General features: G+C 48.2%; 3 protein-coding genes and 1 pseudogene across 3 annotated transcripts; all 4 read right to left on the bottom strand.

Moving 5' to 3' along the window:
* Window positions 1-6,860, bottom strand: part of LOC109735293 (disease resistance response protein 206-like) — a 7,251-nt pseudogene extending 391 nt beyond the window's left edge.
* Window positions 6,861-28,555: 21,695 nt separating this feature from the next.
* On the bottom strand, window positions 28,556-28,876 carry LOC109735310 (uncharacterized). Its single transcript, XM_020294517.3, has one exon. The coding sequence runs from the start codon at window positions 28,874-28,876 to the stop codon at window positions 28,556-28,558; it is 321 nt and encodes a 106-aa protein (XP_020150106.1).
* Window positions 28,877-33,819: 4,943 nt separating this feature from the next.
* On the bottom strand, window positions 33,820-34,652 carry LOC109735315 (dirigent protein 5-like). Its single transcript, XM_045233755.1, has one exon. It carries the CDS (start codon window positions 34,616-34,618, stop codon window positions 34,019-34,021), a length of 600 nt encoding a protein of 199 aa, XP_045089690.1. The 5' UTR covers window positions 34,619-34,652; the 3' UTR covers window positions 33,820-34,018.
* A 10,136-nt stretch (window positions 34,653-44,788) lies between these two features.
* Window positions 44,789-45,752, bottom strand: LOC109735316 (dirigent protein 5-like). The gene has a single exon (XM_045233754.2). The coding sequence runs from the start codon at window positions 45,693-45,695 to the stop codon at window positions 45,096-45,098; it is 600 nt and encodes a 199-aa protein (XP_045089689.1). The 5' UTR covers window positions 45,696-45,752; the 3' UTR covers window positions 44,789-45,095.
* Window positions 45,753-72,089: the final 26,337 nt, after the last annotated feature.

The raw sequence follows: 72,089 nt of genomic DNA, 5'->3' as shown, positions 1-72,089 counted from the left end.
TGCAGGGCATACGGTTCAGTTCAATGAACTATTTGCGATGAGGAAGAAGAACAGAAACGGGCAGCCAGATGAAGGCGTGTGCGATATACGACATACAGTTCACTCAGATTAACTATTTGTGATGAAGAGGAACAACAGAAATGGGCAGCTAGATAAAGGTGTGTGCGATTGAGGGCATACGATTCAGGAGGATTAACTGTTTGCAGTTAGGCAACAGAACAAAAACGGTCAGCCAGATCAAAGTGTCTGCGATTGATGGCATACACTTCACACGCATGAACTGTTTGCGATTAGCCACAACAAACCGAAATAGTTAGACAGATCAACGTGTGGGCGCTCGACGGGCACACATTCTAATTAAAAGAAGCGTGCATGATGGTAATAACAAGCGCGCACGGTTGTTGGAACAAGATGTATGCTGACATTGCCTATTGCGGTGCACCCTATGGTGCAAACGCCACGTACGCGGCCGAGAAAGCGTGCACACGTTAGGCCGTCCGGGAATAGTGCCACACTTAGAAATTATAGAACCGTCAATAAATTTTGAGCCTGCGTCCCGTCACATTCCAAATTACTACCACACTATATTTAATTGCAAACTTGTTCACACTGATCAAAACCTAAACGGTTTCCCACTTAGGGGCGTATTAGTACTCGGTTATAGATACTACTACTCCAAGATGACTGCACATTCCTCCTCAACTCCTCATCCACAAAAACAAACAAGTCATTCATCATCGTTCCCTTGCGTCTGCCATGGCCAGCATGAGTTCTGGGTTGAGAGATTGCCACCAGGGAGAGGCGAGCATGGAAGCGGAAGCACGAGAGATGTCCCGCCTCGCCGCGAAAGCAGCCGACATGTCCTGCCGTGCGACCGTAGCAACACAGAGGTCCCGCCGCGCTGCCAAAGTAGCACGAAGGTCCCGCTGCACCGTCGATGCAGCAGACTGGTCCGGCCACGCCGCGGAAGCAGCAGAGATGTCCCGCCGCACTGCGAATGCAACAGACATGTCCTCCTGCGCCGCGGCGTCCTAGGAAAATGTCTCGCGGGAAGGCGAGAACTCTAACAGGCGCATGCATGCGATCGTCCATAGCCATCTCCGGCCGGGCGAGGTTGCAGGACGATATGAAAGCCTCGTTTGAACAGGCTATCGGCGTCATCCGGCAACTAAGGGAGGGCAATGAGAAGCTCCAGGCCGAGCGCAACCTGTTGAGGGCGAAGATCATTGGAAGTGCGGAGCAGCAGGAGGAGACCACTGCCTTGTTGAAGAGGACCGGCGTCATCGTCAAGAAACTTACGGACGAGAATGACATGCTCCGCATCGAGCGTGGAGGAATCCGTGGATGCTCTCAAGCAGCGTCTTGAGGACATGAAAGAGCTCATCGCCGCTTGCCGCAGAGACTAGTTCCCGCGGCTTGCAGCAACGCATTAAGAAAGTAGAGATCAGCGAGCCAGATCATTGTCTTCCTTCTTCTTTTGCCCTTGTGTATTTCGGGCGTTGCCGCATGTGGCTTTTTTAATTATCTTCAAAAATATGTAATACAATTATTATCCACTGTCATCGTCCTTATATTCATCAGTCTTGCTATAAGTCATAGTCGATGCTATATAGGTCCGTCGGATCTTACATCAAGATCCATGCAAAACTTTCTTTTTTCTCTCTTAAATCTCAGTCCAGTGAGACATAGCCACGCCGTGAAACAGGGGCTCGGGCGCCATTAATGGAGACGTTGGGAGGGAGCTACGCGGCGATAGAGGTCAAAGGGCTCTCCCCCCGATGAGCACGCGCAGGGGTCTGATCGCACGCCTCCCGTACTCAAATAGCTACCCCGCACGGCACCTCTTAGCCAATAAAAAATGGGGACGCGTGGCGGCACGTAATTGGTAAGTAGAACGCCCACGGTTTCAATAATACTTGTGTTTCTGATTTGTAACGTGACAACACTTGTTCCAAAATGACTTTGTTGATTGTTAATGTGTGCGCCTTCGCAAATCGGACAAAAAAATTACCACAGCATGTAGGTGCCATGTCATGACACCATGCCAAGTTTCATGATTTTTAGGTGAGTTATGGATTTGTGGGAATTTTAAAACCAAGCTTCTCGATGTTTCCGGCCGAGCCAAGACGCCCAGATGTTTGAATTCCATTCCCACTTCTTCCATGGGACCTAGAAGTTCGCCCAAGTACACATAAATGATTTTCCAACTAACTTTTGCGCACTGGAGCATGCGCTTGTACTTCAAATTTGAATTATGTGCATTAAATGACTGGAAATGAATTAATGTATAAAAAGGCCAAACGAACTCGGAATAATTCCAAAATTTAGCAAGAAACTCCTATTTGGTCTAAGCTGCCTGTGTAAAAAAATTAAGGCAAGAGAAGGCAGTGTATGTCGTTTCGCACATAGAGGTGCACGTTCCCTCTCGGAACCATGAGCCTTCTTGAGAGAAGCTTCGGTTTTCAAGAAGCTTATACCAAAGCTTGTCCCAATTCGGCGAAAAAATTTACCACAACATGTTGGTGCCATGTCATGACACCATGCCAAGTTTCATGACTTTCAGGCGTTTTTTGGATTTACAGAAATTAAGAAACCAAGTTTCTCAATATTTCCAGCTGAGGCACGATGCCCAGATGTTTGAATTCCATTCCTATTTCTTGCATGGGACCTACAAATTCACCCAAGGACACACATGTGCTTTTTCAACTAACTTGGGTGCACTTGAGCATGTGCTTGTAGTTCAAATTTGAATTATGCACATTAAATGCCCAGAAATTCAATTAATGTATAAAAAAGGCCAAACGAACCAGAATAATTCCAAAATTTAGCACGATACTTCTATTTGGTCTAATCTACCTATGTAAAAAAGAATAAGGCGGGAGAAGACAGTGTATGTCGTTTCGCACACGGAGGTGACACGTTCCCTCTCGGAACCACGAGCCTTCTTGAGAGAAGCTCTGGTTTGCAAGAAGCTTATACCAAAGCTTGTCCCAATTCGGCCAAAAAATTTACCACATCATGTTGGTGCCATGCCATGACACCATGCCAAGTTTCATGATTTTCAGGCGTGTTTTGGATTTACAGGAATTAAAAATCCAAGTTTCTCAATCTTTCTGGCCGAGCCACGATGCCCAGATGTTTGAATTTCATTCCCATTTCTTGCATGGGACCTAGAAATTCACCCAAGGACACACATGTGATTTTTCAACCAACTTTGGTGCACTGGAGCATGTGCTTGTAGTTCAAATTTGAATTATGCACATTAAATGACCAGAAATTCAATTAATGTATAAGAAAGTCCAAACGAATCCGGAATAATTCCAAATTTTAACATGGCACTCATATAGTTCTATGTTGCCTCGTTAAAAATCAAGGGGGGGGGCAGCATATATCATTTCACACACAAAGGTGACACGTCCCCCCTCGGGAACCACGAGTCTTCTCGAGAGAAGCTCCGGTTTACAAGAAGCTTATACCCAAAACTTGTCCAAATGTGGCCAATTTTTTTACCACAGCATGTTGGTGCCATGAAATGACACCATGCCAAGTTTCATGATTTTCAGGCGAGTTTTGAATTTCCAAGAATTTAAAAACCAAGTTTCTCAATGTTCCTGGCCGAGTCACGACGCCCAGATGTTTGAATTTCATTCCCATTTCTTGCATGGGACCTATAAATTCACCCAAAGACACATATATGATTTTTCAACAAACTTTGGTGCACTAGAGCATGCTTGTAGTTCAAATTTGAATTATGCACATTAAATACCTAGAAACTCAATTAATGCATAAAAATGCCAAACGAACCCGGAATAATTTCAAATTTAAACACGACACTCATGTAGTTGCATGTCCGTTGTACATAAATGTTCTAGCAATTAAAACACCGTCCTTTCCCTCCGTAACACCATTTTGTCTTTCAAAACATAATGAAAAAAATCAAGTATACCACAAACAGTTTACTAGAAAGAATCGTGTGGGATGCGATATAAAATATGTTGGAGCACCGTCTTGTCTAGCTTACGCAGGAAGCTTCGTTATCTACAGTCCACCGCCCCCACTTGAACCACACTTGCGTGCCAGTTTCTTGCGGCACCGAGCGAAATTTTTCTGCCACCGTGGAAATATCTATCTCCCCGCCCCCTCCCTCCCACCAAAAGCCACATTTCCACTATTCCTCCTTGCTTTCCAAGTTCAATCCTCCACTGTTTCTTACTGGCAGCTCAGCCTCCTCGCCGGGGACCCTTCCTCTTGCAGCGCCGCCTCCTCACCGGCTACCCTTCTTCTTGCAGCGCCGTCTCCTCGTTGGCGACCCTTTTTCTTGCAGCGCCGCCTCCTCGCCGGTGACCCCTCTTCTTGTTGCGCGGCCTCCTCGCCGCCGACCCTTCTTCTTGCTGCGCGGCCTCGTCGATATGGTCAGGTAATCCACACCCCACCCACACCATCCTCCTCCTTCCCCGTCCAACATGCCCCGACCAATGGCACGACACCTTCCACCGAAATCACTGCCCCCCTCCTCCAATTAAGCGCCGCCCACAGCCATTTTGCATGCAGTATAAGGTGGAGCTCCGTAGCATCTGGCAGCGGAGAAGCAAATCGCGGTCGCACGCACGCACGAGGTTGCTACGACTGCCATGCGTGCCGACCGCTAGAACTTGGAGGAGCACCTCATCTTCGAGGCCACCGTCGACACCGCCACGCGGTTGTCTACTTTAAAATATAGCTCATGCTATTTTCTCGAGGACACCGCCAGTGCCTTCTAGTGATTTGTCCTCTGTAATGTTAATATGCAATCTGATGTTCAGTTAACAGTTTGGTCCTCTGAAATGTAATGTTCAGTTAACAGTTTGGTCCTCTGAAATGTAATGTTCAGTTAACAATTTGGTCCAACAATTGCTACATTTCGTAGTATTGTTCTCAAGCATTCTTTGTTTTGTTAACTGTCTTATCTTCTAGTACATGTTTCTATTCTGCAATGTTGTGCTCCGTTAACCGTTTTGGTTCATTTGGTCTGCTGTCCATTTAACTGTTTTGTTCAATTCTGCAATTTGATTTTCATTTGCTGTGGGTACAATTTTGTATTGTTATGCATGTGAAATAAACTGAATTTGGCTGTACTCAGTACATATTCTACTGATAGTATGGCAACTCTCAATTAACCCGATCATGATCTTCCTTATGTGTGTTGCAGGGAAACAATGGGAGACACTGCGGTTTACCATCGGGGTTTGCTCATGCATGGTCCTTTTGCTAATAGCACATTATTGTACACTTGCAGGAATCATTCTAATATTGAAGTATCTTACAATTTGGTCTTGCACATGTAGGTCCTGCTATCAGAGGCTTAGACCCACTGTTCGACCCATTTTGCATATGGGGAAATGAGATGTCCATGAATATCCGTCAAGTCAAGAAACTCAGAAAGATTGTTAGGATGAAGAAACTTGCGAAGAATAATAGCAAGATCTTTGTTTGCACACTGAAGAAGACATCAGTCAACTATAGGATGATACTAACTCTTTTACCTTATTTTTACCCCTTGCGCCATTTCAAAATTTGTAATAGCGATTTATGCATATCTTTGTTTTCAGTACTTTTCAAAGCAGTTCATGGCTGATTACCTCTCAAACCACCTGCATGGTCAAGAGGCAAGGAAGGTATTCATTCAACACCCATGATACAATATTGAAGTCTTCCCTAAGAGGACGAAGGTTGGGCGAGCAATTATCCATAGCCACTGGCCTAAAGTTACAAGGACATTCAACATCACTGAAGGCTCAATATTTGCCTTCCGCTTCTGCAGTTTCCCAGATGAGATTCATTTGTCTATTTACCGTGTATGATACTACTTTCCAAAGGTTTTTGATGTTGCATGTGAAACTTGGTGCTGTTGTGTAATGGCGTAACTGAGTGCCGAAGCTATCTAATGTAATTCGATTATGAAATCCAGGTTGCCGCTATACATATATGAAATATCTAGTGTGTTTTATAAGAAATATCAATTTGATTAGTACATGGATTATCAATAATAGGCTAATTACCCTGCTTATTGGGGTTTTCTATTGCAGACGGTTACTCAGACAGCACCGTGGGCGATGAACTCAAACAACCCACACGGTTTCTAGAAAGTAGGCGTGTTCGATCAACTAACAATCACACACGGCTTCCGGCAGAGAACTGTTTGCGTTAGGCCACCTTGCACAAACGTTTCCACACAAAAAATTTGTGTGATATACATACGAACGGAAATGTTTTTCTGGGATTCACCGTGTGGGATGTACATACGAACGGAAACGATTGGGTTTCGATGCCTCGCCAGATCGCACACGAGTGCATTTTGCCCCAACCTGTGTGCCAGGAGGGCCTATCCCCGACGGTTTCTGGGTCGTGTGGGAAGGACCCCCCTATCGCCCACACTCACTTGGTGACGGTTCCAAGCACCGTCGTGGAAAGGGTTAAAAACCGTTTGTATAGCAGGTCTCTGCACCAGTGGGTCAACAACTCCTGCATGTCGTAGAAGTAGAACCCCTTTGTGTGCGCCGCCGACTCCTCCCCGGCCAGGGGCAGCGCCCTCCCCACCGTCATTGGGTCATGAACACCATTGACGCGCCGAAGTAGGTGATGTTCTTCCAGTAGGTCATGCTCAGTGTCGTTGGCTTGGTGGCCGCCGCCGTCGTCGCATTCACCGCGTTGTTGCCATTGTAGAGGATGTCATGGTAATAGAGCGCCATGTTCTTGCACGGCTCGTTAGAGCTGTTGGCGACGACCCTCGTCAGGCCATGGGCAGCGTCCGCCCTGTCGAGGAGAAGCACCACGACCATGGCGGCCAGGGACAGCTTGGAAGATGCCGCGAGGCCGTGCATTGTTGACAGCGTAGCTGTTACTGAGTGCAATTAAGGTGCGAAATATCGACTAGCATAGGAGCACTGTTGAGTTGGCAGCTTGTGTTGTTGTGGTGTTGAGCTACTTAGGCTACTGACTATATCATGCATATGATACTAATGTATGATACTACCTTCATATTGCATCGTATCATAAATTAGTATCATATATGAGCTTATTTATTGCCATGCATGACACATAGTAGCATAGTATTTATTATGATACATTGTGTACCCGTGTCACTTTCTTCTTTAATTGTCTGCCACATCAACGTGTTTGCTAGTAAGGAGTGCATGATACTTGCTAAGATACCACCACTATAAAAGTAGCTTCTATGGCTTTTGGTGCTTAGAAGCCGGAGCTGCGCCAAACACCCATTTTCTGGGCTTGCTCCACAAAATAGGCCTAGAAGCTGCAGCTGCTATTTCGAGCTTCTCGGAGCAGGAGCTGGCTCCAAAGTGCTGAATGGCGGTTTGGCCCCCCTCCCCACTAAATTACATTATACAAACCAAATGCCAGTAACCAGTTCGTTCTATTCCTTCTCTTCCACACCTCACCCCAATGAACAACACAATCCCCACCTGCTAGGGTTCCTCACTCCCCTTCCCATCGCCACCTACCTGAACTCCGGCCAGCGGCCATTCGACCCATCGCCGGTCGGTGTATCGGAGAAGCCACAACCTAAATCCCCCATTCCCTGAGCGCACGGCGCCGCCGCCGCCTTGTGCACTAGCTCACGCACCCCGAGCATTCCACAACGGTTCGACGGTGCGGCGGCCACGCCTCCTGTCTGGCCCAAGCTCCACCCTGGGATGCTCCGCCACCCGTCATGCATCCTTGCGCTCTCCCGCAACCTGCTGCTTGGAGAACGACTGCTATATCGACTGCGTTCATAGCGAGGCCTAGTGCTGCATGCGTGTGTGTGGTGGCCGTGTGTGATGCTGCCGATGCTTGTGCATATGTTGTTTGCTGCTGTTGCTGTACACATTACATGCCATGTGGATTTGAGTACCGAGTTCGTATGCGGGCATGTTCACTAGATGCTACCGTATGTTTCTCTCATGATCTATTCAGTGTTTGTATGGATGCTAGATTCATTGTTGTAAATTTTTTTGTTACAAAATTCATATAGTCATCTACTATATCATATGCTTAGTACGTCAAATTCACTGAAACACACTGTCTATGCCCATCAAACTAGTGTGGTTTCAATTCAAATATATGAAAATTGGTCATCTGTGGCAAAACAACTCTTAATCAGGTCATTTATTGTTAAAACAGTATAAATAGACTTAAAGCCAACTACAAAATAACAGAGGGTGTTCTAGTCATTTTAACATGTTTCAGCACCAGCCGCAGCTGTTACAACACAACTACCAAACGACTACACCTCGGCTCCAACCTTCCTCCAGCCAAAGCGAGCAGCTACAGCTGCTCTTTCCAGCCAGTGCCGTTGCAGCTACAGTCGAAGAAGTTGGAGCCCAAACAAACACACCCTTATAGTGGTACATCCATGCATGGAACTTTGGGGCATGCATGCTGAAAGTACCAGCTTAGTAACTTTAGCTTGGACTAGATTGACAACCCTTCGCCCAAGCACTCGGTTAGCGACACCTTCAACGTCACTAACTTAGTACCGTACCATGGTGATGAGGTTCTTGGGATAGATGTCCCCGGAGATGGCGCGGAACGTCCCATGGACATCACCATGTACCTGCCTTCAACACCACAAGTGACGGTGTCCTGGACTAGGGAGTACTAACCTAGTTGGCCCGTAGTCCATGTGCCGAGCTTACGGCCACTGTTCTCATAAAGAGAGGACTTCAGAAGCTTCGCACTCTAGGCGTGATCAAGGGGGACTTTGCCGAAGACTTAACGTGTACTCCAAGCATTACTCAGGCCACCGCCATGAACCCTTAGATGGCAACTGGCCATGTGTAACCCAAGATACCCCCGGTGCCTATATAAGCCGGAGGGTTTAGCCCGTAGAGGTACATCGACTATCATCATCATTAGCCTTAGGGTTTAGTCCACAACTTAAGATCTCAAGGTAGATCAGCTCTGTACTTTGACACACCCATAATGTAAGCAAGAGCAGGACGTAGGGTTTTACCTCCTCAAGAGGGCCCGAACCTGGGTAAAAACACTTTGTCCCTTGTCTCCCGTTACGCACCGATCTGATCTCACAGCTCGGGCCTGAGGGAGTCCTGGACTAAGGGGTCCTCGGGCGTCCGGCCTGTTATTCATTGGGCCGGACTGATGGGCTATGAAGATACGAAGGTCGAAGACTATAACCGTGTCCGGATTGGACCTTCCTTGGCGTGGAAGGCAAGCTAGGCGACCAGCTGTGAATATTCCTTCTTATGTAACCGACTCCATGTAACCCTAGATCTCTCCGGTGTCTATATAAACCGGAGAGCATAGTCCGGATAGGGGACATTCATTACCATATTCATATAGGCTAGGCTCCTAGGGTTTAGCCATTACGATCTCGTGGTAGATCAACTCTTGTAACACTCATATTCATCAAGATCAATCAAGCAGGAAGTAGGGTATTACCTCCATAGAGAGGGCCCGAACCTGGGTAAACATCGTGTCCCCCGTCTCCTGTTACCATCGATCCTAGACGCATAGTTCGGGACCCCCTACCCAAGATCCGCCGGTTTTGACACCGACATTGGTGCTTTCATTGAGAGTTCCACTGTGCCATCGACAAAAGGTTCGATGGCCCCTTCGATCGTCAGTAATGACATCGTCCAGGGAGAAACCTTCCTTCCCGGACAAATCTTTGTGTTCGGTGACTTCGTACTGTGGGCCAACTCGCTTGGCCATTTGGAGCAGGTCGACAGCTACGCCCCTGGCCATCAGGTCAGATTTGGAAGCTTGAACTACGTCCCGGATATCCGTTGAGACTTGATCTTCAATGGATTTGAGACCGCGGCAATTGCTCCCCCATGCTCCGATGAACGTGACTTAAATTTGTTATCGGATTACGTCCAGGAGATGGATCATGTTGCTGCAACGGCTTCAGAACCGAAGCAGATTGTGACCTCCGAGGCCACAAAGTCCGCGGCATTGAAGCCGCACATGGACTGGACATCCTGCAACGAGCGCGTCAATGGAACTCCGGACTCGTCTCCGGCTATACGTTCCGGATCAGGTGCGCCTGCGGACACCGAGCTAGATCGGTTATCGATTTTCGAATTTAGCGCCGTAGACATCTTCCAGCACTCACCTCTAGGTGACGTACTAAACTCTTTAAAGAACTTATCCTTGGAGGAAGACCCGCAGCCGAACTATGTTCGGTTCAAGCTAGAGGTGGACGATGAGGAATTTTGCTTCCCACCCGCCACCCACTTCATAGCCACCGTCGATGACTTAACCGACGTGCTTGACAATGGCTCTGAAGACATCGGCGATATGGACGACGACGCCAGCAAGGAACAAGGCCAGGACGCGCCATTTACTGGACGCTGGACGGCCACCTCCTCGTACGACGTGTACATGGTTGATACACCTAAAGGATCTGGCGACGACAAAGAAGAGCCAAACACGAATAAACCCTCTAAGACGCAGTCAAGCGCCGGCGCCCCAAACGCCGCTCTAAGCCTCGCCGCTCAAAAGATAGCAATACCGGCACCGGAGAAAATAGTACTCCGGGCGACGCCGAAAACAACGAAGACCCTGTCGGAGCTACATCCGAACAGGAGGAACATGACAACAGGCAAGACAACCCTGATGAACAGTCCATAGAAGATGACTCGGAGGACGATAGTTACCGTCCACCCTCCGAGGAGGAGACAAGCCTCGGCAACGAAGACTTCATCGTGCCTGAGGATCCTCTGGAGCAGGAGCGCTTTAAGCTTCAGCTCATAGCCACTGCAAGGAGCCTAAAAAAGAAACAGCAGCAGCTTCAAGCTGAACCAGACCTGCTCGTCGACAGATGGACTGACGTCCTGACAGCCGAAGAATACGGCCTCAAGTGCCCAGCCAAGAGCTACCCGAAACGTAGACTGCTACCATAATTTGATGAGGAAGCACCGGAGCACACGTCTCCCTCATGTAATGCGGAACGACCACCACGTGGTCGAGACAGGGTGGCCGACCGGCCACCCCGCGGTCGGGATAAAGCGGCAACTCAGGCCGAACAGTAGCCTGCCCCACCGCCCCATAAAAATAGAGACGAAAGAGTTCGGGGTCACACGTACGACCTCCGGCAGACACTGGACAGTAGAGCAGGACATACAAGATCGATCTACGGATCGCGAGGACGTGCTTCGAGGCACGACGACGGCTACCTATTCGGACGTGACAAACCTAACTACGCCCGGGCCGAACGCCGCAGACGGACTCCATCAGAGCTCTGCCGTGATACGGACCGCTATAGAGGCGCCCCACACCCTCTCTACTTCACAGATGAGGTGCTGGATCACGAATTCCCCGAGGGGTTCAAGCCTATCAACATTGAATCATACGACGGCACAACCGATCCTGCAGTATGGATCGAGGATTTTATCCTCCATATCCATATGGCTCAAGGAGATGACCTCTATGCCATCAAATACCTCCCATTAAAGCTCAAAGGACCAGCTCGACACTGGTTAAATAGCCTGCCTGAGGATTCCATCGGCAGCTGGGAGGACTTGGAAGAGGCTTTCCTTGATAACTTCCAAGGAACTTATGTCCGGCCACCAGATGCCGATGACTTAAGCCACATAGTTCAACAACCTGGAGAATCAGCCAGAAAATTCTGGACTAGGTTCCTAACCAAAAAGAACCAGATCGTTGACTGTCCGGATACCGAGGCCCTAGCAGCCTTCAAACACAGCATCCGTGACAAATGGCTAGCATGCCACCTCGGCCAAGAAAAGCCGAAGTCTATGGCAGCCCTCACAGCACTTATGACCCGCTTCTGCGCGGGAGAGGATAGTTGGCTGGCTCGGAGTACAAACACAGCCAACGAAACAGGCCCCTCCGAGGCCAAAAGCAGCACCGGCAAGCTCCGGCGCAACAGACACAAATGACGAAGCAATGGCGATAACACCGATGACACTATAGTTCACACTAGATTCAGTGGCTCCAAGTCCGGCCAGCAAAAGAAGCCCTATAAAAGGAGCAGCGGAGGACCATCCAGCTTGGACCGCATACTCGATCGTCCTTGCCAGATACACGACACACAGACAAACCGGCCAACCATACTAATAGGGATTGTCGGGTCTTTAAACAAGCTAGCAAGATAAACAGCAGAAACAAGGAAGAGGAATCACAGAGCGAGGACGATGACGAGGAGCCCCGGCAGCTGAACACCGGAGGGCAGAAGAAATTTCCCCCTCAAGTAAAAACGGTGAACATGATATACGCTACGCACATCCCCAAAAGGGAGCGTAAGCGAGCACTTAGGGACGTCTACGCGGTAGAGCTAGTCGCCCCAAAATTCAATCCATGGTCATCATCCCCGATCACCTTCGATCGTCGAGATCACCCAACCAGTATCCGCCATGGCGGTTCAGCCGCACTAGTCCTCGACCCAATTATTGACGGGTTTCGCCTAACACGAGTCCTGATGGACGGTGGTAGCAGCCTCAACCTACTTTATCAGGACACAGTGCGGAAGATGGGCATTAACCCCTCGCGAATCAAACCAACAAAGACTACCTTTAAAGGAGTCATACCAGGCGTAGAGGCCCGTTGTACGGGCTCAATAATGCCGGAGGTAGTATTCAGTTCCCCGGATAACTTCCGAAGCGAAGAACTAATCTTCGATATCGTCCCATTTCGCAGCGGCTATCATGCCCTGCTTGGATGAACCGCATTCGCTAGATTTAACGCGGTGCCACATTACACTTATCTCAAGCTCAAGATGCCCAGTCCACGTGGCGTCATTACAGTAAATGGAAACATGGAACGCTCCCTCCATACAGAGGAGCACACCGCCGCCCTAGCAATAGAAGTACAGAGTGGCCTTCTCAAGCAGCATTATAATCCGGCTGCCGAGCCCCTGGACATCATTAAGAGGGTCCGGAACACACTGCAACAGGACAGCTCGGCTCGTCACGAGCCAAATTAGCAATTGGCCTCCGTCCCAACCCCGATGAGGCCATGGCATTAAATACCGCGCGTACATAAATTACGCACTCAAAACCCCATGGGTATTGACGGAGGCATAACTCGTTCGCAATCCACAGTACGGCTTGACCGACCCTGGGATTCACATGCTTTTACTTTTTCTTTTTTACGGGTTTTCTTCTCTTTTCGAGGTCTACACGGACAACCCGCCAGCAGAACACACCAAGGAGGAAGGGAGCTCTGGCTTACAAGGGAATCCCCAGGTGGTCTCTACTAAACTATTGCCATAATTGCTTTTCATACTCGCATGTAGCTCGCCCTTGGTGGCGGCATGTTAAATAGCCTTACTTGCTTATCGCATTACTTGTACAAAGTACGCCTCGACATACTAGTTACACCACAATGGTGAATACACGGTAGCATCAGCTTATTACTTCATTTTCCCGTTTCCTCACCTCGGTATTAATTACTCATTGCACACGTACACCATGGTACGTATTACTACGCCAGGGGCTTCATTACACCCCGCATCACGACAATAAAAGTCCGAACACTTTTACAGTATAGTTCGGCACCCCAGACTTATAGCATTATAGGCTTCGAATCATGTCTTTGGTCAATAGTTGGGTTGCCCGGCTCCTGTGCTTACTACCTTACGTTCCGCTACATCGGCTAGGGTAGTAAAGGGAGAACTACTGCGATTGTGTCCCGGTTCTTCCGGACGAGCACCTCAGTAGAGAAAGCCGAAAACTGATTTTCATGATGCGGCGAGAGCCGGTCAGCTATTCGAGAGGTTCCAAATCATTGGAGATTTTTTCCGCTTCTTGCGAAGAATCGGTTCTCCCGATTAGGCGTGAACAAACGCCCCTAATTCGGCCTTCCGAACACCAGGGGCTTCGTCAACTTTTTTAATTGTCAAACTCCTATGGCTAAGTGAGGGCAGTAAAGGCCGCATAGTCTGATTGCCTTGTTCGTTGCGCTAAACACCTCCTTTAAGGACCAGAATGTGGAGTAAACAGTGTTTAGATTCATCCCGAACACCACCGTACTATCTACGTGGGGGCAGATGCTGACGACTAGTCAACCCTCAGATTTAATAAACAGCCGCACAGGAGGTAAAATCTAAATCATAAGCATTATGCTACATAACATCCTTGTTCCATATTACAGGACAAGGTAATATACATGTTCTCATGGGAATATACCATCCTTCGAACATTGCTCCGCCACTAGGCGGGACCCCTCCAGAACACCATCAAAATAGTGCTCGGGTCGACGATGCTCCTTGCCTTCCGGCGGTCCCTCGGTCATCAACTACTTGGCATCCAGCTTCGCCCAATGCATCTTGACGCGGGCAAAGGCCATACGCGCACCTTCAATACAGATCGACCGTTTCACGGCTTCGAGCCGCGGACAGGCACTCACAAGCCGCTGCACAAGTCCGAAGTAGCTGCTAGGTATAGGATCGGCAGGCCACAGCCGGACTATCAGGTCCTTCATGGCTAGCTCTGCCAACCTGTGCAGCTCGACCAACTGCTTTAGCTGGTCGCTGAAGGGCATCGGATGTTCGGATCCCAGATGTTGGGACCAGAATAGCTTCTCCGTAGACATCCCTTCTTTGGCTCTATAATGCTCGGTAGCATCTGACACACTGTGCGGCAGATCCGTAAACAACCCTGGAAAATCCAAATTCAGGATAAGTACAAGGAAACGTTTCTTCTACATACTTGCTACGCATGGTGACAGACTTACCCGCCGTAATCTTCTTCGCCGCATGAATTTCCTCGAGGGCGTTTTGGGCTTCGGCTCGTGCATCCTGCGCGCTCTGGCGGGCCTTGGCCAATTCGGACTCTTGCGCCTTATAATTACGCTCCAAGGACTCAAATCTCTCTATCGCACCTTGGAGCTCTTGCTGCGCCTCGCCAACCCGGGCCTCGTGCTTCTCGCGCGAGGCGCATTCCTTGGCTGCCTTGTCCTCGGCCTCGGCTAGCGCCTTTTTAAGGGCTGCCACCTCGGTCGTGGCCCCTAATAAAGTTTATGGTACTTTAGTCCAGACGGACTATTCATTTTTTCGAAATGTACCCACAGGCTACTACATACCTTGGTTATCCTCCAGCTGCTTCTTCACGAGGCCGAGCTCCTCCTCGGCCCGCTCTAGTTTCTGCTTCAGTCCAGAGACCTCCGCAACATGAGCAGTGGCAGCCTAAAGCGATACCTGCTTATTCACATAGACAACTCATGTTAGACTCATGCGATATTTATTCTTGATCCTCTGTTCGTCTTTTCTTGCCGAACACCAAACAGAGCATCAGGGGCTACTGTCTATACTGTGATATTTTTTCCTACAATCACATTACTTACCTCAAAGCCTGTTAGAAGGCTAGTGCAGGCTTCAGTCAGTCCGCTTTTGACGAACTGAACCTTCTCTATCACCGTGTCCATAAGGACACGATGTTCGTCCATAATAGAGGCGCCTCGTAGTGCCTCCAGCAGATTATCCGAGGCCTCTGGTTGGACAGAGGTCACCGGTGGAACAGGCACATTCCCTCCTTGCAGGGAATGCCGTTCGCTGGACCCTGGAGCCGTGTAGATCTCCGGAATGGTATCCGGCTAAGGTCCAAAGGGAACTCGGGCCCCGTCACCAGTCCCCATGGGGACTTTTTCCCCCGCATGTCCAGCGGCCGAAGAGTCATCCTGGGGCGTCACCCCGATGATCTCCGGAATCTCCCCCCGGCCTGGGAAAGTCTTTTTGGACACCACCTCGTCATCACCCTTGGGTGAGACGGAATGAGTAGGTGGCGGAGACATGCTAGCCATCTCCTTCGAGTCCAGTGAATCCTCAGTCGAGGATTGCGGGGAGCCATCGCGTGCCGGACTGCAGTAACAAAGCTTACAATATGTCAATATTACAAACCAGGAAGGCCATACATTTGCGGATTCTGGTACTTACTAAGCGGCCCGAGGCTTGGTCCGGTGAGGTCACTCCGGACTACTATCAATATCCCACACGGAGTTATCCGCTTGGGAGCCTTTAACCCTCTTAGGCGCTTTCGCCTCCGGATCCAGGGGGCGCCCTCTTCTTCCTCCCCACCTCAGGTGGGGAATCGTTTTCTTCTTCTTCCTCTTCGTCGTCGTCATCGGACGAAGAGGAAGTCTCGTCCTCGGACGACATGTCCGGAGCGCCTTTTGGCAAGAGCCTTTCTTGGCCCCTTTGGTCGCTTTCTTGGCCGTCTTTTCCGGCACGTCATACGGCGCCGGAAACAACATCTTCGTCAGAAGTGGGAATTCTTCCTCCTCAGGAAGCGGAGCCAGACAGTTAATCTGCTCCGCCACCTCGATCCAGGCCTGGTAAAGTAGGTGGAGGAGCTCAGTATCCATCCTCAAAATATTCTGGTGAAGGGTATACCTCGAAAATATTAGAAGACTTACCGGATTGGCCTGGCGCTTTGAGCTAAGCCCGCGATTTTCAGTCATGGGCGGGGGCGTCTCACTAGCCTTGAAGAGCGCTTTCCAGATGCCTTCATGCGTTGTGCCAAAGAATCCTCGCAGCGTCTGGTGCTCGGCGGGGTCGTACTCCCACAAATAGAAAGTCTGGTGTTGGCACGGAAGGATCCGGCAAATGAGCATAACCTGGATCACATTCACAAGCTTGATCTTCTTGGTTACCATGTTCTGGACGCACGCCTGGAGCCCAGTTATCTCGTCCAAGGATCCCCAGGTCAGGCCCTTCTCTTTCCAGGAAGTGAGCCGCATCGAAACTCCGGATCGGAATTCGGGGGCTGCTACCCAATTGGCGTCACGCGACTTGGTGATGTAAAACCACCGTCTCCACGAAGGAGCCTTCGGGCCAGGTGACATTGGGCATTTTGCCCACCATAGCACCTCCACACTCTGCTTGTTGACCGCTCACCACCTTCGGTTTCACGTTGAAGGTCTTCAGCCATAGGCCGAAGTGAGGCGGGATGCAGAGAAAGGCTTCACACACAATGATAAATGCTGAGATATTGAGTATAAAGTTGGGGGCCAGATCATGGAAGTCCAACCCATAGTAAAACATCAATCCATGGACAAATGGATGAAGGGGGAACCCCAGCCCATGGACGAAGTGTGTGAGAAACACAACCCTCTCATGGGGCTCGGGGGTAGGGACGATTTGCCCTTTTGCCGGGAGTCGGTGAGCAATCTCCTTGGCTAAATAGCCGGCCTCCCGGAGCTCCGTGATGTCCTTCTTCTTGATGGAAGAGGCCATCCACTTGCCTCCAGCTCCGGATCCGGACATGATTGGAGTGTCTTCTCGAACGAGGAAAAGCTAAAGCTTGGGCGCTAGAGCTCGAGGATGGAAGGACTAAAGATGAAGGAGGGAGTGGGTAAAGGGAGAGTGTCCTTATCCCCTTATAAAGGTCGCGAATATCAAGCGCCTCCCCACTCGTCCTAGAAACTCGCCTATTCCCAAGGGCTGTATGAACGGCACGGTTGAGTTACCCATGCCCGCATTGATGAGAATCCCGCAATAAGGGGACACGATCTCTGCTTCGACAAGACGTGCCAATAGCAACCGCGTCTCGGAATGTGGGATGGAAGATGAAAAACGGTTCGAAATTATGACCGGGAGACGCGATGTCGTGTTGTAAAGAAGCTGTCAACAGATTAGATTCGTGCAATATTATATTCTGCGGTTGTGTATGGTGTATAACAGGTCCGGATACAATCATCACATCCGAAGACTATCTTGGAGTTCAGAAAAAGGGGAACCCGCCTTGCAATGCCGAAGACAATCTGCGCACCAGACTCCTCGTCATTGAAGCCAGGTTCAGGGGCTACTGAGGGAGTCCTGGACTAAGGGGTCCTCGGGCATCCGGCCTGTTATTCATTGGGCCGGATTGATGGGCTGTGAAGATACGAAGGCCGAAGACTATACCCGTGTCCGGATTGGACCTTCCTTGGCGTGGAAGGCAAGCTAGGAGACCAGGTGTGAAGATTCCTTCCTATCTAACCGACTCCATGTAACCCTAGATCTCTCCGGTGTCTATATAAACCGGAGAGCATAGTCCGGATAGGGGACATTCATTACCATATTCATATAGGCTAGGCTCCTAGGGTTTAGCCATTACGATCTCGTGGTAGATCAACTCTTGTAACACTCATATTCATCAAGATCAATCAAGCAGGAAGTAGGGTATTACCTCCATAGAGAGGGCCCGAACCTGGGTAAATATTGTGTCCCCCGTCTCCTGTTACCATCAATCCTAGACGCACAGTCGGGACCCCCTACCCAAGATCCGCCGGTTTTGACACCGACAGGGCCCCCCCTACCTGAGGTCTACTGGTTTTGACACCGACAACAAGCTCCAAGGGGACTGGTCATAAGTTCTCGTGCCAGTTCAGCAAACCGAGGTCAAGTCTTTCTTACTTAAGCTTCCTTTGGATTTGGATGAGACTTGGCTCCTACCTAAAAAAAGTGGAACCCTCTGCATGATTGGGTAGATTGATGAGCACCACGCAAAAGTGAGGGAGGAATGCCAAGTACATCAAAAGTACCAGGATGTAGGAATGGAGACGATGCCCACAACCTGGAGAGAAGAAGATGCTCTCTGGACACCCCATGCCCGAAAGCCCCTAGACCCTTGTGCGCGTAGGATACCCCTAGGTACTCTCTGGAACACCCTGTGCCCACGAGATTCGGACCCGTCCTGTGCACGGGTTCGCTTGCAAATTGCTCTAGACACCCTCTGCCCACGGGGTCCTTAAGGTCGTGCCTACGGTACCCCCATGCGCACGGCCTTGCCCTTGTGCGATGCTTGGGAATTGTCCCTTATACCTCTAAATTATCCCCTACCTCCAGCCACTATATAGTTCATACCTCTTACCCTTTCTAGGGTTAGCAAACCATTAAACTAGATACCAAGTGATCTTTTCTCATCTTATCTCTTACTATAGTATCTATACTAGCAAAGGGAGAAGAATCCCCTTAGGATTACCAAGGCCTACTATCCGTTGGATTGGGGAAGAACTACCACAAAAAAAAAACCATCTCTCCTAGAGATTTGGGAAGAACCGTACATATTTACCTTTACCTATGTTATTGTTGGATCTTGAATTCTATCTCTAATTTGCTTGTGCTTTGTGTCAAATTGTGTTGTGAACCTTGTTATTATGTGCTTCCTTCTTGTGATCTTTGTGCTGTTTGAGTTTATCTCATTTCCACCTCCAAATTGTGAAGATTGGGATATTTGGTTTATTTGGGACAAAACCCTGCTCAAAGGAGTCTAACTCGTGTTTGTGATAGCATCAACTAGTACTAGTACCGGCTTCTCACCAAACGTGTTCTTCTTTGGAATGAAGATTGAAATGAGTCATCTTCATCCAACACCAATGTGATATTAATTGCAACATTTACAACTGACACATGCACATTTTTGCATGCAAACACAGATGACATTAATTGAGAATATTGACTCTGTGTGCACAAAAGAGTAGACCACCGTGTATCATCGTGTATTGGATATGTACCCGTAACCGACAAATTCATTAAGCTTTAAATGCAGCCATCTTGATGCAGGAACTCACTGACGCAGATATCAGGGTGCTGCGCCTCCGAGAGCCATTCGTCCGCCTCCTACTTCTTATGTGATTCACAAAAAATAAGTAAGTCTATATATACAACATCACTCATCGATGGCCCCATTCGACGTGCATATTTACACTAGTAGAAAAAGGGCAATTTGTCCAGGTTCGTAAGGCCCATCTGTCCCGGTTGCGGATCCAGGACTAAAGTGTCGTTACTAAATCCCTAGGCCTTTAGTCCCGGTTCTTATACGAACCGGGACACATAGGCCTCCACGTGGTCGCTGCGGGAGCCCAGGCAGGAGGGCCTTTGGTCCCGGTTGGTGGCACCAACCGGGACCAAAAGGCATCCACGCGTCAGCAGCTGGCAGAAGCTGAGGTTTTTTTAAAGGGGGTGGTTTAGGGGTTTTGGGGGTTAATTTAGGTTGTTAGCTAGCTAATAGATAGAAGTGTCCTCTCTTATCTCCGTGCTTGGTCGACGCTACGTACTATACGTATAGAGAGGCCCTCGACACACTAGCTAGTAAGCAAATGAAGGAAACCATTAAGTACAGAAGTTCATCATGAACATATGCATACCGAGAGAAGTGATATCGACCTCTCCTTCTCCGAGAGATTGGGCGAACAACAATTTTTCGTATATCTATCCGACGCTACGTACTGGCTACATATATACAATATTAAGATCTCCTACAATATATATATATAATCCCCTAATTATATATGAACTCAGGTGCAACATGGTATTCTCCGTCTTTATTGATGACGTGGTCAAGAAAGAATCCCGCCAATTCCTCTTGAATTGCTTTGATGCGATCTTGTGGTAGGAGTTCATTCCGCATCTGCTACATCTAATTTGAAGAAGGGGCCGGTTGATACATATATATGAATGAAACTCAACAGAAATGATGGTGTAATAAAATGAAATTGTGAATATTATTGCTTACGCACCTCATATTGGCTTTTAGAGTAGCCCCGCTTATTTTTGCAAGTCGCGTTGTAGATGAACTCGCACACATAGTATCCACAATAATCATTCCCTTCTTCCTGCCACAAGCACTTTACGAGAAATAGAGGTCAATCAAACTGATAATGAAAGCATTATAAATGGCATTGATGAAAGTAGCCAGAATCAACGGGAGATGCGCGGAACTAGCTAGCTAGTAGTACTTACTTTCGGGTATGTGAATCGCAGCTCCCTCAGCAGTTCTGGAGATTGTGCGGTGAATACTTTCCAAACCCTGCGAGACAAAGAAAATAATTACTTGATATCAGGAAAAAATGAACAAAAAGTTGCCGATATGGTGCGATAATGATCGATTGAACTTACTTGTTGAGAATTTTAGTCATGTCCGCATAGGTCTCGGGATCTTTTCGTCTCGAGTCTAAGACGATTACTAGTCCCTGCTCAAGCTCCAGGAGAATATAGTGGTACTTGCGCACGCATGCATAACTCATCAATTACATTACTATAACCTCGAGTAATAAGGGAAAGCGAATATGCACAAGACAGTAACACTCACTTGCATTCGTTAGGAAAGAGTATTATATCTTTGTTTTGATTTTTTACCAACAATTTGAGCAAGTTGGCCTCGGTTTCTTTGGCTTGATGTTTAACCGAATATTCATCTATGAGATTTGTGTTAATGAACCCAATATCATACATTTCTGCTTTTCTGCATTCGACGATCTTCAATTTGCATAATATAGTGAGGATAATTATAAATACATGTAATGAAAGAGCTGAGCTATATATAGAGACTTAATGACAGAAGTAGTACTTACAGACAATAGCAAGTGACCGTTAATTTATCGATGGCCTTTTGATTGAAAAAGGCAAAAAACTCCTCAAATGGAACATACAACAGATCAATTCCAACGAGGTCGTGCTCCTCTTTAACTCTCAGCGTCGAAGTATTCGTCCCCCCAGACTCTCTGCAGGTTTTCATGTACCAATCATGGAATCTTCGCATCATCATTGTTAGAGATCTTTCATCTTTGACAAGAGGCTTCCCGTAATGGTATTTTTGTTCGTCCACCTCCAAGAAATCATAATGTACATCGTCGGGCAGGTAATCTTCAAGATTGGTATAACCGGGCACCATCCTCTGATCATTAGCGATGATATCGCTAGACACCTTGAGCGGGGGGGCACGATTGGTTCGCTTGTTCGCCGAGCTGGGCAATTTTTTTGCTCAGCTCGTCGTTCTGCTAACCTTCAATGACTGAGAGTACTTCCCGACCGCTCCGCTTCCTTATATACCTTTTCAGTAATGCGCTCATAGTTGTTTTTCGGCGGAGACGGTGGTGGTTTCTTCAGGGCATCGATAGTGCGCTTTACTTTCACCGGATCCATCTTCTTCTCCGGAGGTGGATGTTTCTTTGCTTTCATCGCTTCAAAGAAGTTTGTCACTTCGGCTTTCACAATCTCCGCGGTTTCCTCCAAGGTCCTCTCGTATGGTAACTTCTCTAGAGGCTTGAGAGATGGACCGAATTTGCATTGCCTCCCGCCTCTGGCTATACAGCTAGACGCCGGAGCAGACGGAGCGGCTGCGGCTGTCTTCCTTCGTGCTTGCTTACGAGGCGGAGGAGAAGGACTACGACGCGCCGGAGCAGCTGGAGCGGCGGCGGGTCTCTTCCGCCCTTGCTGGCGAGGCGGAGAAGGAGGAGGCTGGATGCTCGGGCGCGCCGGCGCGGGCGGAGAAGGAGGCGGAGTGCCACCATGCACCGGAGAAGGAGGCTGAGTCCCTGATCACTCGTAGGAGGAGGAGGCGGATGAGGAGGCGGAGTGCCCTGAGTCGCCGGAGGAGGAGGAGGACGAGGAGGCGGAGGCGTCCAGTTCGGAAGGTTGATGAGCTCCTTCCGTCATAGGCATGGAGTCTTCAGAAAAGAACCCAGACGAGTCTCCCCTTCACCCGTAGGGTGGTCAAGCTCAAGGTCCTCAAATCCGTCCGTTATTTCATCCACCATCACCCTAGCATATCCTTCTGGAATCGGCTGGCAGTGAAAAGTTGCGCCAGGTTCAGGAGGTGCAACAGAGCCAACAGCCGCCTTGACTTTCAATTTCAGCCATTGCGTCATAAGGTGGCAATGTTGAGACTCCGTGATAGCATCCATGGGGTAGCTAGCAGGAGCCATGAAGACAGGCTCCTGAAGCAGCTCGGTGGAAGCCACGCTGCTTCTCTGCTGAGATGGCGGGGTAGCTTCGGGGGTAGCTTCGGCAGGTTGCTTACTGCGAGCTGCGTCTCGTTCCTCTAGCGCTTGTACCCTTTCGTGCAGCGCCTGTATTTGGGTCAACTCCACTTTCCTCTTCCTCCCCCGGCCTTTGTAACCGCCTGCCTCGGGAAACCCAGCCTTCCATGAAACGGAGCCTGGCGTGCCTCGTGTCCGTCCGAGGTGCTCAGGATTTCCGAGGGCCTGTGTGAGCTCGTCGTTCTCTCTGTCCGGAATGAACGTCCCTTGCTGCGCTTTTTCGATAAACTCCTGAAGCCTCGTGATGGGTGTTTTCAGCTGCTCGTCCGTCCAAACGCACTTCCCTATTTCAGGGTCCAATGTTCCCCCAACCCCGAAGAACCAAGTCCTTGAACGGTCTGGCCAGCGCAATGTCTCTGGTTCGATACCTTTATCCTGCAGGTCATTCTCAGCCTTGTCCCACAACGGCCCGGCTTTCAGGTAGCCACCTGACCTCGTGCGATGGTGATGCTTCTTCTTTGCAGCATTTATCTTGTTTGTCCCTGACATCTTCTTGGCCTTCTCAGAATTTTTTTGGGCGACAAATGCGTCCCAGTAATCTTTGATCTTCTCAAATCGGCCGATGAATTCTGGAGTCTTGTCATGGTCGACAAACGTTGATTTCAGCTCATTCTTCCACCTCCTGAATAGCTCAGCCATATTCTTAAGAGCATGTGCCTTGATCAATGGCTCTTTAACTGGCTTCTCCGGATCCTCCTCTGGCGGTAGGGTGAAATTTGCCTTCAGCGCGGTCCAAAGATCAGCTTTCTGCCTATCGCCGACATAAGACACCCCAGAGTCTTCGTCCTTAGGATTAAACCATTGCTCGATGCTGATCGGGATCGTGTCCCTAACAAGAACCCCGCACTGAGCAGAAAATGCTTGATTGGTCCGGAGGGGTTCAATCGGTTGGCCATCGCGATCGATTTCGGTGATCGTGTACCTTTCATTCGAGCGCAACTTTCTCTTCGGGCCTCGTCTCGTTACCGAAGTTTTGCTTGATCCGGAGGGCTAGAAAAGAAGAAAGAAGAGAGTTAATATGTGTACATACCAAAAACAATTAATGCATCAATTAGCTATAGTCAGCACATGCTTAATTAATATATATACCTGGCCGGACTCCGTTCCGTCACCGGAGCCGTCATCACGGTGTCCTTCTTCCACCGGCATTCGGTCACCGGAGCCATCATAATCATGTCCTTCCTCCTCCATTGTTCGATCACCGTAGCCTGCTTCTTCACCCTGTCCTTCCAGACCATCGGTGTCGTTGAGAAACGACAAGACGGCATCACTTCCGGCTGCGATTATGTCCCCAACACCGCTTCTGTTTCTTCGTCTCGAGGGTGCTCCATAGTTTCTGCAAATATTTACAACATGGAAATTATTATTCAAACATGACAGATGGATATATTTACAACATGGCAACAACGCTTCAAGGGTTTGGGGTGGCCTCGACGACAACACTCTTTTAACTTGGTAAATTTGGGTGGCCTCGAGAGAGTTTGTCGGGTAGGGGCGCGGCGGGAGGGGGTAGGAGACCGACATCTTTTTTTCTAGGGTTTGGGTGTCCTCGAAAGTTTTGGTCGAGCGAGAGGGCCGGGGGGTGCTCCCATGGTATAAGTTATCGCGGTCGAGAGGGGGTATATATATCGACCGCCTCTCATGTCGAAGTTATCGGGGAGGGGGTTATTTCGACAATGACGACATACATACATGGGAAGGGGGTATATCGACCCCCCCCTCATGTTGAAGTTATCGGGAGGGGGTATATCGACAACGACATACCCGATAAAAAATAAGAAGACGAAGAAGAAATAAAAAGAGGAGAAGAAGAAAGGAATAGAGGAGAACATCAAAGAAAAAAAAAGAAGAAAAAAAAGAGGAGAAGAAGAAAGGGATAGAGGAGAAGAAAAAAATAGAAAAATTCTATTTTTTTCTTCTTCTCCTCTATTCCTTTCTTCTTCTCATCTTCTTTTTCTTCTTTTTTCCTCTTCTTATTTATTTCTCCTCTTCTTCTTTCTTCCTCTTCTTATTTTCTTTTTTCCTATCCTTCTTTTTCTTCTTCTTCCTTCTTAATATCACTTAGCAACTTTTGCAACGATAGGGGGAGTGCTCCCGTGGTCTAAAATCGGTCTATGCACGATAGAAAATTCTGAAAAATACATCTATGATCCCTCGACGTCCCCGCCTCTCTCATGAACAAAAAAAATCTATGAATAAAAAAACATCATGTTCTATGAACAAAAAACATCATATTTCATCCACATCCATGCATACATCATATATGTGATCATCTATGAAAAAAAAATCATATTCTATAAAAAAACATCATATATATATATATCAAGCATATATATCATCATATATATGAAAAAACAAGCATATATATGAAAAAAACAAGCATATATATGAAAAAAATGCTAGGGAGGGCGCCGATCGGACCAAGGTGAGGAGGAGCGCGGGGTCGGTGGCGAGGACGGTGACGGGGCAGTGGGCGCGCGCTCGGGGTAGGGGGCGACCGCGACGAAGGGCGGGGCAGGGCGACGGCGACGACGGGGGCGGGCCAAGGCGGCGCGTGTCGGGGCAGGGGCGCCGGCGACGGCGAGGGCGCGGGCGACGGTGACGACGGGCATGGGCGACGGCAACGACGGGGGCGGCGGGCGGCGTCGGGGCAGCCTAGCGGCGTCGATGTCGTCGGCGTCGTCGGGGCGGCAACTGCGAGATGAGAGTGAAAATTTCGTAAGTGTGAACTTACATAGCAAAGCCTTTAGCCCCCGTTGGTGCCACGAACCGGGACTAAAGGTGGGCATTAGTCCTGGTTGGTGCCACCAACCGGGACCAAAGGTCTCTTTTCAGCAGCCGAAAGGGCGGGAAGCAGAGGCCTTTGGTCCCGGTTGGTGGCACCAACCGGGACTAAAGGGGGGCATTGGTTCCGGTTGGTGCCACTAACCGGTACCAATGCACCCCTTTAATTCCGGTTGGTGGCACCAACCGGGACCAAAGGCGTTGTGCTGCCCACGTCGTGGCCAAAAGTTTAGTCCCACCTCGCTAGTTGAGAGAGCTCGGGAGTGGTTTATAAGCGCTGCTGCGCCAACCCTCTCGAGCTCCTCTCAACTGCTGGCTTTCGGGCCTAATTCGTCACGATGTGCCTGTGGGCCTATTGGGCCTTCTGCGGGCCTGAATCCGGGCCCATGGTTGGGTTTCTAGTCGTATTCAGGCCGTGGTGGCCCAGTAGGTGGCACTTTTTATTTTTTTGGTTTTCTTTGTTGCTTTATTTATTTTATTTTATTTCTACTTACAACAAAATACTTACTGTTGCTATTTTTATTTATTTTATTAAAGTTTATTTATTTTACTTTATTAAAGTTTATTTTGTTTTTACTTATTTATTTTATTAAAGTTTATTTTATTTTATTTTGTTTCTACTTATCTATTTTATTAAAGGTTATTTTATTTTATTTCTACTTATTTATTTTATTAAAGTTTAATTTATTTTATTTTGTTTCTACTTATTTATTAAAGTTTATTTTGTTTCTTACTGCTTTTCATGTTTTGAACAGAAAATACTTTGATAATTTTAGTTGCATAATTTTTTTATAATTTTACTTTAAAAAACACTAGAGGTTTATAAAAGCTTTTTAGTTGATTCCTTTAGTACCGGTTCTAAGGCTGTTACAAAGGCATTTCATTTAGCACCTTTAGTACCGGTTCGTGGCATTCCAAATGAACTCTGAAAAGGTTGAAAGTTGGCATGGTATCATCATTTCATCCACATAGCATGTGCAAGAAAGTAGAGAGGGTTACGGCAAAAACTGGATGCACTTCGTGCACAAAACGGACAATCTCTTTGGATGTATCAGGGTTTCATACGAAAACTCGTCTGTTACGAGAGATTTCATTTTTTTGAACTTATTTGAACTCCAGACTTTTTGTGTTCAAAATGCACCATTCAAAGCCACATCATCAATTTTCAACCCTTTCTGACTCCATTTGTTATTTTTCATGCATTTACTGATTGTTTTGAGCTATAAGACCCTGAAATTGAAAATCATTCCAAATGAACTCTGAAAAGGTTGAAAGTTGGCATGGTATCATCATTTCATCCACATAGCATGTGCAAGAAAGTAGAGAGGGTTACGGCAAAAACTGGATGCACTTCGTGTACAAAACGGACAATCTCTTTCGAAGTATCAGGGTTTCATACGGAAACTCGTTTGTTACAGAGGGATTTCATCTCTTCACATGTAACTGCAGTGATATTCTAGATCAAAGGCATCATCATAATAGTTGTGAAGAGAAAGTCTTCACTTTTTCTTAGATCAAAGGCAACATCATGAATAGATTAGTGACCAAATTAATAGAAGTTCATCATCACATTAAAACCAAAGTACATACATAGTTCAAATTGAACAACATATAGCTCTCCAGAGCATCTAGTTAAACCATACATTGAAACTATGTAAAACCTTTCAATGCAACAACAAATGCGATCATAATCACAACCAAGGTAACAATTGATCCAACGGCATAATGATACCAAGCCTCGGTATGAATGACATATTTTCTGATCTTTTTAATCTTCAACAACATTGCATCCATCTTGATCTTGTGATCATCGACGACATCCGCAACATGCAACTCTAATATCATCTTCTCCTCCTCAGTTTTTTTATTTTTTTCTTCAAGTAATTGTTTTCTTCTTCAACTAAATTTAACCTCTCGACAATAGGGTCGGTTGTAATTTCTGGTTCAACCACCTCCTAGATAAATAAAATCTATGTCACGTTGGTCGGCATAATTTTCATAAACAATAAATGAACCAAATAGTTATAAAAAGATAATATATACCACATCTGAATCATAGACAGGACGAGGGCCGACGGGGGCGGATACCAAAACCATCGCACTATATAATAACAAGGAATAATAAAAGTAAGAAAATTAGACAAGTATCTATCTGAAGTAAGAATTTTTTTCTTTTAGAAAGAAGATAAGAACAAGAGGCTCACCACGGTTGTGCTGGTGCGGGCGATCGGCGGCGGTGAAGATAGGGACGGGGCGTGACGGACCGCTAAACCTAGACAAATCTCAGGGAAAATGGAGCTTGGAGGTCGAGTTTCGAGAGGAGAAAGATTAACTAGTGTGGCTCGGTCATTTCATCGAACACCTCATGTGCATAGGAGGTGAGCTAGAGCACCCAAATGCCTCCCCCTCGCCGGCGAGCAAAAAACAGAGCACTGTGGAGTGCTCTGCTGCGGCGATGGGGTATATATAGGCAACTCATTTGTCCCGGTTCGTGAAAGGAACCGGGACTAAAGCTCCCCCTCTGTCCCGGTTCGAGCCACGAACCGGGACCAATGACTGTGGGCCAGGAGCGAGGCCCATTGGTCCCTGTTCGTGCCAGGAACCAGGACAAATGTGTCCAGACGAACTGGGACCAATGCCCACGAGGCCCCGGCCGGCCCCCTCACGAACCGGGACGAATGCCCCATGGGTCCCGGTTCGTAAATGAACCGGGACTAATGGGCTTGCCAGGCCCGAACCAAAGCCCTGTTTTCTACTAGTGTTACAGGAAAAATCACACATCAGCGTCCTCGATTATTGGTCACATACTCTGATCCATTACTTTCATTCGTATCACTAGTAGCAAACTACAACAAATTAACCAAATTCGAAATCAAATAAAACAGCAAACAAAGTAGGAAATGACCTACCAAATCAGTACTACTGGCGAGTACCGTATAGCTAATTAATCCTCCAAGCAGTTAACAAACATTAATGATCTATATGGCCGGCCGGCCGGCCAGCCGGCTTGCTAGTTGTAAGGGTAGTGGCCAAGCCGGAGCTCCAAGTCCACGTCCTCCCTGCTGTCCCCATTCCTTCCCAAGGTAAGCCCCAAGTGAGCCTGATTCCCACCGGCACCGCCGTCTTGCTGGCCGGCAGCCGGCGGCGCAGCCCCACGAGACTTGCCTCCACTGCCACCGCGGTCCTTGCGGTGGATGTTCATGTGCCCGCCTAGCGCCTGCGCGTTGGTGAACCCCCTCTTGCAGAAACTGCACTCGTAGTATGCCGGCGCCCGCCTTGGCCCGCCGGTATCCTCTGGCGAGCCGCTCTTGTGGAAGTCGCCCCCCTCCATATACTGCTTTCAAAAGTGACGAGTCGGTGTTTGTGCGGAGCTTCTAGGGTTTTGGGTAGTAACTACCAAGTTAGGAGAAATGTGTTGAGGCAACAAGGGCAGGTGTGCTATATAGTGACAGATAGAAACGGCTGCTACTCCAGTTGGTAGCGTCGGGGAGGCCGGGGGCTGATGGACATGGCTTGATTTGTCGTCTAGTTTTGGCGTTTGGACGGAACCACGATCGAGTAAACTACTCGGCCGGCCGGCCGGCCGGCGCTCCCCTTGCCGCCCTCGTTGGCGAATACAGCACAACGCTCTTGTTTGGCGTGGCGTAGGGATCGGCGAGAATGCCAAGTTAGTTATACAGATGGGTGCGTACGTCAGTGCGTGTTGCCGTGACAGTGTTAGGGACCAACTCACTGTCTCACAAGCTTACAGAGGAATTCTTCTCAGTAGCGATTCGAGGGAGTCTTGAGGAGGAAGGTGTACAGAAAGGGGAAAGGATACAAGTTCAGCCGCCGCCGTGCCGTTGGTGACCCCAGCCAGGATGCCCTTCTCGTTGCAGAGGGGAAAAGATACAAGTTCAGCCGCCGCCGCCGTGTTTTTTTTAGGCAAGAGTATATGTTTTTTTGAGGCAAGAATATATGTAGATGCTAAATCCTATTCAGCGCCCTCTGCGCCCATTACAGTACTATCTGCAAACGGGCGCACACCCCTGTCCTTGCTGGGCGGGCCCATCTAATTTGTTTTTTTTTTCTGTTTTTCCAAAAAAGAGAAAAGAGACCGCCAGTGCTGCGATTCGAACCTGGGACATCCTATCTAATTGTAAAGGGAAACGTTTAACGCCGGACGACCGGCTAGAAATTGGGCCGGCTTCCTTCCGCTCTTGTCGCCTCATGCTAGCTGTGGACCCACTCTTTCCTTATCTCTTCGCACGGAGCCACGGACGTGTCCCTCTCTTTCCTTATCCAGTTGCTACCAGGCATCCTTATCCTATCACTCACCCATCAAATTCCCCACCATCGTTTTCCTCATCCGAGCTTCTCCCCGGCTCCCACCATCATCTCTTCTCAGTCCACCGCCCCCACCTCCCCATCCCGCTCAGGTGTGTCTGTGTTGGAAGTGGCGGCGGGGTGCAGTGAGGTCGCAGGGTGAGGCATGCTGCTATGAGGTCGAAGCCATGGGGGCGCTGCTATGAGCCGTCCCTAGCCATGAGAACTGCTCCGAGCGGCACAACATCCTGAGACCATCGGGCATCGGCTCTAGCGATGCTACAAACAGTTAGCGTGATGCTGCAACCGGTGTAGCCCCTGCTACAACTGGTCTCACCGCTACTACAACTCTCCGAGGCCGGCCGCGGTGACCATCGATGCAGAAAGTTGCAACCACCTCTGCATGGAGCTGGAACCGCGGCGCCGAAAGCTACAACCACTGCCGGGGAAAGCTGCAACCACCACCCAGTTTTGCATTTTTTTGCTACAACCGTTTTATTTTTCTGCTTGAAGCAGCACCATTTTTTGCTACCGCCGGCGCTTTGGGTTTCCTAGAACCAGCGCCCGATTTTGCCTTTTTGCTACCACCGGCATTTTGGTTTGCTGGAGCGAGCTTCATTTTTTGCTACCACCAGCATTTTTGATTTGCTGGAACATTGTTTAATTTGTAATTTTTGCTACCACCTTTTTTGGTTTGCTGGAACCGGTGCCATTTTTTGCTACAATCGTTCATGAAGAAGTCTGTGGCCGTGCAGAGCTGCAATGGTCACCACGGCATTTGGATCCATGGTCGCGGCAAGCTACGACAGTCACTGCACCGAGCTGGAACCCTGGTTGCGCTTTGCTGCATGTGTGACTCGAGAATTTTTGCTGGAACCGCGGCTGCCCTGATTTGCTGCATGTATCGCCAGGAAGAGGATGAGTGGGGGGATTGGTTTTCTGAGATGCATCGGGAGGAAGAGGACGAGTCAACGGGGAGGCCAGATCGAGGTAGACTATTTGAACGATTGTGATGCTCCAGATCAAACGGCTGCGCGGCGACCGGCCTAAATTTTGACCGGCGCGCCGACGCCTAGCACTCGCCAATTGTAAACTGTTGTACCACTCCGCCACTCTCAACTTGACGTCATAAACTTCATCTTATTACCTATCTTCTTCTTTTTTTGTTTTTTTTTTCTGTCTTCATTTTTCTGTTTTCATTTTTCTTCTTCCTAGTTCGATGAACTATTTTAAAAACCATGAATTTTTTTTCAAAATCGATGAACTTGTTTCAAATCGATGAACTGTTTTCTCAAATTCGATGAACTTTTTTTCAATTTGATGGACTTTTAAAAAAAATAACCTTTTCTTCAAAATTGATGAACAATTTTCTCAAATTTGATGAACTTTTTTCAATTCGATGACTTTTTAAAATTTGTGAACTTTTTCTTCAAAATCGATGAACTTTTTTCAAATTGGATGAACTTTTTTTCAAATCCGATGATTTTTTTAAATCGATGAACATATTTTCAATTTCGATGAACTGTTTTTCAAATTTGCGAACTTTTTATAATATTGATGAACTTCTTCAAATCAATGAACTTTTTTCCATTATTGCGAACCTTTTTCAGAATTGATGAACATTTTTCTTCAAAAGTGATGAACTTTTTCAAATTCCTGTACATTTTTTTATTTTTTATTTTTATAAAAAAATTTCGTGAATTTATGAGTTTTTTGTGAACTTTAGGTAAAAGTCAATAGTCAACAACCTGAGCAATGGTCCATCCTCGTGGTGAAAGGTCAACCTGCAATGTTTTTTATACAAGTTAACAGCAAATGTGTACTCTCACAAAAAAACAGCGATCTCGGGGACGAGCGATCGAGCGAATCGGCAGAACGCTCGTGTATATGGGCGGCCCACAGAGGAGCGTGCGTGGGCGCTCCTATCATTTACGGGCGCAGAGGGCGCCGAAGAGGAGGTCTCTCCCTAGAGTTGGCTTTTGGAAGCAGCTCATGCCAACAACTTTGGGAGACCACTCAAAAAAAAAAAAACTAACTTTGGGAGACAACAAGAAACGACACTTGCATGCAGGCCTCTCTCGTACACTAACTCCCATTAATTCACATGCATTCTATTAGTATTGTTTTTACAATTTTTTATGAGTATTATCTTTTAAATAAAAAATTGTTTTCAAAAGTTTCTATATATTCAAATTCCTAGCGAGAAGGTCTTTAGAACAAGACGACTTTTTGATATATTTGAAGTAGTTTAATTTTTGTGTTTCGGTCATATTTGAAATCAGTTTCATAAACATTACATTATGTTAAATATAACTGAATATGTATTTTAGTTATTTCATTCCATTTTACAAAAAAAATTAATATATATTTTAGTTATTTTCACACCACAGAAATCATTTTTGGAATAATATAAAGTCATTTTGGAATTAATTAAAATCATTTTAATAGTTGTTATCACTTGCGAATTTTATTTCAATCTTACTAAATATAAATGAGTTTTAAATATATCCAATACCAGTCTTGTTTGAAAGGTCTTTTCGCCGTGATTTCAAATAATTATAAGAAATAAAAAATAAAATTATAGAGCAAGGATATGAATCATCTAAATCACTATGAAAATTAAAATGTGAACTTTTTATACTTAAGACATATATATGAGAGAGAATGGAACATCCTTGTATGCACCTTAATTGCAAGATCGTCCTTCTTCATCAACTTATCGATATTTTGTGTATACCATTTAGTCAGGGTGTCGAAGTAGTTCCCGCTCTTACGTTCCTATGAAAAATGGCGATAATGGTGTCTTCTTGATATTGAGAATTGTGTTCCTAATATGTGTGAATCCGAGGACGAAATCACTTAGCCCCTCCCCGGGCCTTACTAGATACAAAAATTCAGAGTATTTGGCTGGTCGAGAGAAGGAACTCTCGAAGTTGCTTCCAAACATATCGCCTAGCTGGCTCCAATTCCAAACAAAGCCCCAAGTAAGATCCATGCGACATCTACTTGTTGGTCCTATTAAAATGGACATGGAGTGTTTGGCCACTTTGCAAGAGTCGCAACCTTGCAGCGTTAGTGGGGTGTGTGTGTGGGGGGGGGGGGGGGGGGGGGGGATAGGTAGGAACTCATCGTGATCAGTCATCCCATCATAACTCTCAATGAAGAGCCATCACTAGTGCAGGGGGGCATGGCATTCGCATTCGCTCCCAAGACAAGGCGGGGTACTCGAATGGACCCAATAGAACCCGTAACCGTCGTCAAAGTCTTATATTCTTTGTAATCGGGAGAAACGTCAGGTTCTTGTTGGATGTTATCACGATCATGCCCTTCCCTACCCTCATGCCATCGCTCGATTTTATGCCTCCTAAGGTGTCATTTCCTCATCGGTGGCAGGACCGGTGGCGATGAGCCCAGTCGTCTCCTTAGTGTGGAATAGGTCTCCTCCCTTGGTGATTGCGCTCATCCCGGCCCCCTCGGTTTCTCCACCACTTCTTGGTAGAAGGCCATTCCGACCTCTCAAGGGCAGCCGCCGAAGCTCGCAACTGCAAGAATCATCATCAGAGGTCTCTCAAAATGCCTCCACTGTCGATATTGCACACCTCTGTTGAGCCACGCCTCTTCTACTAGCCCCCCCCCCCCCCCCCCCCCCCCCCACACCGGAGTAGACCATAACCGACCCCCTCTCATAAAATTAGGCGCCATCACTGTAGGTTTCTTAAGCTAGCCACCACACCAAATGGATGGGGGGATTGAAGCAGTTGGTTAGAACAAGATCCACCTTGCCCTAAATGTGTCGAGGGATCCGATCATACCAACATTGCACACCGTCGCGTAACTGCAACCGTGTGAATACTGTTCATTTCAAACGGGTCATCTGAAATGTTCCCTGACTAATATGTTATGGTGGAGAGATGATTTTTGGTGAGATTATATGTGACACCGACAAACTTAATCTGTAAAAAATTCTCTAGAAGAGATACCTCTCCTGAACTAACACTTACAAACCGATCAATCTTGCTAAACAGTAAAGATACTTATGGGCGTATGCGACAATGATACACAAGCAACCCATCACACACACACAAAAAATATGGAAAAGCATAAACAACATCAGCAGCACATCAATTGACACACACACAGGGCATGCATGCATGCTGTATCGTCAGAGTCAGAGGTAGCACTCGTAGAGCTTGATGTCCATCTGCAGGCGGAAGTAGTAGAGGCCCTCGATGGCGTCAGTGCGGATGGTTGTGACGCCGCGCGCCATGAAGAAGTCGCCGGTGCCGCCGACGACGGAGAAGTCCCGCGTGGCGTCGCCCATGAGGTCGGCGCCGACGAGGTTGAGCGTGCCCTTGTGCGCCGTCGAGTTGAACACGATGGAGAAGCCGAACCAGGAGGTCAGCGACTCCTGCTTGTCGTAGAAGTAGAAGCCCTGCGCGCGCGCCGCCGGCTCCTCCCCGGCCAGGGGCAGCGCCTTCCCCACCGTCATGGGGTCGTTGAACACCATCAGCGCGCCGAAGTAGGTGCTGTTCTTCCAGTAGGTCGTGGCCAGCGCCGTCGGCTTGGTGGCCGCCGCCGTCGTCGCGTTGGCCGTGTTGTTGCCGTTGTAGAGGATGTCGTGGTAGTAGAGCGTCATGTTCATGCACGGCTCGTCGGGGCTGTTGGCGACGACCCTCGCCAGGCCGTGGGCGGCGCCCGCCATGCCGAGGAGAAGCACCACGACCACGATGGTCAGAGACAGCTTGGAAGATGGCGCGAGGCCCTGCATGGTTGACAGAGCAACTGTTACCGAGTGTTAGCTGTAGTAGAACACTGCTAAGTGGGCAGGTCGTGTTGTGGTGGTGTTGAGAGCTCGACTTGTGGATGCTATTTATAGAGGTGCATGCATGCCTGCATGGAGCCGTGGGGCATGCATACTGAAAGTACTCAGTTTAGTAACTTTAGATTCTAATCTCGCTTGCACTCCAAGTGATCAATCTTGTTTAGAATTGATTCGGCTGCGCGGTGGGTAGCTCCATATAACAAAGTAAAGCAAACCCTAAAAACGATTAAGCATTTTTTCTATTGGGCAGCCGACTCCTTTCCCTTGCTGGCAGTCAGACGTCAGCCTCGCAATGAGGTGTACACGAGCGTCCCAGGTAAGGTCGGCTTCCAAAAGCAACACACATGAACTGCGGTTTCTTAGTTTGGATCAGAGAATATTCGTTCATAGGATAAAATTAGTTGGTTCACTGGAACAGACGCAATGCCCAGAGAGGCAGCGCATGGTTGGTACGTCAAAGTAACGTATGTCGATTCTTTTTTTCATTCCAAAGTATAAAAGCTAATCAAATTGTAATATACTCCTTACGAGTATGTCTTGGCATCACTTTTTCCGTTTTCGATGTAGTATTGCTGCTGACATGCCAACCGTGTCCGAGGATTGAGAATATGAGGGGCCAAATAACAATTTAGTGTGAACCAGAGATCAAGACATTGACACTGGATCACAGGGGTGTGGAGACACTGAGTGAGTAGGAACAAAAATTCCACACTAGGAAATTCACGCTTGAGGAGTTGAAGGAAGCTGTCTTCGGAATGGAAAAAAATACGGTTGTATTTGGGTTCGGCCTAGCATGCAGGTGGTCGGCCCATGCAGTGATGTCTCTGTCACACCTGACGGGTCCCGGTGCGAGGAAACACTAGTGATGCCTCTCACATGCTCCCACTACTATTAATTCACATGCATTTTCTATTTTAGATGACTATATTTTTTAGAGAAAAGGCATACGCCCGACTTTATAAATAAAGCCACCAGGCAGAGTCACGACACAGCCAACCAAACATCACAGAAGTAGAGCAAAGTTTAAGAAGTACGAGTACATGGCAACCAGCCAAACATGGCACGCAGGCCAGCCAAGAGTCCAAAAGAACCGGAGTTTAAGCCATCCTCCTAGATCGCTGCAGCAGGGAAGAAGCCGTAGATCTCATCTTAGATAACATGTCGTCGAAAGCCTCTAAATCCACTTCCTTAGTCAATGATCTCCACTGCTGCAAAAAGACATTGGCTTTAAATAAGCAATTCACGGGTTAGCCGGGAAAATATGTTCGATAGCGAACTTGTTTCTAGTAGTCCACAGCGACCAACAAATCGCTGCCCAACCAACCCAGAATACCCTCTTAGACCGGCCTGATAAAGTACTGACACAACGCCGCAAGTCCTCGAAAGAAGATGGATTCCAATTAACATGAAGCCAAAGTCTAATACAACTCCAAAGGAATTTAGCCAAAGAGCAATGAAAAAATATGTGCTCGGTGTTTTCAAGAGCCCCACATAGAGCGCATCTATCAGAGCCCGACCCGTTCTTCTTCCTAATTTGATCAGCCGCAGGGAGTTTACGACGGAAAGCTTGCCACAAGAAATTTTTTATCTTAGGAGGGATACGTGCCGACCAAATATCCTTGAATTTCACTGTACGGGCACCCGAGATAAGTTTGGCGTATGCGGATTTAACTGAGAAACGCCCCGAAGCAGAGTGAGGCCAGACAACCGAGTCATCTTTCTCCGAGAGCAAGGGGAAGCGGGCAGTAAGACGTTGCCAATAATCCAACTCCACAGGAGAAAGGGTTCGCCGGAAGTCAAGGTCCCAATTGTGAGCCAAGAGCTCAGAGATAGAGATCTCGGGTGCAGCGCAATACGAGAACAGGGCCGGGTAGGCCACCGCGAGAGTGGTATCCCCAACCCACCAATCTAACCAAAAGCGAGTGGATTTACCATTCCGAACTACAAACTTAACAAGGGACCGGAAAATCGGGCGAACTTTAACAAGCTGACGCCAAAACTGAGAACCACCAGAGGAAGAGGCGAACATGGGGCTTGAGGAGGGGAAGTACTTAGCTTTGAGAAGAGAAAGCCAGGTGGGGCGCTCCTCGAGGAACATAATTTTCCACCACCATTTTATCATGAGGCACTTGTTCATGACCATCGTGTTAATGATGCCTAGGCCCCCCATGTTCTTAGGCCTACAAATTAGATCCCACTTAACCATCCCATATTTGCGCTTATTGTCCGAGGAGTTCCAGTAAAAAGCACCCCTATGCTTGTCGAAACCAGCGTGAGTCCCTCCGGACAGGAGATAAAAGCCCATTAGAAACATCGGAAGGGAGGAGAGGCACACATTAGTGAGGGCGACCTTGCCCGCCTGGGAATTATAACGGCCTCTCCACGGCAGGACTCTGTTCCCTACTTTAGTCACTGCCGGGGCAAAGTCTTTTGCCAATAGCTTGAGAGGGGAGATTGGGAGGCCCAGGTATTTGAAAGGATAAGAACCAAGGGAGCAGTTCAGAAGATGTGCCACTCTCTGAGCTTCAGAGTCAGGTACCCCAGTCACAATTACTTCGCTCTTTGAAAAGTTAATTTTAAGACCCGATAGCGCCTCGAAGCATAGGAGAAGGAATTTCAGGTTCGTGAGGCTGGCCTCATTAAGTTCAACCATAATAATGGTGTCGTCCGCGTATTGAAGGTGAGTGATGCCATTGGGGATCAAGTGAGAGCTAACAGGTGTAATGTGACCAGCACTAGCTGCTCGAGAAAGGATATGAGAAAGAGCATCCGCAACGAAGTTAAAGAGAAGGGGGTACGCCGGATCTCCTTGTCTAAGGCCCCTACCGTTAGCAAAGAAATTACTAATCTGTCCATTAACCGCCACAGCCGTGTGCCCTCCCGAAACGAGCTGCATAAGACGGTGAACCACCTCTCCCTCGAAGCCTTTAGCAAGAAGAACTTGGCGAAGAAAATTCCAGCTCACCGAGTCATAAGCCTTCTCGAAATCAAGTTTAAGAACCATTGCCTTAGTGCCCTTGGTCCGCAGGTCATGGACAATCTCATGCCAGCAAAGAACACCATCCAGAATAAATCTACCCTTTATGAACGCCGACTGGAAAGGACTGATGACACGATGGGCGATCGGAGACAACCTAGTATCCAGGCCCTTAGCCGGGATCTTCGCGAAGTTGTTAATTGAGGCAATGGGCCTAAACTGGGTGATCAAGTCAGCCTCTTTGACCTTAGGGATGAGAGTGAGCACCGCGTAATTCAATCTAGAGATGTCAACAGTTCCCAGCCAAAAGCCTTGTGTAATTGCCTGAATGAGGCCTTTTAACTGAGGCCAGAACTGCCTAAAGAAAGGAATGGAGAAACCGTCAGGCCCGGAAGCCGCGTTAGAATTGGCAGTTCAGATCGCATCAAAAATCTCCTCTTCAGAAATGGGAATCATCAATCCCTCGTTTTCATCGCTCGAAACCTGTTCGAGGGGAGACCAAAAGGTAGGCGCCAACCTAAAACCCAGCTCGGGTTGAGCAGATAAGAGAGTAGAGAAGAAATGAACCACGTGACGCATAATCACAGATTGATCAGAGACCCTGACGCCCTCGATAAGAGGCTATCGATCAGACATCTTCGACGTCTACCATTCGCGATGGCAAAGAAGTAGGCCGTGGGCGAGTCACCCTTTAAAGTCCAATTAATAGTGCCTCTTTGCTTCCAATACACTTCCTCCTGACGATGAATACCCAAAAGTGCCTCTTCAAGACCATAACGGGTCTGCCACTCGGCCGTGGAGAGGCCTAAGTTGTCCGCACGAGCATCAAGCACCTCTATTTGAGCAGCCAACCTAACTTTGTCACGCCTTGACTCAGCAAAGTGATTTTTAGACCAACCCCGAAGGAATCTACGAAGAAAATAGGAGCATTGATGCTAGTCGTCCATCGGACCAAAAGATCGGCAGTTAGAAGACAGGAAAGACGAAATCTTTTGCGCAATCAAGTCAGCGAAACCCTCCACGTGGAGCCAAGAGGCATCGAACTGAAACCTCGGGAAGGCAACCGAACGAGTACCATCATCAAGAATCAGAGGGGAGTGATCCGAGCCCACTATAGCCAGGGCTCTAAGAATGACACGGGGAAACAACGAATCCCAAGTAGGACACAAGAAAACCCGATCAAGGACAGAACGAATGGGAGAAGTTTGGCGATTCGTCCAGGTGTAATGGGCCCCGACCCTAGGGATTTCACGGATCGCCGTGTCTCTGATGAAAGCATTGAACGCGTCGGCCAGCGGCCATGAGAAGTTAGAGGTACTCTTATCCGAAGGGTAGCGCATCAAATTGAAGTCTCCCCCAATCAATAGTGGCAGCTCACAGGATTCAATTTTATTGCGAAGTTCATCCAGAAAAATATATGGCATAGAATGATCAGCCGGACCATATACCACCATGATTTCTAGTAAAGAGTTAAGGATTCAGTGAGAAACCACCGTGCTAGCCCAAAAAATGCCATGATCAAAAGCGACAAAATCAAAAACATCTTTCTTAGTGCCAAGAAGAATACCACCCGAATGACCAACAGGGGCCACAAAGTTCCAATCGAATCTCTCTGTCCCAGCAACGGCCGAGAGTACATTTGGGGAGAAGGAGGGTTTGAGAGTCTCGACAAGACCAATGATATCAACATTTTCAGAACGAACCAAGTCTTTTAGCTGGTCCCTGCGCCCCCTAGCGCCGAAACCCCTAATATTCCAGAATAGAGCCTTCATCTAAAAGAGAGGTTTTTAATTCTAAGGCTCGACCTGCTCGGAGCCTTGCAGGTTTTAGCACGTTTCCCAGCCCCACGTTTAGAAGCAGTTGGGGGAGCCTGACTCCTGTCAGATCCCCCCTCATCCCCACCGGCCACAACCAATGGGGCAATCGATCCCAGCCCAGCCTCCTTGGCTTTAGCGATGTCAGCCTGAGCTATTTCATTAGCCCTAATAACGCCAAGCAATGAAGAGGCAGAACCCAAACTAGCATCAAAGCAAATACCCACATCATCTAAAATACTAAGCAAATGTTCATCAGATTGAGACGGAAGCACTAAACGAACTGGAGAATGAACATCGGGGTTAGAGGAGGGGGGGCATGGATGCGAACCTGAAGGAGGCAAATCCCGAGCCGCAGCACGCCGAGCGGCCCGATCAGCCACCCGCTCGCCGCTGTTGGAGACGCGGCCGCTCTTGCGAGCCGTGGATGCCGGCGAGCGCAACGGCGCAGGACGAGCACGGCAGGGAGATGCCGCAGCAGAAGACGGGCCTGAGGCCGTACCCAAGTCAGCATCCAGCCTGCGGCAGAGCCCAGCCGCAGACTGCCTTGAATCACCAGACGCCCTGCTTTTAGCAGAGTATTTCTTGACCGACGACTTCTTCTTCTTCTTGGAGGCTAAGGGGCCAGCCGGGGGCAAGTCTTCAATGCCTGAGAGGGATGGAGAGGCAGGGCGGGCTGGAAGGTTAGAGCACACCGCCGAAAATGGAGTTCCCTTCGCCCCACCAGAAGCCGCAGCCCCTCCAACAGAGTCCGGCAACGAATCATTAGCCCCCCGGCCGACCGGAGCATTCTCCTTCAACAGGTCCTGGTCTTCTGGAGAGAGCCCGTCCCACTCCGACTGGGTAAAGCGCTGATCATTGCCATGCATAGAATCGTCCGGGTAACCGTCACCATCCTTGCTCTTGTCATCAATGTCGGAAGCAGGGGGCGGGGGCGACACCGGACCCGAGTCACCCTCCACCCGGACCCTGAGCCGGAAGCCACCAGCCGAGGGGAAGACATCAATGGAGCCACGGATACAGAGGGGATCCACACACCACACCCGCAGACGGACCAGCCCGAGGATAGCCAAAGACTCATGATCAACCTCAATAGGTTTGCCGATTAGCACCCCGAAAGCCATCAGAAACGCCGTGGAACGCAACACAGGAGGGACATCATCAACTAGAACCCATACATCAGACAGGGAGGAGACAGCCTTGGAGCCATTAGATGCAGCCTTGACCGAGACAACCAATTGGTTTAGAGGCAACGTGAAGCTAGTACAGGAGGAAATCACGCGGAGGCTTTCCTTGGAGGGGAAAGTCGCAGCAAACTCGAAGTCTGAAAGCTGACGGATTTTCCAGTCCCACCCTCCCTCATCCCACAACCGGAGCTCATCAAGAAGAACCTGGGATGTTATGTGTTTGGACTGGACAGAGATGATGCCGACCATGGAGAGCGCTGGAATAGGAGCAACAGCAGGAACCTCCCTATCTAAGGCGAAGAAGGAGCACCCAGGAAGGCCAAGACCATAGTGGACAAAGGCAGGAGGCTTGGTACGGTTCTGACAATCCATAGTGAGATGACCATCTTCCCTACAGATGAGGCAGAAGGGGGGGTTTTGGCATTGGGACTGAAAATGACCAGGACGGTGACATGCGAAGCAGGTGAGAGTAGGATTGGCGACCTGAGATTGAGGAGGAGCGCGACCAGGACCACAAGGGGGAGGGGGGAGAATACGATCACCAGCCGCGCCGGGCCCAGATCCGACGCCCCGCCCAGCAGCAGCGCCAACGGGACGGCGGACCGGCGCCCCCGACGCACCTCGCGGGACGAAAAGCGACGGACCCCCACCAGCCACCGCCGGAGCCCGCACCGACCCACCACCCAGGGGAGCAGCACCATGCGGAGGAGGCGGCGGAACCGGGCTAGAAGAGCCAGCCCAACTGCCCGCGGCCGCCAGCTCCCAAGGATCAGCAACGGCCGGAGGAGCGCCATGCAGGGGCGGCGAGGGATCCACGGCCCAGAACCAGAGGCGCGCGGGACGAGCCGGCCGCCGCTGACCCCGCCTCCGGAGCGAGCGACGCCTGGAGCTTAGCGCGCAGCACAGCTTCATACTCCAGATCGGTCGCCGCCTCGCCAGATCCATCACGCCCCCGCTTCTGGCTGGAGACGGCCTCGCTTGAGGACCCGCGCGAACGATCCATCGCGACCACCGCCGCAAACGAACGGGAAAGGGGAGGATGAGGGGCAGATCGGGAGAAGAAGCGAATGGGGAGGCGGCGACGACGCAGATCGGAAGAGGAGGCAGGAAACCCTAGAAATGGGGGAACCGACCCCTTCCGGATCCATATATACCCGGACCGAGCCAGGCCCGGGCCGACAGGGAGGGCCGAGGGGGGAGGGGGACTGGGCCTGGGCCATGCGCGACCCAGAGTAAAGGGAAGGGAGGGGGGAAAACGGTCACGCAGGCCAGGGCAGGCACCGACCCAAGCCCACCAGGCCCATCAAGCGGCACAAGGGCCCGCAGCCCAGACACAGAATCCACCACCAACCCCATCTCCAGATCTAGGTCAGGCGCCGCCGCCGCCGCCGACGGCGAAGCCGGAGCCGACAGCCACCGCCCCCCCCCCCCCCCACCCTCACCAGAGCCCAGAGGCCCCCGAACCGGAGACCAGGCCGCAGCACGGCGGCGCCAACGGGAAACGCGACGCCAGCCAACCTCCTCCACCACGACACCGGCAAGCCGACTGCGCCCGCCAGGGGCGAACTTCCGACGGCGGCCCGGGGCCGAAACGATGGAGAGACCGCCCGCAGGGACCGGACGAGGAGGGGGAGGAAGAGCCTCAGAATCCGACCCCGAATCATCCGAGTCGAGAGCCCAGAACCTGTTGGCCCGAGAAGGAGCGGGGAGGACGGAGCGAGGCGAGGGGGCCGGGGCGCGCCGCCGAGGGGGAACAAGGAGTAGACAACGGGGAAGAGGGGGGAGGCCGCATGAGACGAGGCCGCCGCCGGAGGGGAGGAGGGGGAGGGAGGCATCGCCATGGGAGAGAGAGGAGAGGGGAGAGCCATCCTACCCATTCGATTTTAGATGACTATATTCTAAATAAAAATCTGATTTTTGAAACTTCTTATATGTTGGAGCGAGAAGATCTTTAGAATAAGACCAAATTTTGATATATTTTAAGTAGTTTTCATTATTAGTATTTCAATGATATTTAAAATCATTTCCATAATCATTACATTATTTAAAATAGGATCGAATGCATATTTAAATTACTTCACTAAGCTTTTCGAACATATTAATACATATTTTAGTCATTTAGACACTACTAAGTGAAACTGACTTTTCCGGTAGGTAGAACTCATTTTTAAGTTATTGAAATAGTTGTCTCTGGAGCTAATGAAATAATTAAAATCATTTTTTATGAAATTGTAATAACTGAAATTTCATTTTTAATAGTGAAACTGTTATGTAATGAATGAAATGGTTTATATAAAATAACTAAAATCCACACATGTGAAATAATTGAAATACCTGAAAAGTATGATCGATGAAATATTTTAAATAAGTAAAAGAAAAATATGTACTGAAATTACTGGGCTGTATGTTTCAAAAATATTCTAAATAAGTGAAATATGTGATATGTGAAATATTTCAAATAAGCGAAGTTGAAAAAGATACTGAAATATATGTTTCTGGAATATTTTAAATAGTGAAAATGGAAAACATGAAAATCATTGTTTTGGTATAACTTAATTCACTTTTTAGTTTTTTCAAAATAAAATAATTTTGAAATATTAAATCATTTTCATAGTTACAGTTAATTGAAATTATTTTTGGAATAATATAAAAGCATTTTGGAATTAATTAAAAGCATTTTTAATAGTTGTTTTTCACTTGTGAATTTTATTTCAATCAATTTGTGAAACAAAAAATATATAAATGAGTTCAAAATATATTCAATATCAATCTTTGCTTGAAATGTCTTCTATGCAGGATTTCAAATATATATAAAAAAAAGAAAATTCTAGTGTAAGGATATGAAGCATCTAAATCACTAAGAAAATTAAAATTCACCTTAATTGCAAGATCGTCCTTGTTCATTAGCTTGCCAACATTTTGTATATACACTTTAGTCAGGGTGTTGATGTACTTCCTGCTACTCACATTTCTGTAAGATTGGAGATAATGGTTTCTTCCTTGATGTTGAGAATAGTGTTCTTCCTTTGCATGAATCTGAGGATGAAATCACATAGCTCCTCCCTGTGTCCTTCAAGATACGAAAAATCAAACTATTTGCTGGTCGAGAGAAGGAACACTGGAAGTTGCTTCCAAACATATCACCTAGTTGACTCCAATTCCAAACAAGGCCCTAAGGAAGATTCATGAGATGTCGTCTTGTTGGTCCTGTTAAAATGGTCATGGAATGTTGGCCATTTCGCAAGAACTACTAGTTGCAACGTCGACGGTGTGCGTGGGTGTGTGTTTGTGTGTGTGTGTGTGTGGGGGGGGGGGGGGGGGGGGGGTAGACAACTTGGAACTCATCATGATCAGTCATCTCATCGTAACTCTCGATGAAGAGCCATCATGAGGCGGCATGGAGTGTGCATTAGCTCCCAAGACAAGGCGTGTCACTCAAATGGACCCCATATTGCCCCGTAAGCTGATGGGAGATGGTTTCATGGGATACCTACAACCGGTTTGGATGGCTGTCCAACAATAGGATATGTGTTTAGTCATCTCTTCCTATTTTCGCCGGTTGTGACGGATTATTTTTTATGAGTTTCGCACTACTCTTTGAGACTTTGTTCTGAACCTCAATTTTTAATAATATGAATGTGTGCATCATGAGATGCAGAGGACGTGGGTATTCCTCCTTTTCAAAAATAAAATAGTGCCCCATAAGCGTCGCCAAAGTCTTATCTTATTTGTAATCAGGGCGAAAAGTCTGGACCAAGTATTCTCTCTACAGCTTGATCAAGAATAAGTAGTGCCACATGGAAGATAGATAACTAATTAGCAGTGGTAATCATCATATAACCAATGATTAATTAGCATGACAAGTTTAATATAAATTTAGCAAATTGATCAAGAATTCATTCTTACCACTGTATGCTACATGCCCCAACCAGTAGACCACAACCGACCCCCTCTCATAAAACAAGGCGCCACCACTGTAGGTTTTTAAGCTAGACACCATACCAAATGGATGGGCCGGGGATTGAAGCAGTTGGTTAGAACTAGACGATCCACCTTGCCTTAAATGTTTCTAGGATCCGACCGTACCAACATTGCACACCCTCGCGTAACTGCAACCGTGTGGATATCGTGTCTCGTTTTAAACGGGTCATTTGAAATGTTCCGTGACTAATATGTTATGGTGGAGAAATGATTTTTGGTGAGACTATATGTGACACCGACAAATTTAATCTGTAAAAAATTCTCTAGAAGAGATACTCTCCTGAACTAACACTTACAAACCGATCAATCTTGCTAAACAGTAAAGATACTTATGGGCGTATTCGACAATGATACACAAGCAACCCATCACACACACACCAGAAAAAATATGGAAAAGCATAAACAACATCAGCAGCACATCAATTGACACACACAGGGCATGCATGCATGCTGTATCGTCAGAGTCAGAGGTAGCACTCGTAGAGCTTGATGTCCATCTGCAGGCGGAAGTAGTAGAGGCCCTCGATGGCGTCAGTGCGGATGGTTGTGACGCCGCGCGCCATGAAGAAGTCGCCGGTGCCGCCGACGACGGAGAAGTCCCGCGTGGCGTCGCCCATGAGGTCGGCGCCGACGAGGTTGAGCGTGCCCTTGTGCGCCGTCGAGTTGAACACGATGGAGAAGCCGAACCAGGAGGTCAGCGACTCCTGCTTGTCGTAGAAGTAGAACCCCTGCGCGCGCGCCGCCGGCTCCTCCCCGGCCAGTGGCAGCGCCTTCCCCACCGTCATGGGGTCGTTGAACACCATCAGCGCGCCGAAGTAGGTGCTGTTCTTCCAGTAGGTCGTGGCCAGCGCCGTCGGCTTGGTGGCCGCCGCCGTCGTCGCGTTCGCCGTGTTGTTGCCGTTGTAGAGGATGTCGTGGTAGTAGAGCGTCATGTTCATGCACGGCTCGTCGGGGCTGCTGGAGACGACTCTCGTCAGGCCGTGGGCGGCGCCCGCCATGCCGAGGAGAAGCCCCACGACCACGACGGTCAGAGACAGCTTGGAAGATGGCGCGAGGCCTTGCATCGTTGACAGACGAACTGTTACCGAGTGTAAGCTCCGAAGAATCGACAAGCTAGATCTAGTGCCAGACAGGTCGTGTTGTGGTGGTGTTGAGAGCTCGACTTGTGCATGCTATTTATAGAGGTGCATGCATGCCTGCATGGAGCCGTGGGGCATGCGTACTGAAAGTACTCAGTTTAGTAACTTTAGATTCTAAGCTCTCTTGCACTCCAAGTGACCAATCTTGTTTATAATTGATTCGGCTGCGCGGTGGGTAGCTCCATATAACAAGGTAAAGCAAACCCTAAAAACGATTAAGCATCTTTGCTATTGGGCAGCCGATTCTTTTCCCTTGCTGGCAGTCAGACGTCAGCCTCGCGATGAGGTGTACACGAGCGTCCCAGGTTAGAGCATCTTCAGCCGTTGGCCTCCCACGAGGCGCTAAAAATCGCCGCCTAAGGGTGTACCGGCGCTAAACTGCGTGCTGGGGGCGTGATGCTCCCTAGTCGCCGCGCCCATGTTATTTTTGAAAAACAAAATCCGGCCCCACATCACTACCAGAATAACTGGCGATGCCGACGGCCGAACCTATGCCGACGACCCCCGTCGGCATAGATTGGCCTATCCCGACGGCCCAGCCCAAGCCGTCGGCGTATATCCATCTATGCCGACGGCCCCCGTCGGCAAAGCTCAGCCGTCGGCGTCGCGAGAAATATGCCTACGGCGGCCGTCGGCATAGATAAGCCCGTCGGCATAGAACGTGGGCCCGGCTACCCGGGCGGAAACGGCCTTTTGACGGCGTCAGTCTACGCCGACGGGCTAACGGCGGCCGTCGGCATAGCCCGCCACGTCATCGATCTGCGTCGCTCGCCGATCCGTGGGATGGCAAATCTATGCCGACGGCCTGGCCGTCGGCATACGCCTAGCCCATGGATGTTGCCACGTCATCGATCCCCGCCCTTTGCCACGTCATCGATCCGTGGCCGTGTGCGCAGGTATGCCGACGGCCTTGCCGTCGGCATACCTCTATTTTTTATTTTTTATTTATATTATTTACTTTTTCCTGTTTTTTTTCACAACATAAATGTGCCTTATCTAACAAAAAAAACATACCCCGATGGTATATCGATTGCCCCCTCACGGACGTTGCTGCCGCCGTGCCCCACAGCGACGCCGGTGAGGGGGGGCACACCCCGGAGCTGCGTGCCGGGTGCCTGCGCTAGCCACCACGCTTCCACAACCATAGGAGGGCCCAAAGCAACACCTAGCGGCATTGCTACCCCCCCCAGGTACACCGTCCCGTCTAACCGGGCCCTCATACACGCGGGCGGTGTGCTGCCATGTCTGAAGAGGCGGGACAGGGGCCCTGGTGGGATAGCAATACCACCGGAGCGTCGCACCGGGCCCTCATACATGCGGGGTGGTGTGGTGCCATGTCCAAAGAGGCGGCGCGCATCTCCGGGGTGTGCCCCCCTCACGGACGGCGGCGCCGCCGGCACCTCGAGGGGGGAAACGGACGCGTCAGGTCTACACGGAGGGGATCTTGCTGTGGGTCTGGCCCGGATGTTGCTCCAAAGTGTTCCTATGGGCTGACCTAACACAACCGGGTGGAGAGTTCCACTGGTCAAAGCCCGTCCGTGTAAAGTCAAAGGGCTAGATCTCGTGGTCTAACGCTACATGGTTAGGCGGGACGGGGGCCCTGGGGGTATAGCAATGCCACCAGAGCGTCGCACCGGGCCCTCATATATACATGCAGGGTGGTGTGGTGCCATGTCCGAAGAGGCGGCACGCGTCTCCGGGGTGTGCCCCCCCTCATGGACGGCGGCGCCGCCGGCACCTGGAGGGGGGAAACGGACGCGTAGGGTCTACACGGAGGGGATCTTGCTGTGGGTCTGGCCCGGATGTTGCTCCAAAGTGTTCCTATGGGCTGACCTAACACAACCGGGTGGAGAATTCCACTGGTCAAAGCCCGTTCGTGTAAAGTCAAAGGGCTAGATCTCGTGGTCTAACACTACATGGTTAGGCGGGACGGGGCCCCTGGGAGGTAGCAATGCCACCGGAGCGTCGCACCGGGCCCTCATATATACATGCAGGGTGGTGTCGTGGCATGTCCGAAGAGGCAGCACGCGTCTCCGGGGTGTGGCCCCCCTCACGGACGGCGCCGCCGCCGGCACCTGGAGTGGTGAAACAGACGCGTAGGGTCTCCACGGAGGGGATCTTGCTGTGGGTATGGCCCGGATGTTGCTCCAAAGTGTTCCTATGGGCTGACCTAACACAACCGGGGGGAGAGTTCCACTGGTCAAAGCCCGTCCGTGTAAAGTCAAAGGGCTAGATCTCGTGGTCTAACGCTACAGGGTTAGGCGGGACGGGGGCCCTGGGGGGTAGCAATGCTACCGGAGCGTCGCACCGGGCCCTCATACATGCGGGGTGGTGTGGTGGCATGTCCGAAAAGGCGGCACGCGTCTCCGGGGTGTGCCCCCCCCTCACGGACGGCGGCGCCGCCGGCACCTGGAGGGGTGAAACAGACGCGTCGGGTCTACACGGAGGGGATCTTGCTGTGGGTTTGGCCCGGATGTTGCTCCAAAGTGTTCCTATGGGCTGACCTAACACAACCGGGGGGAGAGTTCCAAGCCCGTCCGTGTAAAGTCAAAGGGCTAGATCTCGTGGTCTAACGCTACAGGGTTAGGCGGGACGGGTGCCCTCGGGGTAGCAATGCCACCGGAGCGTCGCACCGGGCCCTCATACATGTGGGGTGGTGTGGTGGCATGTCCGAAGAGGCGGCACGCGTCTCCAGGCTGTGGCCCCCCTCACGGACGGCGCCGCCGCCGGCACCTGGAGGGGTGAAACAGACACGTCGGGTCTACACGGAGGGGATCTTGCTGTGGGTTTGGCCCGGGTGTTGCTCCAAAGTGTTCCTATGGGCTGACCTAACACAACCGGGGGGAGAGTTCCACTGGTCAAAGCCTGTCTGTGTAAAGTCAAAGGGCTAGATCTCGTGGTCTAACGCTACAGGGTTAGGCGGGACGGAGCCCTGGGGGTAGCAATGCCACCGGAGCGTCGCACCGGGCCCTCATACATGCGGGTGGGTGTGGTGGCATGTACGAAGAGGCGGCACACATCTCCGGGGTGTGCCCCCCTCACGGACAGCATTGCCACCCCCCCCCCCCCCCCGCGCGCGCCCACAGGTACCCCGTCCTGTCTAACCCTGACACAGACGACCGCCGGGTCTAGCCCTTTGACTTTTGCCGGACGTGGCATGTCCATCTATGCCGACGGCTAAGCTCCAGTGGCATTGCTACCCCCACGGCCCCCGTACCGCCTAACCCCCAGGGTCCCGGTGTCACAGGCGTCGCACCGGGTACCGGGTCCCATACAGACGGTAAACTAAGAATCTAAAAATGTAATAATTGAATTGATTAAAAACTCTGGTATTCATCATTGAAAATGTACTATCACTGTGAAACCTTTAGTGCCCGGGCACCGGGCCGGCTGCCCGGGCACTGAAAGTTTCACAGTAATTGTCCATTTTCTTCATATAAGTCTAATGAATACCGGAGCTTATAACGTATGGAATAGTGAACTATTTAAATAGGTCAAATTGCTTTTCCCTCGGCGAGGTGGGACTATTTTTTCAATAAAGAAGTAGTTGCCATCTATGTCTACGGCATAGCCGTCGACATAGGCCTCCTATCTATGCCGACGGCCTGGCCGTCGGCATAGAGCCACCCTTATCCACTCGATGGCCCTCTCCCTGTCAGGTGGGACCACTCCTATGCGGACGGCATGGCCGTAGGCATAGATCCACCCTTATCCACTCGGGCCACGCCATGGCCACTCGTTCAACTGCCCCTCCTCAACCACTCCTCGCCGCCGCCCGACCCCGACCCCCACCCGCGCCGCCGCCGCCACCGGATCCCGACCCACCGCGCCGCCATCCACCCCCTCCACCCACTGCCGCCGTCTGCCCCCTTCCACCCCAGTCCCCCTCCACCCACCGCCCCGGCCATCCCTCCACCCGCCCCCTCCACCCGCCGCCCCATCCGCCGCCTCTACCCGCCGCCGCCCTCCATCGTTGCCGCCGTCCGCCCCCCTCCACCCAAGCCCCGGCCGCCCCCTCCACCCGCCGCCCTGTCCACCTCCTGCTGCTGCTGGTGAGCTGGCCGCGGCCGTGGCTCCGGCGAACTCCGGCGCCCTCCCGGCCCTCCTCTGCTGCTGGTGAGCACCGGGGAGGCCTCGGCCGCCCACGCTCCACCGCCCGTCGCCGGCCCCTCAGACACCACCTCCGCCACCACGTCCCCCGCCGCTCCCCTACTGCCCCCCTCGGTGAGCTCCCCCGCCACCCTGCCGCTCCCCCCGCTGCTGCCTTGCTCCCCTGCCGCTGCTGCCTTGCTCCCCTGCCGCTATTGTGTTGCTAGATGAATGGATGGATAGATAGTTAGATAAATAAAAAAAATTGTATGGTTTTTGTTCTTCTTGCTACTGTTTTTAGGTGGATGGATGTATGGATTATTTTTTGTTAGATGGATGCATGGATGTTGTTAGAATCATAGATGGTGGATGGATGGAATGTCGGTGAAGTTTTTTAGAAACTTTGCTTGTCATAAATTTAATGTTAGGTCATGTTGATAAATGGATGTTGGTCAAGTTAATGATATATGAATGGATGGATGGATGTTGGACAAAATTTTCACACTTGACTGAGATGTGATGATCTTGCTATTTTTTTATACTCATAATGATCTTGATAAAATAATTGAAGACAAAATTTTGAAACTTACTAAGATGTGATGACCTTGCTAAAAAAATGATAGTCATGATGATCTTGCTTAAAGAATAGAAGACAAAAGTTTGACACTTGACTGAGATGTGATGATCTAAGTTGTTTTTTCGGTGGAATTTGCAGGCTTTGTGGTGTCACATTTCACCGGAGTGGCCGTTGTCCGACGCGTTGGTCCCTGAGCATCCCTCTGCTGTTCAACTACTTCCTCTACAGCGGAGGGTGAGCTACAAATCCATCACCTCCTTTTTCATGTGACTAGATTTCATTCTCAAGTCAACTGGCGTAACCTAGGCGTCTCCCGTCCGAAAGGGTTGCATCGATAAATATGCATTCAATTGCATATTTATCACCGCAGCTCTTTCGGATTGTCCAGCGTTTTCCACGGACAGCCCGAAGATGTGTAGATTGGGTATGTTCTCCATGTTCTACCCCGTTCCGAGACAGGATTTCGGCGGCGCCTCCCCATTGTTCTCCGGAGCACATTCTCTTGACTATTTGCCGAGACGTGTATCTGGAGAACAGCGGGGAGGTGCTGCCGAAATTTTGTCTCGGAACGGGGTAGAATGGAGAACGTACTCAATCTACACATCCTCGGGTGGGATTAGGACCCATCTCTACCTATTAGAGATGTAGGTGGATTCAACGAGGTAGAAACTGAAAATTTGATGTGATTAATTTAAATGAATCCTTAATTATGTTGTGTGGCTTGCAAAAAAGCAGAGGAGGGCAGATAATCAGTGGATGTACAGTGGTTTTATCCGTCAGAATAGAGTAACATCAGAGTGGATCGCGAAAACCGATGTGTATTTGAAGGAGATATTCCGTCGTCCAATGAGAATTATCCCACCATGCCCCTGTGCGAGATGTGCCAGACGTCACCGTAGAAATCAGACGAACATGAGTGAGCACCTTCGCACGCACGGATATATGCCAAACTTTGACATGCCGCCGATAAACATAGCCGAGCAGGACCGTGGTAGAGAGGAGGTGATGCGACAATGCATCGATGGATATGAGGACGACGGGGTCAGGGACATGCTAGATGATGTCATTATTGCAGAAACGGCAAATGCGACACCTTCAGAGAATGAACCGGAGGAGCCGGAGGCAACCGCAAAGGCCTTCTTGGAGGTCTTGGCCTCGTCGAAGAAACCTCTTTATGCGGGTGCGAAAATATCTCAGCTGGATGCCATCTCGCAACTGATTGCAGTCAAGGCTGAGTACGGTTGTAGCCAGAAATGCTTCGAAGCATTCTTGGGAGTATGGGCTAACAGCCTCCCTGAGGGTCATGAACTGCCGAAAAGCATGTACGATACAAAGAAAATCATGAAGGCACTCTCTATGGATTATGAGAAAATAGATGTTTGCCCGAAGAATTGCCTTTTGTTTAGGCACGAGTATGTGGATGACAAGTACTGTAGGCAGTGCGGTTCGTCTCGGTACATTGAGGTGGTCGGTGAGGATGGTGAGAAAAAGCAGCTAACCATCCCCGTTAAGGTTCTTCGGTATCTTGATTTTATAAAAAGACGGTAGCGCCTTTTCATCACAAAGGAGTCTGCCAAAATGATGAAGTGGCACAAGGAAGGTATAAGGTACAATCCAAAAGAATCGTACATCCATCGGAAGGGGAAGCATGGAAGTCGTTCGATGAAGAATACCCCGAGGAAGCAGCCGAGGCTGGGAATGTCAGAATAGCCATATCAGGTGATGGGTTGAATCCATATGGTATGTCGTCCAATCCATACAGCTGCTGGCCCGTGTTTGTAATTCCGCTCAATCTTCCTCCCGGTGCTTTAATGCAACGCAAGACCATGTTCTTGTCGCTCATCATTCCGGGGCCTGATTATCCGGGGAAGCAATTGGGTGTGTTTATGCAGCCGCTGGTGGATGCTTTGCACCATTCTTGGTACTTTCCAACGTTGACATACGACCGGGATCTGCAGAGAAATTTCTTGATGAAAGTTTGTTTCACTATTTCATGCATGACTTTCCCGGCTATGCTCTATTCTGCAGATGGTGTACAAGTGGGAAGATGCCATGCCCAGTGTGCATGCAGGCTCTGCGAATGATTTGGCTGAGCAAGGGTGGCAAGTATGTAGCCTTTGACCTGCATCGACAGTTCCTCCCTCCAGACCATCCAGACAGGGAAGACAAGAAGAACTTCATGAAAGGCCGGGTTGTTCATGAAGTAACCGAGATTCCAACATTTTCGGGGGCAGATGTTCTTGCTCAGCTAAAAGCTCTCCAGCCTAAAGTCAAAGGCAAAGGCAAAGCCAAAGCCAAAGGCTTCGAGGGATATGGTGAGAAGCACAACTGGACTCACATTACCCCCTTCTCACAGGTACCCTCCTCTGGTGAGGAGGAGGAGGAGGACGAGGCAGGCGAGGAGGAGGAGGTTCGGGATGGGGCCGACGAGGAGGTGGAGGAGGAGGACGAGGAGGAGGAGGATGAGGAGGAGGTTGGGGAGGGGGAGGCAGGCTAGGAGGAGGGTGGTGGCGGGGAGGGGGTTGACAACAAGGGGTGGTTGCGTGGTAACGCAAAGCTACCAAAGCAGGTTCCTGCTACTGAGGAGCAAAAGTGGCTCATTGAGCCCACGGGGAAAGAGTAAGTGCCACTTTATAATAATTTCATTATTTTGCTTGTCACATGCTCATTCCGGTTGTTATTTATTTTGCTTGTCACATGCTAATAGTTCATTCTTTTGCAGCAACTGGATATATTCTAAAGGGGTCCGTATTCCCAACGGCCTCATCACCGTCTTGCTGAAGTTACACTGGCCGGGGTTGTACTGTCCGGATCCAGTCAGGCACCCGAACCATCGGGTCTTGGCCACGAGCTGGGAGCACTGGGAAGCGGCCCTCCACGCGGACCATGGGACCCATGCCAAGGCCGTGATCACCACTTTCTGGGTGAGTTCTCTTCAGAAGCACAAGTCCATTCTAGGTTCATGAATGATTTAACTCATGGCTTCTTCCATTCTTGTTTCGTGCATGATTGTAGAAATTCTATCGAGTTCTCCCGGAGCACAGGGCCAGAGCGGACCAGATCGTGCTGCGCCAATGCAAGAAGAAGGCCCGCCAGATGCAGTACGAGGTGTGCTATGTGGCCATCTCGACATACCATCATGACTATCTTGGTGTGAAGATGACCAAGGAAGACACGCGAAGGATGGGCATTACCTTGGAGAGGGACGAGTTCTTGAAGGTAAGTATAAAAGATTTTTCATTATGCTTTCATTACCTTGTGGTACATTTCACCGTTTCGTGTTGACATGCCATTATGCTTTCATTATGTAGGTGTTACCAAATTGGTGTTATGGAAAAGACGAGTCCTGGGCGGCATTGGTGGATCTTTGGTGTGATGAGGCTGGAGCCTAGGCGGCTATGAGAGTCAAAAACAAGGCTAACCGAGGGAAGGAGGGAGTACATGCTCAGGGAAACCGAAACCACTATCTCCACAAGGCAGTTAATGTATGACTAACCCCATTAAATATTCTTCTTCTTCTATTTACCATCACTTTCTTATGTATGACTAACCTCTGTTTGGTGGTGCAGGAGGAGAAACTGAAGCGGCCGCTCTCACACATGCAGGCGTGGGAGATCGCCCATACGTGGAAGGACCCCAAGCCTGGCGAGCCCAAGTACTACCGCAAGAAGACCGCGCATAGGAAGAAGGCCTACTCCGATGGGTATCTGGCGTTACATCCTGACACACCTGACCCCATTGCGGTGGATCTGGACGAAAGGGTGGTGGTGGGCATGGGGCCGAAGGAGCACGGTCGGGAGGCGGTTCTCGATGCTGTGATCACTCCTACTATCTCCTACACACAGCTCCGTCGGGTCGACCCGACCCTGAGCCAGCGCACGAGCACGCCCATGAGTAGTGCACCGTCACAGTCCCTCTTTCAGGAGCAACAAACTGTAAGTATTTTCCCTTTTATCTTCATTGCTCACTTTATTTTCTGCATTTAGTAGTTTTATGAGTTTCATCATGTCATACTGTAGGCCTACATGGAGTACACACGCCAGGAGACCATGGCGTGGCACGGCCGCCTTCATGCATACCATCAGCAGAGGGATCGCCAGATGCAGCACACTTTTCAGGAAATGGCGGCCGGCAGGTGTCCTCAATGGCCATCACCAGAGGGTCCTCCAGCACAACCAACGTTGCTGACCTTTGAGGAGTTTGTGGCACAGAACGCCGACCCCTCGCCGGTTAGTTCATCCCCAATCTATTCACTCAAAGCATATCATGCCTTTCAACACAGTCATATATCCCGTTAATATGTCTTTTCAACATCCAGGGAACCGGTGGATCAACCGTTGGCGGTGGTCTTCGCAGCACTCCCGAGTCATGGAGCCCGACCACTCCGATCCACGGAGGCGGAGGCGGAAGCGGTCTTGGCGGTACCGCTGCCGCTAGCAGTGACGACCTAGGCTTCGGCGGTCTTGGCGGTGTCGACCTCCGCGGTGCTCGACGTCCTGGCGCTTAAGCCTTTGGGTCACATTGTGGCGGTTCTCGATGCTAGGATACTTATATGCTTGTGATGTTTCTTATCTTATTGTTGTTTGTGAGATTCTTATATGCTTGGTGGTCATGATATTTATATGTTTATCCTTTGCAATGCTTCTTATGATGTGTGATGATGAATTTGTTGTGTGATGCTGCTCCTTATTGTTATGTGATGCTGCTTCTTATATATGCTGTGTATATTCAAATGAATTGAGCTGAAAAGAAACAGAAAAAAGAAAAAAAACTGGACAGAAACTATGCCGACGGCCTGGCCGTCGGCATAGGCCTGGCGTGAGCTCCCAGTGGCCGACACGTGGCAGGTCTATGTCGACGACCTAGCCGTCGGCATAGACCTGCCCCAGGAGCGCCCAGTTTCTGACACGTGGCATGTCTATGCCGACGGCTCTTAGTTTTAAACTATGCCGACGGCTAGGCCGTCTGCATAGACCTGCCCCAGGAGCAACGGCTTCTCGCCACGTGGTGAGAAGCCATTGGTCAACACTTGACGGCGGCTGTCGTTAGGCGATGACGTTGCCGACGGCCAGGGCCGTCGGCATAGATGTACGGCCACCGTCGGGATAGGGGATATGCCGACGAACTTTCTATGCCGACGGGGGCCGTCGGCATAGGCCTGTCCCGACGGCTAGTCAGCGCCTGGCCGTCGGCATAGGGTGCGATTCCGGTAGTGCATTCGCACAAACAAGGCACAAATTCAATCAAACATTGGCGAGTTCATAACATATATAAAATATTTTACAAAAGAAGGAAAAACACTACCACTAGTAGAAAAAGGGCCATTTGTCCCGGTTCATAAGGCCCATCTGTCCCGATTGTGGAACCGGGACTAAATGGTCGTTACTAAAGCCCTAGGCTTTTAGTCCCGGTTCTTACATGAACCTGGACAGATGGGCCTCCACGTGGCCGCTGCGGCGAGCCCAGGCAGGAGGGCCTTTGGTCCCAGTTGGTGGCACCAACCGGGACCAAAAGGCATCGACGCGTCAGCAGCTGGCAGGATCTGAGGTTTTTGTTTTTTTTGAAGGGGGGGGGGGGTTGGGGGTTTTGGGGGGTTTTGTAGGGTTAATGGGGTTTCATATATTGTGTTAGCTAGCTAGCTAATAGAGAGAAGTGTCCTCTCTTATCACCGTGCTTGGTCGACGCTACGTACTATACATATAGAGAGGACTCGACACGCTAGCTAGTAAGCAAATGAAGGGAACCATTAGATACAGAACATCGTCATGAACATATATATACAGAGAGAAGTGATCGACCTCTCCTTCTCCGAGAGATTGGTCGAACAACAAGTTTTCGTCTATCCAACGGTACTGGCTACATATATACAATATTAAGATCTCTTACAATATAATCCCCCTAATTATATATGAACTCAGCTTCCACATGGTATTCTTCGGCTTTATTGATGACGTGGTCAAAAAAGAATCCCGCCAATTCCTCTTGAATTGCTTTCATGCGATCTTGTGGTAGGAGTTCATTCCGCATCTGCCATGTCTAATTTGAAGAAGGGGGTTAATACATATATATATGAATGAAACTCAAAAGAAATGATGGTGTAATAAAATGAAATTGTGAATATTATTGCTTACGCACATCATATTGTCTTTGAGAGAAGCCCCGCTTATTTTTGCAAGTCGCGTTGTAGATGAACTCGCACACGTAGTATCCACAGTAATCATTCCCTTGTTCCTGCCACAAGCACTTTATGAGAAATAGAGGTTGATCAAACTGATAATGAAGCATTATAAATGGCATTGATGAAAGTAGCTAGAATCAACGGGATCGAGATGCGCGGAACTAGCTAGCTAGCTAGTAGTACTTACTTTCGGGTATGTAAATCGCAGCTCCCCCAGCAGTCCCGGAGATTGTGCGGTGAATAGTTTCCAAACCCTGCGAGACAAAGAAAACAATTACTTGATATCAGGAAATGAACAAATTAGTTGCCGATATGGTGCGATAATGATCGATTGAACTTACTTCGTGAGCATTTTAGTCATGTCCGCATATTCCTCGGGATCTTTTCGTCTCGAGTCTAAGACGGTTACAAGTCCCTGCTCAAGCTTAATCTCTAGGAGAATATAGTGGAACCTGCGCACACATGCATAACTCATCAATTACATTACTATAACCTTGAGTAATAAGGGAAACCGAATATGCACAAGATAGTAACACTCACTTGAAGTTGTAAGGAAAGAGTATTTTATCTTTGTTTTGATTTATTACCAACGATTTGAGCAAGTTGGCCTCGGCTTCTTCGGCTTGAAATTTAACCGTAAATTCATCTATGAGATTTGTGTTAATGAACCCAATATCATACATTTCTGCTTTTCTGCATTCGACAATCTTCAATCTGCATAATATAGTGAGGATAATTATAAATACATGCAATGAAAGAGTTGAGCTATATATAGAGACTTAATGACAGAAGTAGTACTTACAGACAGTAGCAAGTGACCGTTAATTTATCGAGGGCCTTTTGATTGAAAAACTGGAAGAACTCCTCAAATGGAATAGATAACAGATCAATTCCAACGAGGTCATGCTCCTCTTTAACTCTCAGCGTCAAAGTATTCGTCCCCCCAGACTCTCTGCAGGTTTCCATGTACCAATCATGGAACCTTCGCATCATCGTTGTTAGAGATCTTTCATCTTTGGCGAGAGGCTTCCTGTAATGGTATTTGTGTTCGTCCACCTCCAAGAAATCATAATGTACATCGTCGGGCAGGTAATCTCCAAGATTGGTATTGGGCAAAATCATCGGATGGTTAGCGACGATATCGCTAGACACCTTGAGCGGGGGCCACGATTGGTTCGCTTGTTCGCCGAGCTGGGCAATTTTTTCCCAGCTCGTCGTTCTGCTAACCTTCGATCACTGATAGTACTTCCCGACCGCTCCGCTTTGATATATGCCTTTTCAGTAATGCGCTCATAGTTGCTTTTCAGCGGAGACTTTGCTGGTTTCTTCAGGGCATCGATAGTGCGCTTTGCTTTCACCGGATCTATCTTCTCCTCCGGAGGTGGATGTTTCTTTGCTTTCACCCCTTCAAAGAAGTCCCTCACTTCGGCTTCCATGATCTTCATGTTTTCCTCCACGCTCCTCTCGTATGGTAACTTCTCTAGAGGCTTGAGAGATGGACCGAATCTGTATTGCCTCCCGCCTCTGGCTGTACTGCTAGACGCCGACCGAGCAGACGGAGCGGCTGCGGCTGTCTTCCTTGCTTACGAGGAGGAGGAGAAGGACTACGACGCGCCGGAGCAGCCGGAGCGGCGGCGGGTCTCTTCCGTCCTTGCTGACGAGGCGGAGAAGGAGGAGGTTGGCTGCTCGGGCGCGCCGGCGCAGGCGGAGAAGGAGGCGGAGTGCCGCCATGATACGTCTCCAACGTATCTATAATTTTTGATTGTTCCATGCTATATTATATTCTGTTTTGGATGTTTAATGGGCTTTATTATACACTTTTATATTATTTTTGGGACTAACCTATTAACCAGAGGCCCAACCCAGAATTGTTGTTTTTTGCCTATTTCAAAGTTTCGCAGAAAAAGAATATCAAACGGAGTCCAAACGGAATGAAACCTTCGGGAACGTGATTTTTGGAACAAACGTGATCCAGAGGACTTGGACGCTACGTCAAGAAAGCAATCAGGAGGGCACGAGGTAGGGGGGCGTGCCCTCCACCCTCATGGGGCCCATGTTGCTCCACCGATGTACTTCTTCCTCCTATATATACCTACGTACCCCCAAACTACCAGATACGGAGCCAAAAACCTAATTCCACCACCGCAACCTTCTGTACCCGTGAGATCCCATCTTGGGGCCTTTTCCGGAGCTCCACCGGAGGGGGCATTGATCACGGAGGGCTTCTATATCAACACCATAGCCTCTCCGATGATGTGTGAGTAGTTTACCTCAGACCTTCGGGTCCATAGTTATTAGCTAGATGGCTTCTTCTCTCTCTTTGGATCTCAATACAAAGTTCTCCACGATTCTCGTGGAGATCTATTCGATGTAATCTTCTTTTGCGGCGTGTTTGTTGAGACCGATGAATTGTGGGTTTATGATCAAGTTTATCTATGAACAATATTTGATTCTTCTCTGAATTCTTTTATGTATGATTGGTTATCTTTGCAAGTCTCTTCGAATTATCAGTTTGGTTTGGCCGACTAGATTGATCTTTCTTGCAATGGGAGAAGTGCTTACCTTTGGGTTCAATCTTGCGGTGTCCTTTCCCAGTGACAGCAGGGGCAGCAAGGCACGTATTGTATTGTTGCCATCAAGGATAACAAGATGGGGTTTATATCATATTGCATGAGTTTGTCCCTCTACATCATGTCATCTTACTTAAAGCGTTACTCTGTTCTTATGAACTTAATACTCTAGATGCATGCTGGATAGCGGTCGATGTGTGGAGTAATAGTAGTAGATGCAGGGAGGAGTCGGTCTACTTGTCACGGACGTGATGCCTATATACATGATCATAGCTAGATATTCTCATAACTATGCTCAATTCTGTCAATTGCTCGACAGTAATTTGTTCACCCACCGTAATACTTATGCTCTCGAGGGAAGCCACTAGTGAAACCTATGGCCCCCAGGTCTATTTTCCATCATATTAATCTTCCAACACTTAGCTATTTTTATTGCCTTTTATTTTACTTTGCATCTTTATCATAAAAATACCAAAAAATATTATCTTATCATATCTATAAGATCTCACTTTCGTAAGTGACCGTGAAGGGATTGACAACCCCTTTATTGCGTTGGTTGCGAGGATCTTATTTGTTTGTGTAGGTGCGAGGGACTCGTGCGTGGCCTCCTACTGGATTGATACCTTGGTTCTCAAAAACTGAGGGAAATACTTACGCTACTTTGCTGCATCACCCTTTCCTCTTCAAGGGAAAACCAACGCAGTGCTCAAGAGGTAGCAAGAAGGATTTCTGGCGCCGTTGCCGGGGAGTCTACGCACAAGTCAAGACATACCAAGTACCCATCACAAACTCATCTCCCTCGCATTACATTATTTGCCATTTGCCTCTCGTTTTCCTCTCCCCGACTTCACCCTTGCCGTTTTATTCGCCTTCTTCCCGTATGCCTTTTTGTTTGTGTTTCCACGTGCCTTCTATTTCCTTGCATCTTTGCTTGCTAAAAATTTATTGATATGGATCCACTTAAAGTGTTCTACTTGGATCATCTTCGATCCTTATGCGCTTGTGCTGAAACCCCAACTAGCCTAGTTGATGGGAAATCTTTAGATGAGCATGCTCATTTTGTGCGTCACCGTTTGTCTGAAAAAGGGAGACTCTTATGGAATCAAATAAAAAATTTGATGTGTTATGCTTGGAATCTTTGTGAAATTTGTGATATTACTTGTTGCTCTAAGAACCCTAAAAAACACCTCCCCTACCTATGTGAGTTTAATGAAAATGAAATCTTATCTTCTTATGCAAAGGGTGTTTATAGCTACTATGATATCGAACAAATTGAAGAATTTATTACTTCTAAGGGTTCTTATGAAGTTGCTTCTTTGATTGAAAAGTATGATACTACTCTTTATGAATCTGAAAATCTTGACATACTTGAATATTGCTATGAAAACTATGCTCATAATGTCCATGTCAAAGAATTTATTGAAAGAATGACCGTTGCTTCTAAAGAAAATAATGATATGCACGAATCTATTGATAATTATGATTCCTATAATTTGATTGAAATATCCCTTGATGAGCATGATGCTTGCTATCCTTGTGGCCATGATGCCAATATTTATGAAGATGAATTTGCTATAGTTCCTTACGTTAAACATGAGATCGTTGCTATTGCACCCATACTTGTTAGTTCCTTCGATGAAAATCATGATTTCAATAATTTTACTATATTTTTCTTAATGTCAATTGTGCTAATAATATGCAAAACCCTAAGCTTGGGGATGCTAGTTTTGCTATGTCTACTACTTGTTGCAATGATCATGATTGGGGTGATTCTTCTTATGATCTTGAAAATTTATTTAAGCCCCACGATGAATATGAGATTGATAATAATGTTTGCAATAATATTGAAAGTGGGTTTGGAAGAGTGTCAACTTTAGATCCCACATATTTGGAGAATGTTCAATCTTATGAAGTTTTTGATAAAAGTGGGTTTGGAGAGGTCATGACTTTAGTTAATGTTAATCCCACTATTTTGGAAGAGTGTCAACTTTGCATGCATGTGGATCGTGTTGAAAATATTCCATGTGATAGCTATTTTTGTTGAATTTGCTTATGATCCTACATGTAATTATTATGAGAGAGGTAAATATGGTTGTAGAAATTTTCATGTTACTAAATTACCTCTCGTTATGTTGAGATTGCTATTGTTTCTTTCCGCTTCCTTGCATATGCTAGTTTTTGCTTGCCTTGATAAATTTTTTGCCTATAAGATTCCTATGCATAGGAATTATGTTAGACTTATATGTGTTTGTCATGTGTTTTATGATGCTCCCTTTGTGCTTCAATTCTTGTCTTTCTTGTGAGCATCATTGAAATTTATGCCTAGCTAGGGGCGTTAAACGATAGCGCTTGTTGGGATGCAACCAAATTTTATTTTTAGTTTTTTTATTTTTGCTTCTGTTTAGGAATAAATATTTGATCTAGCCTCTGGTTAGATTTGTTTTTCTGTTTTAATTAGTGTTTGTGCCAAGTTTAACCTATAGGATCTTCTTGGATGATAGTTATTTGATCTTGCTGAAAATTCCAGAAACTCTCTGTTCACGAAAACAATTGTTAAAAATCACCAGAACGTGATAAAATATTTATTCCAATTGCAGAAGATCAATAACCAAATTTCCTAGGTCTTCCTATTTTGGTAGACTTTTTGGAGTTCCATAAGTTTGCGTTAGTTACAGATTACTACAGACTGTTCTGTTTTTGACAGATTCTGTTTTTCGCGTGTTGTTTGCTTATTTTGATGAATCTATGGATAATAAATAGTTTATAAACCATAGAGAAGTTGGAATACAATAGATTTAACACAAATATAAATAAAGAATGATTTCATTACAGTACCTTGAAGTGGTGTTTTGTTTTCTTTCGCTAACGGAGCTCACGAGATTTTCTGTTAAGTTTTGTGTTGTGAAGTTTTCAAGTTTTGGGTGAAAGATTTGATGGATTATGGAACAAGGAGTGGCAAGAGCCTAAGCTTGGGGATGCCCATGGCAGCCCAAGACAATCTAAGGACACCAAAAAGCCAAAGCTTGGGGATGCCCTGGAAGGCAACCCCTCTTTCGTCTACTTACATCGGTAACTTTACTTGGAGCTATATTTTTATTCACCACATGATATGTGTTTTGCTTGGAGCGTCTTGTATTATTTGAGTCTTTTTTTTTAGTTTACCACAATCATCCTTGCTGTACACACCTTTTGAGAGAGTCACACATAAATTGGAACTTATTAGAATACTCTATGTGCTTCACTTATATTTTTTGAGCTATATAGTTTTGTTCTAGTGCTTCACTTATATCTTTTAGAGCACAGCGGTGGATTTTTTTATAGAAACTATTAATCTCTCATGCTTCACTTATATTATTTTGAGAGTCTTAAAACAGCATGGCAATTTGCTTTAATTATAATATCATGAGAAATTTGATGCTTGATAATTGTTTTGAGATATAAAGGTGGTAATATCATAGTTGTGCTAGTTGAGTAATTGTGGAATTGAAAAATACTTGTGTTGGAGTTTGTGATTCCCGTAGCATGCACGTATGGTGAACCGTTATGTAACGAATTCAGAGCATGAGGTATTTATTGATTGTCATCCTTTGTGTGGCGGTCGGGATCGCACGATGGTTAACTCCTACCAACCCTTCCCCTAGGAGCACGCGTAGTAGTACTTTGCTTCGAGGGCTAATAAATTTTTGCAATAAGTATATGAGTTCTTTATGACTAATGTGAGTCCATGGATTATACGCACACTTACCTTTCCGCAATTTTCTAGCCTCTTCGGTACCATGCATTGCCCTTTCTCACCTTGAGAGTTGGTGCAAACTTCGCCGGTGCATCCAAACCCCGTGATATGATACACTCTATCACACATAAACCTCCTTATATCTTCCTCAAAACAGCCACCATACCTACCTATTATGGCATTTCCATAGCCATTCCGAGATATATTGCCATGCAACTTTCCACCGTTTCGTTTATCATGACACGCTCCATCATTGTCATATTGCTTTGCATGATCATGTAGTTGACATTGTATTTGTGGCAATGCCACCATTCATAATTCTTTCATACATGTCGCTCTTGATTCATTGCATATCCCGGTACACCGCCGGAGGCATCCACATAGAGTCATATTTTGTTCTAAGTATTGAGTTGTAAGTAAATAAAAGTGTGATGATCATCATTATTAGAGCATTGTTCCAAGTGAGGAAAGGATGATGGAGACTATGATTCCCCCACAAGTCGGGATGAGACTCCAGACTAAAAAAAAGAGGCCATAAAAAAGAAGAAGAGAAAATGCCCAAGTAAAAAAATGAGAGAAAAAGAGAGAAGGGACAATGTTACTATCCTTTTACCTCACTTGTGCTTCAAAGTAGCACCGTGATCTTCATGATAGAGAGTCTCTCATTTTGTCACTTTCATATACTAGTGGGAAATTTCATTATACTTGGCTTGTATATTCCAATGATGGGCTTCCTCAAATGCCCGAGGTCTTCTTGAGCAAGCAAGTTGGATGCACACCCACTTAGTTTCTTTTATTTGAGCTTTCAGACACTTATAGCTCTAAGTGCATCCGTTTCATGGCAATCCCTACTCCTTGCATTAACATCAATTGATGGGCATCTCCATAGCCCGTTGATTAGCCTCGTTGATGTGAGACTTTCTCCTTTTTTTGTCTTCCCGCATAACCCCTATCATTATACCTTATTCCACCATAGTGCTATATCCATGGCTTGCGCTCATGTATTGCGTAAAAGTTGAAAAGGCTGAAGCGCGTTAAAAAGTATGAACCAATTGCTTGGCTAAAACCAGGGTTGTACATGATATGAATATTTTGTGTGGGGAAGATGGAGCATAGCCAGACTATATGATTTTCTAGGGATAACTTGCTTTGGCTATGTTATTTTGATAAGACATAATTGCTTGGTTAGCATGCTTGAAGTATTATTGTTTTTATGTCAACATTAAACTTTTATCTTGAATCATATCAAATCTGAACATTCGTGCCACAATAAAGAAGAATTACATTGAAATTATGCTAAGTAGCATTCCACATCAAAAATTCTGTTTTTATCATTTACCTACTCGAGGACGAGCAGGAATTAAGCTTGGGGTTGCTTGATACGTCTCCAACGTATCTATAATTTTTGATTGTTCCATGCTATATTATATTATGTTTTGGATGTTTAATGGGCTTTATTATACACTTTTATATTATTTTTGGGACTAACCTATTAGCCGGAGGCCCAGCCCAGAATTGCTGTTTTTTTGCCTATTTCAGAGTTTCGCAGAAAAAGAATATCAAACGGTGTCCAAACGGAATGAAACCTTCGGGAACGTGATTTTTGTAACAAACGTGATCCAGAGGACTTGGACCCTAAGTCAAGAAAGCAATCAGGAGGGCACGAGGTAGGGGGCGCGCCCTCCACCCTCGTGGGGCCCACATTGCTCCACCGACGTACTTCTTCCTCCTATATATACCTACGTACCCCAACCTACCAGATACGGAGCCAAAAACCTAATTCCACCGCCGCAACCTTCTGTACCCGTGAGATCCCATCTTGGGGCCTTTTCCGGAGCTCTGCCGGAGGGGGAATTGATCACGGAGGGCTTGTACATCAACACCATAGCCTCTCCGATGATGTGTGAGTAGTTTACCTCAGACCTTCGGGTCCATAGTTATTAGCTAGATGGCTTCTTCTCTCTCTTTGGATCTCAATACAAAGTTCTCCACGATTCTCGTGAAGATCTATTCGATGTAATCTTCTTTTGCAGTGTGTTTGTTGAGACCGATGAATTGTGGGTTTATGATCAAGTTTATCTATGAACAATATTTGATTCTTCTCTGAATTCTTTTATGTATGATTGGTTATCTTTGCAAGGCTCTTCGAATTATCAGTTTGGTTTGGCCTACTAGATTGATCTTTCTTGCAATGGTAGAAGTGCTTAGCTTTGGATTCAATCTTGCGGTGTCCTTTCCCAGTGATAGCAGGGGCAGCAAGGCACGTATTGTATTGTTGCCATCGAGGATAACAAGATGGGGTTTATATCATATTGCATGAGTTTATCCCTCTACATCAGGTCATCTTACTTAAAGCGTTACTCTGTTCTGATGAACTTAATACTCTAGATGCATGCTTGTCACGCCCAATATGCGATACTATCCTAAAGGAACTCGAAGGTCCCACCAAGGATAGAACCGCATATTGACACGCTTTTGCAAGGTGGATATCATTACATCAACATTACATAATATATGGGGATACATACAAGGCATACAAATGCCGCAAGAATTCATCAATACATCATACATAAGATCAACATCCGACTACGGATGAAACACAAACAGAAGCTCAAACGACATCCACCCTGCTAGCCCAGGCTGCCGACCTGGAACCTATCCCCTGATCGAAGAAGAAGCAGAAGAAGAACTCCAAAACAACTAAACATCGCTCTCGCGTCATGAACATCGCAAAACCTGTACCTGCAACTGGTGTTGTAGCAATCTGTGAGCCACGAGGACTCAGCAATCCCATTACCATGGGTATCAAGACTAGCAAAGCTTAATGGGTGTGGAAAGGATAAGTGGTGAGGTTGCAGCAGCGACTAAGCAAGATATGGTGGCTAACTTACGCAAATAAGAGCAAGAAGAGAAGCAACGGAATGGTCGTGAAACTAGCAAATGATCAATAGTGATCCTGAACTCCTACTTACGTCAAACATAACCCAAAAACCGTGTTCACTTCCCGGACTCCGCCGAGAAGAGACCATCACGGCTACACACGCGGTTGATGCGTTTTAATTAAGTCAAGTGTCAAGTTCTCTACAACCGGACATTAACAAATTCCCATCTGCCACATAACCGCGAGCACGGCTCTCGAAAGTTTATACCCTGCAGGGGTGTCCCAACTTAGCCCATTATAAGCTCTCACGGTCAACGAAGGATATTCCTTCTCCCGGGAAGACCCGATCAGTCTCGGAATCCCAGTTTACAAGACATTTCGACAATGGTAAAACACGACCAGCAAAGCCGCCCGATGTGCAGACAATCCCGATTGGAGCTGCACATATCTCGTTCTCAGGGCAACACCGGATGAGACATCCTACGAGTAAAACCAGACCTCGAGTTTCCACGAGGGGGCCCCGCAGTCTACTCAGTTCGAACCAACACTTAGAGAAGCATTGGCCCGGGGGGGTTAAAATAAAGATGACCCTCGGGAGCGCGACTCCCAAGGGAAAAGAAATAGGTGATAGGCAAATGGTAAAACCAAGGTTGGGCCTTGCTGGAGGAGTTTTATTCAAAGCGAACTGTCAAGGGGTCCCCATAACACCCAACCGCATTAGGAATGCAAAATCAAGGAACATAACACCGGTATGACGGAAACTAGGGCGGCAAGAGTGGAACAAAACACCAGGCATAAGGCCGAGCCTTCCACCCTTTACCAAGTATATAGATGCATTAATAATATAAGAGATATTGTGATATCCCAACATAAACATAATCCAACATGGAGCAATCTTCATCTTCACCTGCAACTGGCAACGCTAAAGAGGGGCTGAGCAAAAGCGGTAACATAGCCAGGCAACGGTTTGCTAGGAAGGGTGAAAAGGTTAGAGGCTGACATGGCAATTTGGGAGGCTTGAAAAGCAAGTGATAGGTAGCGCAGCATAGCGATAGAACGAAGCAACTAGCATAGCAATGATAGTAATGAGATCCAAGGTGACGGTCATCTTGCCTGGAATCGCGCTAGGAAGAAGAACGAGTCCATGAAGAAGATGAAGCCACGAAGACGAACGAATCCTCACGATCGCAACGACACGGGAACTATCGAGAAAAAGCACACAACATGGTAAACACACCACACATAAGCAAGACATGATGCTCAACCAAGTATGATGCATGACAAGACTACATGAAGCTACTCATGGCAAGAGATGATGCATACAAGAACAACACATCAAAGCAAGTTTAAATGAGGCCGGAAACAACATATAACAATTCTGGTAAGTCCTCATATGCAAATTTCGAAATTGGTCCAGATCTGAATAAACCTTATGTTCAAGTTATTAAACAGCAAGTTAAGATGCACCAAGATGATCTACACGAAATTCTAATCAAGTTACATATAAAGTTCATTTAATTCGGAGCTACGGCCTAGAAGATATGAGCAAAACAAGATAAGCATGGCATTGATGCAAAATGCATCCAAACATCAAGCAAACACACTCAAAACAAGGATGCAACAAGGTAACATGAAACTACATGCAAAACTAAGCAAGTTTCATATAGAGCATGCTCAAAATAGAGCAACGATGCAACACATACACTCCAAACAAGATATAACAACAGTCTATCCAAAACAGCAACTAGGCATTTTGCACGCATCAAAACAATATGCTACGGCACCTCAAAATGAAAACAAAAGGCATGGACATGATGTACAGGTAAGGCATGACAAAACATGAACACTGAGCTATCTCCAGAATTCACTAGAACATGCTCAAAATTACATGGCAAGATTGCAAATAATAACAGTTTCACAGACTTGCAAAGTTTAGAGCTATCAAACATGACAGGAATAACATCAGGTTGCAAAGTTTAGAGCTATCAAACAACATGCTACAGGAACATATCATAGCAAACAAAGGCATGGCATGAATCTACTAATTGCATATAAAAAAAGTCCCTTACTGATCACGAGCCAAACAGGCACAAAAGATATGATGGAACCCATGTAAACATAGCAAGTTTCATAAACAGTTTCAGACTGAAAATAACAGTTCATGGCAGAAACAACGATGAGTAGGTATGTTGGTGAGCTTGAACCACTCACCACAGAGCATTTCATGGCATGTGAAGTCAACCAACAGCAAGAAGGCATAAATATGAAGCTAAGCATGGCAATATAATAGTCATATGGTGCAAGGATCACTAGAAAAACACATGGCCAAACTGAACTTAATGATAACAGACTGACAGCAACATTATTTAGCAAGTTTGGAGCAAGATTACAACAAGGTACAGCAGGCTATAAATGCAAACAAGGGCATGAATGGATATAGAATAACATGTATAACAAAACATCCTTAGTGAATAACTCCAGATTATGCATAGAACTCATGGTGACAGCAGGTTTACATGGCAACAAAATATAACAGACTAAGACTTGGCAGAAATGACTAAATCATAGAAATCAGCAACATCACGGAGGCTAGTTTGCATGCTTGTGCTAGTCCCCACATAGATCACAAAAATACAAGACAAGTACCTCTGTAAATATGGCATGATGTAGTTCAAAACACATGTAGAGCTCATGCTCATAGGATGCACACACAAAATGCAAAGAAAAAGACAAAACATCAAGTTCTGATAACAGACAGCAGACATATCATGTAGCACTCTTTCAACGATGATTTAGGCATCAAGATGATCTCAAACAAGCATGGCACAATGGAACAAAATGAAGAGCATCTCATGATGAAAATTTTGATATATCAAACACTCCAAACTGAGCTACAGGTAAAAAGTTACAAGCAATCAAAAATGCACACATGCTGAAGATTTACCCAGACTTAGCAAAAAAACAAGTTCGAGCGCGGGATAACTAAAAGATGCACGGGGCGGGATTCGCGGGTTCTCACCTAGCGGGCCTTGGCCCGGTCAGTGGAGGAGGTCAGCTGAGCCGGCTGGAGCTGGGTTGGGCTTTGGGGTGAGAAGCCGGCCCACGCGGGGTCGACGCGGTCAACGGGCGCCGGCAGGGGCAACTCCGGCGAGGGGTCACCGGAACTGGTGGAGGTCGGCGGGAATGGACGGATCCGGGCGCGGGGGCGCCGGATCTGGTCTCTAGCGAGGCCGACGGGCCCCACACGGCCGGCGGCGAGGCCGAGCACCACGGCGGCGGCGGTTACCTGGGAGAGAGAGAGCGCTCGGGGTGAGAGAGAGAGAGAGAGAGCGAGGGAAAACGAGGGAGATGGGGGAAGGGCACGGGCACTGGCCTGGGGTCGAGGTGACCGGCGGCGAGCTTGCTTCGGCGGCCTTGGTCGCCAGCGGGCGGAGAGGCGGCGGGGCGCTGGTGGCTCGGGGAGGAGGCGAGCGCCAGGGCGGGCGGCAAGATCCGGGCCCGCGCGGGTCCGAGATGGGTTCCGCGGGCCGGCGGCGCGGTGGAGAGAGAGGGGCTGGCGGCGGTGACGTGGCGACGCGGGGTTGGTCGAGAGCGGCGGCACAGACATGTCCGGCGGTGGGAGATTTGTCCGGTGGCGCGAGGTGGAAGGAGGCTAGGGTTTCATCCGCGAATTTTGGGGGAGAGGGCCTATTTATAGCTAGAGGGAGCTAGGAGACTCCAAATGGGGTGCGGTTTTCGCCCACACGGTCGTGATCGAACGACCGAGAGCATGGAGGGGGTTAGGATGGGCTAGTGGGCTATGAAGAGGGGTTGGGATGAGAGGAAAGAGGAGGAATGCAGCCCGATGGCTATTTCCGGAGACCGAAAACGTCCGACGTTTGACCGGCAACGATGTCGCTATATATTTAACGGTTGGGCTATCAAATGGACTCTGAATGCGACGAAATTTGACAGGCGGTCTACCTACGCTATAACAAGACCGCACGCCAAGTTTCACCCCATTCCGAGAACATTTTTATGCCACTTATAAAATAATATTTCGGAGGTGCCACGGGCGCGTGCGAGTGTGGTTGGGCTCAGAACGGACAACGGAGAGAACTGGGAGGACCCGAACGGATGCAAGTTTTGAAACCCATGCAGAAGAAATGCAGATGATGACATGGAAAAATGCAACACGCAAGCAAATGACATGGCAACAACGACGAATAACTGGAAGACACCTGGCGCATCGGATCCGGGGCGTTACACATGCTGGATAGCAGTCGATGTGTGGAGTAATAGTAGTAGATGCAGGCAGGAGTCGGTCTACTTGTCACGGACGTGATGCCTATATACATGAACATACCTAGATATTCTCATAAATATGCTCAATTCTGTCAATTGCTCAACAGTAATTTGTTCACCCACAATAATACTTATGCTCTCGAGAGAAGCCACTAGTGAAACCTATGGCCCCGGGTCTATTTTCCATCATATTAATCTTCCAACACTTAGCTATTTTTATTGCCTTTTATTTTACTTTGCATCTTTATCATAAAAATACCAAAAAAATATTATCTTATCATATCTATCAGATCTCACTTTCGTAAGTGACCGTGAAGGGATTGACAACCCCTTTATTGCGTTGGTTGCGAGGATCTTATTTGTTTGTGTAGGTGCGAGGGACCCGTGTGTGGCCTCCTACTGGATTGATACCTTGGTTCTCAAAAACTGAGGGAAATACTTACGCTACTTTGCTGCATCACCCTTTCCTCTTCAAGGGAAAACCAACGCAGTGCTCAAGAGGTAGCACGCCACGTGCCGGAGAAGGAGGCTGAGTGCCCTGATCACTCACCAGAGAAGGAGGCAGAGTGCCCTGACTTGCCGGAGGAGGAGGAGGAGGCGGAGGCGTCCAGTTCGGAAGGTTGATGAGCTCCTTCCGCCATAGGCATGGAGTCTTCAGAGAAGAACCCAGCCGAGTCTCCCCTTCACCGTTAGGGTGGTCAAGCTCGAGGTCCTCAAATCCCTCCGTTATTTCGTCCACCGTCGCCCTAGCATATCCTTCTGGAATCGGACGGCAGTGAAAATTTGCGCCGGGTTCAGGAGGTCGAACAGAGCCGACAGCTGCCTTGACTTTGAAGTTCTGCCATTGCATCATAAGGTGGCAATGTTGAGACTCCGTGATAGCATCCACGGGGTAGCTAGCAGGAGCCGTCAAGACATGCTCCAGCTGAAGCAGCTCGGTGGAAGCCACGCTGCTTCTCCGCTGGGATGGCGGGGTAGCTTCGGCAGGTCGCTTGCTACGAACTGCGTCTCCTTCCTCTAGCGCTTGTGCCCTTTCGTGCAGCTTCTGCAGTTGGGTCTGCTCCACTTTCTTCCTCCTCTCCTGGCATTTGTAACCGCCTGCGTCCGGAAACCCAGCCTTCCACGGAACGGAGCCTGGCGTGCCTCGTGTCCGTTGATACGTCTCCAACATATCTATAATTTCTGATTGTTCCATGCTATTATATTATCTGTTTTGGATGTTTATGGGCTTTATTAAACACTTTTATATTAATTTTGGGACTAACCTATTAACCCAAAGCCCAGTACCAGTTTCTGTTTTTCCCTTGTTTCAGTGTTTCGTAGAAAAGGAATATCAAACGGAGTCCAAACGGAATGAAACCTTCGGAAAAGTTATTTTTGGAAAGAAAGCAATACGGGAGACTTGGAGTGCACGTCAGGGGATCAACGAGGAGGGCACGAGGCAGGGGGGTGCGCCCTCCACCCTCGTGGGCCCCTCGTGGCTCCCCTTACCGACTTCTTTCACCTATATATTCCCATATACCCTAAAACCTTCGAGGAATAGAATAGATCGGGAGTTCCGCCGCCGCAAGCCTCTGTAGCCACCAAAAACGAATCGGGACCCTGTTCCGGCACCCTGCCGGAGGGGGGATCCCTCATCGGTGGCCATCTTCATCATCCCGACGCTCTCCATGACGAGGAGGGAGTAGTTCACCCTCGGGGCTGAGGGTATGTACCAGTAGCTATGTGTTTGATCTCTCTCTCTCTCTCTCTCTCTCGTGTTCTTGAGGTGATACGATCTTGATGTATCGCGAGCTTTGCTATTATAGTTGGATCTTATGATGTTTCTCCCCCTCTACCTCTTGTAATGGATTGAGTTTTCCCTTTGAAGTTATCTTATCGGATTGAGTCTTTAAGGATTTGAGAACACTTGATGTATGTCTTGCCGTGCTTATCTGTTGTGACAATGGGATATTCACGTAATTCACTTGATGTATGTTTTGGTGATCAACTTGCGGGTTCCGCCCA

This window comes from Aegilops tauschii, chromosome 2, assembly GCF_002575655.3.
Source record: "Aegilops tauschii subsp. strangulata cultivar AL8/78 chromosome 2, Aet v6.0, whole genome shotgun sequence".
Classification (NCBI taxonomy): domain Eukaryota; kingdom Viridiplantae; phylum Streptophyta; class Magnoliopsida; order Poales; family Poaceae; genus Aegilops; species Aegilops tauschii.
The sequence above is the reverse complement of the archived record's forward strand: the minus strand, read 5'-3'. Positions and strand labels throughout refer to the sequence as shown.

Excerpts from the sequence above, each read along its gene's own strand:
- LOC109735310 (XM_020294517.3), bottom strand. The coding sequence starts at position 28,876 with ATGGAGGGGGGCGACTTCCACAAGAGCGGCTCGCCAGAGGATACCGGC.
- LOC109735315 (XM_045233755.1), bottom strand. The coding sequence starts at position 34,618 with ATGCAGGGCCTCGCGCCATCTTCCAAGCTGTCTCTGACCATCGTGGTC.
- LOC109735316 (XM_045233754.2), bottom strand. The coding sequence starts at position 45,695 with ATGCAAGGCCTCGCGCCATCTTCCAAGCTGTCTCTGACCGTCGTGGTC.